This window comes from Papilio machaon, chromosome 10, assembly GCF_912999745.1.
Source record: "Papilio machaon chromosome 10, ilPapMach1.1, whole genome shotgun sequence".
Lineage (NCBI taxonomy): Eukaryota > Metazoa > Arthropoda > Insecta > Lepidoptera > Papilionidae > Papilio > Papilio machaon.
The window spans coordinates 208,139-280,227 of NC_059995.1; the positions used below are offsets into that span (position 1 = coordinate 208,139).

At 34.0% G+C, this 72,089-nt stretch overlaps 8 protein-coding genes and 9 non-coding genes across 17 annotated transcripts in view; 3 read left to right on the forward strand and 14 right to left on the reverse strand.

Moving 5' to 3' along the window:
• Positions 1 to 8,514: 8,514 nt before the first annotated feature.
• Positions 8,515 to 9,372, reverse strand: LOC106713775 (alcohol dehydrogenase 1). The gene has a single exon (XM_014506633.2). It carries the CDS (start codon positions 9,331 to 9,333, stop codon positions 8,581 to 8,583), a length of 753 nt encoding a protein of 250 aa, XP_014362119.2. The 5' UTR covers positions 9,334 to 9,372; the 3' UTR covers positions 8,515 to 8,580.
• A 67-nt stretch (positions 9,373 to 9,439) lies between these two features.
• Positions 9,440 to 10,659, reverse strand: LOC123721311. The gene is made up of 2 exons (XM_045679759.1): positions 10,006 to 10,659; positions 9,440 to 9,550 (listed from the first exon to the last, which is right to left on the reverse strand). The coding sequence occupies exons 1-2, from the start codon at positions 10,657 to 10,659 to the stop codon at positions 9,440 to 9,442; spliced, it is 765 nt and encodes a 254-aa protein (XP_045535715.1).
• A 13,006-nt stretch (positions 10,660 to 23,665) lies between these two features.
• Positions 23,666 to 23,784, reverse strand: LOC123721340. Its single transcript, XR_006756206.1, has one exon. It is a non-coding gene; the product is annotated as a 5S ribosomal RNA (ribosomal RNA).
• A 175-nt stretch (positions 23,785 to 23,959) lies between these two features.
• Positions 23,960 to 24,078, reverse strand: LOC123721341. The gene has a single exon (XR_006756207.1). It is a non-coding gene; the product is annotated as a 5S ribosomal RNA (ribosomal RNA).
• Positions 24,079 to 24,257: 179 nt separating this feature from the next.
• Positions 24,258 to 24,376, reverse strand: LOC123721342. The gene has a single exon (XR_006756208.1). It is a non-coding gene; the product is annotated as a 5S ribosomal RNA (ribosomal RNA).
• Positions 24,377 to 24,553: 177 nt separating this feature from the next.
• Positions 24,554 to 24,672, reverse strand: LOC123721343. The gene has a single exon (XR_006756209.1). It is a non-coding gene; the product is annotated as a 5S ribosomal RNA (ribosomal RNA).
• Positions 24,673 to 24,847: 175 nt separating this feature from the next.
• LOC123721344 lies at positions 24,848 to 24,966 on the reverse strand. The gene has a single exon (XR_006756210.1). It is a non-coding gene; the product is annotated as a 5S ribosomal RNA (ribosomal RNA).
• A 178-nt stretch (positions 24,967 to 25,144) lies between these two features.
• On the reverse strand, positions 25,145 to 25,263 carry LOC123721345. Its single transcript, XR_006756211.1, has one exon. It is a non-coding gene; the product is annotated as a 5S ribosomal RNA (ribosomal RNA).
• Positions 25,264 to 25,440: 177 nt separating this feature from the next.
• Positions 25,441 to 25,559, reverse strand: LOC123721346. Its single transcript, XR_006756212.1, has one exon. It is a non-coding gene; the product is annotated as a 5S ribosomal RNA (ribosomal RNA).
• A 180-nt stretch (positions 25,560 to 25,739) lies between these two features.
• LOC123721347 lies at positions 25,740 to 25,858 on the reverse strand. The gene has a single exon (XR_006756213.1). It is a non-coding gene; the product is annotated as a 5S ribosomal RNA (ribosomal RNA).
• A 1,536-nt stretch (positions 25,859 to 27,394) lies between these two features.
• On the forward strand, positions 27,395 to 32,630 carry LOC106713723 (cytochrome P450 9e2). The gene is made up of 10 exons (XM_045679873.1): positions 27,395 to 27,605; positions 27,715 to 27,878; positions 29,242 to 29,379; positions 29,677 to 29,876; positions 30,040 to 30,175; positions 30,308 to 30,403; positions 30,934 to 31,158; positions 31,483 to 31,583; positions 31,930 to 32,098; positions 32,455 to 32,630. Exons 1-10 carry the CDS (start codon positions 27,409 to 27,411, stop codon positions 32,619 to 32,621), a joined length of 1,593 nt encoding a protein of 530 aa, XP_045535829.1. The 5' UTR covers positions 27,395 to 27,408; the 3' UTR covers positions 32,622 to 32,630.
• LOC123721348 lies at positions 31,686 to 31,804 on the forward strand. Its single transcript, XR_006756214.1, has one exon. It is a non-coding gene; the product is annotated as a 5S ribosomal RNA (ribosomal RNA).
• A 1,917-nt stretch (positions 32,631 to 34,547) lies between the features above and the next one.
• LOC106713770 (15-hydroxyprostaglandin dehydrogenase [NAD(+)]) lies at positions 34,548 to 35,450 on the reverse strand. Its single transcript, XM_014506629.2, has one exon. The coding sequence runs from the start codon at positions 35,321 to 35,323 to the stop codon at positions 34,583 to 34,585; it is 741 nt and encodes a 246-aa protein (XP_014362115.2). The 5' UTR covers positions 35,324 to 35,450; the 3' UTR covers positions 34,548 to 34,582.
• Positions 35,451 to 36,642: 1,192 nt separating this feature from the next.
• On the reverse strand, positions 36,643 to 37,461 carry LOC106713778 (15-hydroxyprostaglandin dehydrogenase [NAD(+)]). Its single transcript, XM_014506637.2, has one exon. It carries the CDS (start codon positions 37,459 to 37,461, stop codon positions 36,712 to 36,714), a length of 750 nt encoding a protein of 249 aa, XP_014362123.2. The 3' UTR covers positions 36,643 to 36,711.
• A 634-nt stretch (positions 37,462 to 38,095) lies between these two features.
• On the reverse strand, positions 38,096 to 38,963 carry LOC106713765 (alcohol dehydrogenase 1). The gene has a single exon (XM_014506622.2). The coding sequence runs from the start codon at positions 38,896 to 38,898 to the stop codon at positions 38,146 to 38,148; it is 753 nt and encodes a 250-aa protein (XP_014362108.2). The 5' UTR covers positions 38,899 to 38,963; the 3' UTR covers positions 38,096 to 38,145.
• An 8,704-nt stretch (positions 38,964 to 47,667) lies between these two features.
• LOC123721312 (ATP-dependent DNA helicase pif1-like) lies at positions 47,668 to 49,290 on the reverse strand. The gene has a single exon (XM_045679760.1). It carries the CDS (start codon positions 49,288 to 49,290, stop codon positions 47,668 to 47,670), a length of 1,623 nt encoding a protein of 540 aa, XP_045535716.1.
• A 21,262-nt stretch (positions 49,291 to 70,552) lies between these two features.
• LOC106713785 overlaps positions 70,553 to 72,089 on the forward strand; it is an 11,939-nt gene continuing 10,402 nt past the window's right edge. The window contains exon 1 of the mRNA XM_014506643.2: positions 70,553 to 70,719. Within this exon, the coding sequence (XP_014362129.1) occupies positions 70,629 to 70,719 (91 nt within the window). The 5' untranslated portion in view covers positions 70,553 to 70,628. The remainder of the gene's footprint in view (positions 70,720 to 72,089) is intronic.

Genomic DNA, 72,089 nt, shown 5'->3' on the forward strand with positions numbered 1-72,089 from the left:
ACAAGGAAGTTACATTAAAGTCAAACTTTTTAAAAACAAAAATACTTTGTTTTACATTGTTAAGACCAAAGTTATATTGACAGACCCAAATTATAAGCTTTTATAATTTACCTAGGCAAATTACATTACATAATTACTCCGTTTTCCACCATAATATTAATTATACAATAAGTTACCGTTTTTATTTAACTTATACCTAACTATTTAAGTAGTCCAAGTTACTAAGAGTGAAATGTGTTCTTTTTTAAGTTACAAATAAGTATTTGGTGAATAAAAAAAGTAACTCTGATGTTTAACTGCATTTTGAAATTCTCTGTGTTTTAACAAATCTATATATATAAAAGAAAGTCGTGTTAGTTACACTATTTATAACTCAAGAACGGCTGAATCGATTTGACTGAAAATTGGTGGGCAGGTAGCTTAGAACCAGGAAACGGACATAGGATAATTTTTACCCCGTTTTCTATTTTTTTATTCCGCGCGGACGGAGTCGCGGGTAAAAGCTAGTGTGGGAGTCACAGCCGGAGAATACTTTTAATAAAATACAGTCTTCTTTAACTCGTATATTTTCTTTGATGAATTGTAAATTACAACTTTTTTACAATTACTAATCTTACATCTGTCTCACGATTCCCCGAATGATGCCAACTTGGCTGTCCTTCGGACTAGTCATTACAATACTTTTAATTTACGATATCGAATTACTGTCCGATTAATAATAAAATAAGTAGAATATTTGTATTTCAAATTTGTGAATCAAATATTTAAATAATATGGTGGATCCCAAATCAATGATAAATGATGTTATTTTAAAATAAACAAAAGTGTTATTGATTTATAGAATAGACAAAATAATGTTTTAGGTTATGGAATTACAGAATATATAAAATAGCTTACACTAGTATGTATTAAATGGTGTTTTACTTTAATAACTTATGGTCGACTTTTCCTTTGAAGTTTAATTTCCGTTTGTGTGCTCAGTAAGCGTATTTATTCTGTTCCGATTATGCAATTGTTATTTAATACGTTAGAGAATATGTACTCTTGTATTTACTTTAACTAGTAATACTTTTAGATTATTTATAATTTTTTTTTTCTTAGCTATCAGTAGGGTTCTTTCATTTTCTAAAGTAGGCAAGATTTAAATGAAATGTCCATCATACAATTTCCTTTGTTCGAGAAAGTTCTGTTTATTTCCGTTTATTCAGTTTTTTACATGAAAATAAATTTTATTCCGTCCACTAGAGGTTTTACTTTGAAAACAATTTGTAAGCCTTTTGTTGGTTTAAATTGAAAAATTTAAACTAAAAGTGTATCAAACAAGTTGTTCATACACTTTTATGAAGCTTTTATCAAAAGTATGTTTCAAAATATGTTGATAATATGAAAGGAATTTAACGGGCAGAGGATTTTTGAGTCACGAATTTTATAGTCATCTTGTCGGTGTTGTTTATTATTTGATTCTTCAAATAGACTGAGTGGGAACAATGTTTTGTATTAGAAGACATTTAGAGATAGTGAGGAACAGATTTGTTATTTATGTATAGTTGGTACAAGTTTTCTTTTATAATGTCTCGTTATATTTACAAGATTTTCAAAAGAACATTCAGATGGAAACAAATATGAGTGCTTCGTGCTCAGCGGAAATATGTAGAGAGAATGCTTCAGTGAATTGAATTATTGCAGAGCTTTGAGAATCTTCGTCCTCGATTTCCTTGGTATTTCATTGTTTCATTTAATAGGACATTGCAAGTTATGGAATGGAACAAGTTAAATAGATCTAGTTACAGTTTATTAATGAAAAGATTAAAGTTAGGTAGATTTAAAACATATCTTACGAACACAGGTGGGCACAGTTAATCGAAAAGTTAACTTCGTTAATCGTTAATTCGTTAATCAAAAAATTAACTTCGTTAATCGTTAAAGCGTTAAATTCTCGAAAATTTAACGCAAGTTAAAGGTAATCGTTAACAGTTAACCATACCAAAATTTTACATACTAATTTCATACTTATTGTGGAGACACTTGTTTAAAATAGTAATTTGACTATAAATTCTATAACACATAAGTATTAGAGACAAGTATGAATGCATTATAGTATATTTCATTACGAGTGAAGAAAGCCTACCATTGCTTAGAGTTCCGACAAATGTCTACCCGAGTGGAGGCGCAGCCGAAGGTGAGGGTTGACAGTTGGAACAAGTTGTAATGACAGTTCCGCACGTGTACTAAACAACTATTTTTAATAAAGTTACGAAAAAATGAAGCAATTTAATAGAATAATAAAAACACAATAAACTAAACTAATTAAAATGTTTGAAAAATGGCGCCAACCTTAAAAGAATACAAACAGAGATTTTTTTGTTTTCTTCATCCATTCTGGGTAGGCAAAGGGAACTATGCCAAAACGGCCAACTTTTCAGTAGATTATTTTTACTGATATGAAATGAAAATGAAATTTAATGAGATGAAATAAAATGAAACCTAACCTAATTCATTGAATAAAATCATTAAATCTGATATTGTAACAAATTAGGAGCTTCTTTTTAGAAATATTTGCATGAAGCATAAAAACTTCACTGATTTTTTTTTTGTAAAAACTTCGTGGTTGGTTTTTTCTCAGACATTATCCAAACTCGTGCGTTTTCTTAAAAGCTAAAGTAAAAGCACGAGTAAAAAAGTGTTTTAATACAGTTGCTCAAAAAGTGGCGTATTGCAGTGACGAAGAGCGTTCGGGATGTGGGCTATTACATACTCTTGCTTTTATATACTCGTAATGAAATACACTATTTAGAACCTTCTTTTGATTTTGTCCTGTTGCATCTCCTCTGATGCATCACAGTTGCACGCGAATTTCCCATATATCAATTATCAACTCGTTCGTTCACCATTCGAGTCGCCGACAGTCGCCCAACAAAGTTGAACTTACGAGCGTGGCGTGGCGCGTAATTTGAACAAAATGAAAGCAAGTTTCTAATTTAACGATTAACGGACTTTTATTAACGGAAGTTGAGTTTAACGGAAGTTAACAAAAGCGTTGACACTTTTTGAAGTTAACTTAAAAGTTAATCCGTTAAGCAAAATGTTAACTTCGTTAATTAACGATTAACGGACTAACGAGTTAATGCCCAGCTCTGCTTACTAATATTATAAATGCGAAAATTTAGTTGGAATGATGGATGGATGTTTGTTTGTTTGTTTGAAGGTATCTCCGGAGCGACTCAACGAATCTTGCTGAAATATGGCACAGAAGTAGAACATAGTCTGGAATAACACATAGGCTCCTAAAGTTTTTTTAATACCACGCGGACGGAGTCGCGGGCGACTGCTAGTTATTATATATTTGCAAGGTACAGTAAAATATCATCTCTATAATAATTGTAATTAAGACGCGTTGAGGTAGCATTACTACATAGTAATCGTTAGTAATACCTCTAAAGTATAGTAGTATTACTACTATATTTTAGTGTTACCACGTAGGAGTTGTCTACCTCAATGTTGTTTAGGTAGTTAGTTTAGGTAGTGTTAATTAGGTTTATTAATGATTAGAATTTTCTAGTCTAGTTTTTAGATTTTAGTTTTTTATAAATGAATGAGTTAGCGTTTATAAAAGTGGCATTAACTTTGTTTGGCTACAACGAATCTAGAGTCTAAAGGAATCCATTACGTTTCAGAGAGGGAACTTTTTCGTTTTTAAGTGTCTCCACGCGGACATTGCTACAGCCAGGCGTGGGGTGGGGTTATCAATCGTCGGAGATTTAATGCACTAAAAACCACATTATATTTAACTTTGGATTAATTTTTTTTTAAAGAATTGATGCTTTACTTCAACATTAGATAATATCGTGGGATAATTATTTTATAAAACTTGTAGTTTACATAATTTTACGAAAGTAAAATTCACAATTTTACTTCAATTATCATTATACGAGATTTTTTTTATTATAATTGAATTGTTGTTCATATTATTTCACTGTAGGTACTGACTCCAAGTGACAACTACATGTATAACTTTCAAGATATCACTATAATGAGATTTCTATCATAAATAGAGTTGATCTCTATTTCAGTGGACGTATAAATTACGATATCCGGTCAATATTCAATTTATATTCAACATGTAAGAGGAGGAATCGTAAATTTCTGTTGAAGATGTTAGGGACAGATAATATGCGTGTCATTTACCACTAACACTTTTTACCGGATAAGTTATCTATCAAACATTTTCTTGGCATTTCTTTCTTTTAAATAACACCGTTAGATTAAGTGTGCTAATCTTGTTGATTATTTCAAAACATATAACCCTTAGATATATACACGGAAAAGGCTCAAAACTTTATAAAATACGTCATTAATATGATTTATAGGAGTCATAGCAAAGCTTATTTTCTACTTCAGGGATGTAGATTTTGAATAATTCGGCAATTTTCTATACTTAAAGTAGTATTTAGAATTTCATCATGTACTGCAGATAAAACGTTCTTTGCTTAAAAAATATCTAGCTCACATAAAAACACACACATTAGTCTCCCCCCCAACCCCCTCTCGCTCGTCATTTTTGTCTCCGTGTGACCTAAATCCAGGTTATGAAGGAGCTATTTGTATCTACGCTTCACATTCTCAACAAAAACTATCCTCGTAGGAAGGTCGGATCATAGCTGACCTTTAGCATTTTTCTACAGAAATGTCCTGAACTTATATTTTTTTCATGACAGGGGTAATCAATTTTTGTAGACAAAGTACGTTCTAGACTAGGCATTGATAATAATTTGGTAGATTCACGATCGGCGGTCGAAAATTGGAGCTACCAAAAGAAGGCAAGAATTGAGAAATTTTTTTCTTCTGTTTTTTTTTTCTTGTGACTGAGAAGTCACTGTTTACCTTGAAGAGGCATTTACAGCTTCACCGGGCTTGAGGTGGCCGGGTGCATGGCGCTTGACCTAAACCTCGTTTATGAGTAAAGGCTCGAGGGCTTCCTCAGCCGCCTCGGTTCGAGCTGTTACTTTGTTATTATTACCGGTTTGAGATGCCACCGAGCTCTTAGATCGTTTCGGTTAACCATCTTTTGTTCTCAGTTGCTATTTGATTGCGCTAGTATGGGAACGTCTCTTACGCATCTGTACAAATGGCACTTATTACGCCTGTTTATTAGCGATACTGAAACGACAACAATATTAGTAATGCCTCGTTTGACAAAAGATGGTGTGCATTCCCAAAACGACTTAATTTACGTCTCGATTGCAAAGAGTTTATGCTTTATCACCATGACTTAAAGTTGATATCACATTATAAATAAATAAATGTATTTCAAAAGACAAATTTTTAAAATAAAAAAATTGTCAAAATGTGTTAAGTGCAAAACTGTAACAAATTATTTACGACGCTATCTCAGGGTCATAAGGTATACATTTCAATGGCGTTATACTCAATTATGACCGTTGAGATGGCAATATAGGTGTACACACCATTACTCAGACAACGTGACTCCGGTACCACATTTTACGTTTGATTTTGTATGAAAGCGTGCATTTAATAATTTATATATCGATTATTCCAGAGATTTTTCTAAATACTTTCACCAAATAAGTACTTGCATTTTAACATTTAATAATACTAATTTTCAAAATATGAAATGTGAAAACCAACAGTATCATGCATCCTAAGATCTGCCGTCCATGTTTAAGCGGTCTGTTTAAGGTTACCATAACAGTTTTACAGTGTTACTATAAAAAAATTAAAACAAAGTTCTCGGTCCGCGATAATGTTGTAAGCGACATCTAGCGGCGCTAACAATGTACTAAACTGGCGAAGTAGTTATTAAGATCATTAAAATTGCCCGCGCCACTTTATTTAGCAGCCGTAGCCGGCATTGTTCTTACTTTCCTCTTAACTAGCGCTGACTTCAGTTTGAGAAAATATAAGCTCTCGGTGTACATTTCGTACATAGAGTAAATTAACCTTTAAGTATTTACTTAATATTTTCTCAGTACGTAAAAAGAACACAAAGAAGTAATATTGCATTACATCTTGGTCGCAACGGAGTAGAAGTTTAAATTTAGGTATGCTTCGAATGGTTAAAAGAGTAGCGCTAAAATAACTATAGGATTAAGTTAATAAAAAATGTATAAAGTTGGGTAACAGTCTGCGACAGCCTTACTCCCGCCCTCGCCTCGGTCCCGCCGTCACTCGATGCCGTTATTTTAATGTTAGGAAAGGGTCGATAAGGAATTCGATTCGAATTAAACTTACGTTACAGACCTAAAATTTTCAAAGTGGCCAATTTATCACATAAATCCTTACAACTTTTGTTCTAAATCTTTTTATCTTACGCATTCCGAAAGATTTATTCGATAGAATATATCCGAAATAAATATTGGAAATTCCGATGTCATCTCGATGGGTTAAATTCTTTGCATTGTAAGACTTGAACTGTTTGAATTAAATTTTTAGTTATATCAGGGTAAGAATTGCAGTAAAATTAATGTTTTTATTCAAGATTGTTTACGAGTTTTCACGAAAAGATTAATTTAACCAAATTTAAAATAATTTGCTGTTATCTGCGTAGTGATAACTGAATTGTGTAGCTATCACTTTATCAAGCAACAACACCCCTAATCTGATTATTATCTTTCATTAGTTGTTTTTCAAAAATATGCAATTTATTTATATTGATATGTAATTTTATTATGATCTGATGTCCTCCGTGACGTAATCCGTCACGGAGGACATAAATAATAATAATAATATAATATATAATTTTATTATATTATGTACGATAGTAATAATGTATGTAGAAAACGATCTAGCGGCCGCCGTCGTTCATCGAAATAACAAAGCGACCGTTGCCTATAAACATCCGCAATTGCAGATGTGTTGCCTACCTTTAATCGACGGACGGGACGCATCCCCTCTGTCAAATACACTTCCCATTCCCGAATATAAGTTTGTTATACGATAGGCTTACGTTTAAATTATTGTATTTTTTTTAAGGATAATTTAATTGTTTCTGATTTGTTTTCCTGAAACTCTAGAGCATTTCTTTACAAACTTTTATAGATACAATTTTTAAGTTTAAACGAGTTTAATGCTATGTTTTCTGTCCGCTGCGTCGTTTTTCACAGTTTTACATAAACAGCTGTCGACCGACGACTTAAATTGATGCAACAAAAAGTTCCGAGGACAAATTTAAACACAAACTTTGTGAGACCGCACAACTTTGATAATGAAAACGTTTCGCTTTTCTTTTATTGAATGAAAAAAATACGTGTTGGCGGAAACATTTGGTGATTTATAGAATAAAATAGATGTTTTATCTTTTATGGACACGATACGATTCAAGTTAACGTTAAGACAGTGACGTGTGGTCATGTTGAAATTATGTTTACGAAAACAAGTTGCTAAAAGTATTAATAAATTTTAGAAACATCTATATTAATATTATAAAGAAAGATTTGTTTGTTTGTTTGCTGTCATTAAATAGGTTCAGTAACCACTGAACCTATTAATTCCGCGCGGATAAATTCGCAGAGTAACTGCTAATGTATGGATAAAAGTTGTTATTTATGTAGATAAGTTGATAAATAATCCATATAGATAAAAGAAAGACGACTAACACGATTGAGTTCATCCACCGAACTGTTAAATCATTCTTTCAAAATATGTTCTAAAGTGTTCTAATATACTTTGATATTTATTTATCAAGCTTGATTTTTTGTATGAAAGTAATATTTCATGATGACAACATCGAATCAATCATGTATCGCCGACAGTTTACTAGTCGGCCCACTGACGGGTAGCAGGAAATAACTTTATCCGCGCAAAAGTTTATTTTTATTATAATAAAGATGATAAAAAATAACGTCTACTAATAAACAACTGCAAAACATATTACATCAATATTACTTATATTATAAATACGAATGTTTAGATAAATGGATGGCAGGATGTTTGTTAGAACGGTCAGAACGGCTGCATGAATCGCGCTGAAATTTGGCATTTATGTAGTGTAGCCTGGAAGAACACATAGGCTACTTATTAATGTTTTATGTGGACGCAGTTGCGGGCGATAGCAAGTAAAAAGTAAACTTTAAACTTATATATGACTTAAAAATAATCTTTAAAAACTTTTTTTTTAAATGAGAAGGGGGCAAATTAGCGGCGGGAACACCGAGAACCATCTCGATCATAATTGATGATGATAATGACCACAATCTCTAGTTTTGTTCGGCAACGCATCTGCAGTTCCTGTAGTGTTGCGGATGTCCATGGGCGTTGATAACCATGTTGATAAAATTATAAATGCAAAAGTAGCTCTGTCTGTCTCCCTCGTTTTCACGCCAAAACTACTGAACCGATTTAAATGAAATTTGGTACACAGATAGTCTAGACCTTTTTAACGCGAAAAAAGTTGTAAGGGGTTGAAAGTGGGGGTGGTAATTTGGATGGAAGTATCGTCATTTTTACAGTTAGAATTTATTAAGATTTGAACGCACTACAACATCATAACTACCATCTGACCACTGCTGGACAAAGATCTTCCCCAATGTCTTTTACAGCACGTGGCACTACAATGTATTCATACTACTGCACCAATGTGATTGGCTGCCCCCCTTCAATGAGCCACGCCGTGCCGCTGTCCGCGTTCTCAAACACTTCCACTGCCGCTTTGCCCACTGCTTCAGGTTTCTGCCACGGCTTAGTTTGAACGAAAGAGTTAAACTCTTTCATTATATCAGGAGTCCATGTTATCATATTCTGCACTAACTTGGTTTCGGTAAATCCAGGGCAAATAGCCACCACCCTGACACCAAATTTAGTAAAGTTGTGCTCATGTCCCAATGATTTCGTAAATCCCATCACAGCAAACTTTGAAGCGTGATATACAGGTATATAAGGGTCTGTTCTATATCCATAAATTGAGCTAATATTTATTATTGTACCTCCTTTTCCAGATTTGTCCTTTCTCATGTGTTCCAAAAACTTCAAGGACCATTCCATCAAAGCAATCACGTTTGTATCGATGGTTTTTCTTAAGTAAACGTCGTTCAATATTCCAGCATTGTTAACTAGCACATCAACGGTGTTGAACTCTTTTATAATTTTATCAAAAATAACTTCTAGGTCTGTTGTAACATCACACTTGTAATAGACGGCTTTATTCTGACCATATTTAGCGGCTAATTTTTTTATAGCTTCCGATCCTTGCTCTTCATTGGTGTTTAAAATAATAACCACTTTTGGATTCTTTTGTAAAAAGCTGTCGGCGATTGCGTATCCAATGCCCACCGATCCTCCAGTAACAACGATAGTTTTGTTTTTTAAGTCTCTTGACATTTTATGATTATAAACTAAACTACAGAGTTAATGAACAGATTCAATGTAAATGTTAAAATGTAACTAAGTCGCTTCGAATTTTATACAGATGTTGTGGGGGCAAATGTCATATTGTGATAACGCAAGCCCTATCGATTAGTGATTGCATCGTCACCTTGTTTGACATTCGAGACCTTTGTGTGCAAGCAAACATAGAAGCATTTCCGTATATTGTAGTCTGTACATATAAATTAAATTGAAGTTCTGTATGTAACAAACAAATGAATGATTGTTCACGTCTCAATGATGCATATCAAGATCGCTTAGAAAATTCTACCATTTTTTTTTTTTTTTTTTTTTATAGTCAGGAAATGCGTTTACGCACGCCTACGCCGGGCTGTGCAATGGCGTAGGGAGTGTGGGACTCGCCGGCCACAGAAGGTGACCGGAATACCCACTAAAACCTGACTGCCCTCTAACGCATTATGGCGGGCGCCACGGGAACGCTTTAGCTTTCTTCCGTGGCCCCGCCTGCGTTATCGCCCTGAAGGGGCCTCCCTCTCACGCATGGTTTGTGGGGAGAAGTACGGCGGCGAAACCCCGCCTCCTTCTCCCCACTCTCCTGCGTCTGAGCGGGGGCGCGAGGGGATTATCCTCGCGCTCTCGCTCCCTTTCCTCCTTCTGCGAAATTACAATTTCGCAGAAGGAGGAAACCGCCTCCCATGACCCCTCACTGCCCAGCATGGCGCGAATTACGCCTGGGAGTGAGAGGTCATCACCAATCGCCGCTACCAGAGTGCGGCGCTCTTCGGACCACGCTGTACATACCTGAAGGGTGTGTTGCGCGGTGTCCTCATCAGCGCCGCACTCGTGGCACGACGTCGTCTCTTCTCTTTGTATTCGGCAAAGGTACCGCCCGAAGCAGCCATGACCTGTAAGGATCTGTGATAGTCTGTAATTCATCGCGCCGTGGCGCTTCCCGCACCAGTCCGAGAGCTGTGGGCGTATGGCCTCTATGGTGCGGGCGCCGTATTTGGCGTCCGCTAGGCCAGCAGCCCACAGCTCTATGGTCGTTCGCTTTCTCTCCGCCCGGGACCGGGCGAGCTCCTCTGGAGCCGGGGCTTCGCCCCGAGCTCTCTGCTCGACCCGCTCCCGGTACGCTTCGGCCAGCACACCCGCTTCTATCTCCCATGGGGGAGTGCCGGCCAAAGCGCAGGCCGCTGCATGGCCAACCGTGCGGTAGGCCCTGCATGCGCGCACCGCAACGATGCGCTGCGGCCTGCGGAGGAGGGCCCTGTTTGACGCGTCAAGGGCTTCTGCCCATATCGGCGCGCCGTACAGGGCCATACTGCGAACGACCATGGCATACAGTCGTCTGACCTGCACGCCCGGACCTCTCAGGTTCGGGAGGAGCCTGGCGAGGGCGGAAGCCGCGCCGACGAGTCGGGGGGTTAGCGTCCGGAAGTGATCTCCGAAACGCCAACCCCCATCGAGGATAAGGCCAAGATATTTGATCCGGGCCTTAACCTCGACCTCGTCCCCGTTGATCCGGAGGGTCGCTCCTGCGGGCACTCTCCACCTCGGCCCTTTGAAGCAGAGGGCCTCGGTTTTGTGGAGTGTAGAAAATTCTACCAACTATAAGCCAAACTAAATCATAATATAGTAAAATTGGAGGTTCTGTATATAATATTGAAAAACATATATTTTTTCCATATCATGTATTTGCAATTGTATATAACAAAAATATTTTTTATTAAGTAGTAGGTATTAGTAGTAGTAAGTAGATAGGTAGCGAGAAGGTAGCCTATGCTCTCTAGAATACAACTTTCTTTTCTGCGTTGACGAAGTCGCGGGCGATTACTAGTATTTAATATTTTCAAAAGGCATAAATAAATCACTGGTTCTTTCAAGTCAAGTTTTTGAATTAGTCCCTATAAGTACTGTCTTATATCTATACAGTTATCTAAATTTGGAAGTTCTTTTAGCACGCTTTTCTCTTTGTTTTCAATTTCACTGCACTCTAAGGTATTTTTTTCATAAGAGAAGGGGCCGAACGAACGGCGGTGACATCAAGGTGATACGCACCACTAGAATAACTGCAGATGCGTTGCCGGCCTTTAAGAAAAATATACGCTCTGTTCTTGAAGGACAGACCATTTCACAACACGGCCAATTTCGCAACAATCGCACTGTTGTGGAATACTAGTCATCCAGATTGTATGGATGGTACCTGGCGGTCTGTCGGGTCGTGTTGCGAAGAAATTTTCCCATCATTATTACTTATGTTAAAAACGAGAACTCTATAACTTTGTTGATTATTGTAGAAGTTGATTTATTTGAAATTTATTTACAATTCACTTCGAGTATTTACCATTCTAAATTAATAATATACTTAACCTATAAACTTTGTAAGCGGAAGCAAGTTGATAAATTAAATGGAAAATTTCAATCACTAGCAGAAAACTTGGCATTGACTTATTAACGGACTCCTTAAACTTGATTCCTTGGTTTGACTTAATAAAAGGTAACAAAATTATTAAACATTCAGTAGAAAAAATTATAAGGATATAAAAACAATGTTTTCTCGCTTCATTGAAGTTTTGATGTTATGTATGTACTAAAATGCAACTTAAATAAAATTTTTACATTAATTTATTTTTTATTTGTATGAACAATGATTGTTGAAATAAAGTGAGAAAAATAATATACCGTCTTAAGTGAAATGTAAAGTAAAATTACTTTTACTTCTTATCATAATCTCAACCTAAAATATGTGTATAATTATTGTGTTTTGAAATAAAAAAAAATCATTTTTATTATTATAAAGATATTATAAAGAATTATTATGCACGTGTTTTGTAATTTTATGTTTTGACCATATTAAAATGTTTAAAACAATTAGCCGACACCGACTAAAAGCGTTAACCGCTCGACTCGCGCCTTAAATGGAAAATTGCGAATTCAATTATGGTCCTCGATAATCGTACTTTATCCCGACATTTCCACGCAAAAATCCCCGACGCGCCTTATTAACGATCGAATCGCATTAACTCCGGAGCTTAGTAAACAATTATATTTTTAAGCTGAAATTTTAAAAATAAGCATCATAAAAACATCATTTATGACAAAATATTTAAGTACTTTGAAGTTGTTTGTAAGTAATGCTAGCTTGGCCTAAAGATGATTGACGATTTCGAAATAACCTCCCACGGGAAATCTAAGGTATCTAATGATACATATAGATATAGATGAAGTATTTCATATAATTTTGATATTGAATCTTAAATACGATCATACTTACGAACTTGAAAAAAAAAATACACAACTTATTTTTTGTTATTTTGTTAATCTAGTAGCTGTCGCCCGCGACTCCGTCTGCGTGAAATTAAAAATAAAACGCCATTGTGTTCTCCTGGACTATGTTCTACATCTGTGCAAAATTTCATGTATATACATCCGTTGAGCCGTTCCGGAGATACCTTCAAACATCCGTCCATCCATTAACCCAACCATCTAAACTTTTGCATTTTTACTAAGAAGTAAGATGACTAGCGAGCTTCAAGCAAAACTCCCTCTATATTCGACTAATGCCAAACGGGAGAAACTATTATTATTATCGGTGCGGGTTGGCGAAATGTGTTTATTACACAGCGGCTACTGAATACGAACATCGCTGATCTAATTAAGGGCGGCTACAACCGTACTTTAGCCCAAGCTGCCCTCTATATATCCCCGGATAATCTTATTACTAGCGAAAAATAAATATATTAGTACAGTCAGAATTAAGCTACATCCTGTATATTCTCCAGGTATATTTTAATTAAAGTTATAAAAGGATTTAAAAATGTTAGCAATTTTTTAAGCCACTATTTCTGTTTTCTCAAATTATCTTTGTTCAAAATACACAAACCAGACAGATTTATCTACTTATTAATATAACACAAAATCTACAATATTAAAAATGTTTACTTAAAATTAATATTGAACGAAACTAGCGGTGGCCCGCGACTTCGTTAGTGCAGAGTTAAAATCCTGTCAAAATCTATCCAGCAGTTTCGGAGATTACCCGGAACAAACGCGACTTTGCGGACAGACATGCAGACAGACAAAAATTTAAAAATTAGTTTTCCGTTATGAGCCACGCAAATACTTTACGTGTACGAAATATGTTTTTTCCACTATATCACGTAAAGACACTCAAATTTTATTAATATGTATGTATACATAGCACGTAGCATCTAAGTAAAATGTTAGGTAGTAGATCTCGCGGCTTATCACAAACGTCACTCGTGAATGGCAGCCGACCTGCGCTGAATGTCGGTCAGCCGAGTGCCCCCTAATGAGGCTTCAGGCACATCCCTTCTACTTTCACTTCGTTATCGTTAACAAGACCCTCACTTCAATACACACTTCTCTCCATCAGTTTATCGCAAAGGCAAGTGAAACAACAATGAAATCAATGCATATCTTCATTTTAACTATATGATTTTGTCTCTTTGTCGGGATGTCTGTGACTTTGTGCGCGGTAGTATTAAAAATGTCTTGAATGACTTGTATACTGTTTTTATTAATACATTGTAGTACGTATCAAATGAAATTTAGTGTTTATTTCATTTTAATCAGTGCGCAAATAAAATAATTATATGAAACCAAACAAACTGTTTCACAGTCATACTCAATGTACAAAATATAACAATTCCTTGACATACGTATTTTACATACTCGTAATCGTACAATATCCTAAAAAATACACAAATGTGAAACAGAGCTTCGGTAGCCATGGGTCATTGTTTTGCTATATAATGTGATGGGTTATCTGGCAACGATGCAAGTTGGAAAGCCGCGCAGAGAGACACGGCTCGTTGCACTAATGTCGACTGTCAAAGCGGAATTTTGTATTTAGGAAGTGTTCGTGGCCAACGAACCTTGTCCTTGCTCTACAAGAGTTGTGGCTGAACATTTAACTTGATCTATTCTTGGGCGGCTTACATAAAGTTATTCACAAAATCTGTGAGCGCTTTTGAGTGGATTTTAAAACGTTGTCGTAATACGGTACATCTACCGGCGTTGTAGTGAAACTAATGAGCTCAAGCTTTTAGTTTCTCCCTCCCCTCGCTCCCCCCATCCTGTCAGCTACTTATCGCCGTTATATCCTTACATTAGAGTAAAAAAGTTACACAATATTACAACCAGTCGTACTATGTATTTGAAATTTGCTTTTTTGTGTTATGGAGGTAAAACAGCAAGATAAAGAGATCACCGACGCTCTTGGATAGATATCAACACAAGAAGATCTGCAGATGCAGAACAGTTCGTCAGTAGTAAATGATAGTCAAAGGAGAAGTATCTAGGGCACAGGTTATTGACCCTATACACACAGTCTAATCTAATGACATCCATCATTAGCGGCGCTCGGACTATGAATGCAATTATCTTTGAGTGATCTCTGCTGGCTCTACTTTGATGCTATACGTTTATTCAATATTACTATCTAGGAAGTACAAAGGTTGTTATTATACGAAGATCATTGGCTGAGCTCGCTCTAGGCGTTTAAACTCGCTTACCGTGGGCTTCTGAGACCAAGATCTCCGTTTAATACATATTTTTATCTTTGTTATGTCAAAGATAATGACAGGGATGACGATATGTTTTATACAGAGATATTCTCAGAATCCAACGGACATTGGGCCTAGCACGAATATTTGTAACAATATAGTCTTCGCATTGTCACCGTCGAGTATGTCAAAATTAGTATGACAATTTTGGTGTACTTTAACGCCCGATAAAATTTTAATTCAAAGTCTATAACGATACGATGGAGATTGTCACAAATATTCGTGCTAGGCTCATAGAAATCTACATTAAGCCTCTGTTAAAGCCATCATAAACTATTAGGGCGGCAGAAAGTGCCTAAGAGTGTACAAAGCATGTAAGGACTTCCTTCACTTTCTTCATCAAAACCAACACAACCCACGAACCAAAATCGTTTTACTTCTTTGTAAAAGATTTACGTTCTCTTATATCTCCTTTAACTTGGACCACATCTGTCCCCATCATCTTCAATGAGGCGCGTCACTCTGCGAGCGGCGTGTCACTGATTAAACACGCTGTCGACGTGACATATGTGCTGACTTGTCACGTAAATAATCTAATACATTGGATAATATTAATACTACGAGAAAGAATAGGTATAGATTCGTTGTTTTGGAGTGTGTTAAAATATATTTGAATCATAACCGGTTAAAACTCCACATAACCGCCTTATAATGCATCGTTATAATTACAATTCCAAAACAATTCTATAGTAATGGTCTCATTTGTAGCTCGGACAATTTTACCCTCTCTTGCAACAGTAACTTTTGAACACTTTCATAAATAATTTAAAACGTTATCAGCTGTCTTTTTCTAGCTTGCATACTTTTAAGGACGTTCGTCGCGCGTTCGATTTGAGGAATGACTTCTGTAGTGTTTGTGTCTATGGAATAGATACAATTCACTGTCTCATGTACCACACTGGAAGGCACAGCTGTCTCTGGGTAGTTGAGTGACGAACGCGGTACGAAGCGGACGTGCGCCTGCGCTCCAGTGTGGTAGTGGTGAGCCAGTGTCTGTCCTTAATCATCTTTAGGGACCCTATGGTCCTACAAATGGCGACGAGGTGAAAAAAAAAAAAAAAAAAAAAACAAAATAGAAAATTGGTAACTATGTCCGTATTTTGCGCCCTAAGTAATAAAATACTTGTGTGTAAATTAAAACATTGCAATCAAGATATTTAATTTTGTGCCTAAAAGTAGAGTACAATTATTATAGATTTCATAATAGAAGAAAGATGACAATATGATACGGGGAACATTAGTTTACAGTTTATACGATTTTATAAGTTGTATACGTGTAAAATAGTAATGATGATTTATTGCAAGCATGCGATATCACTTCCGCCGTCGTTATCTATTTATTATGATGAGTATGAATATTTATCTATTAAAGTTTAGTTCACAAAAATTTTAATTATCAATAATATTTACAAATTATTACAGCTAACTGTAAAAAATTAATTGTAAAAAAAAGCGATTGAAATTATTGTAAATTATTATACCTTCGAGTACTTAAAATATCAATCTTCATAAGTGTAAGGAACGTCAATAAAAGGCGGGGTCAACGGGTGGCCTGATTTATTTGTAAAGATGTTTTAAATCTGTTATATTAATCTACCCACTATTTGGTCATCAAATATTCTCTGTAACGAGACACATCAAATGCTACAATAAGTATCAACTGACATATTTATTTTGTTCAGAAATAATTATATTTCTGGCAAAGGTATTTGTGAATCTTCTTCAACGAACCGTTCTAGGATCTAAGACAGTGTCATACGAAATATGGGTCTATTATCTATTAACTGCAACTAAGTATTTCACGTAAAATGACAGGTACAGGCCGTATTTTGAAAATCTATCATTTTAACTAAAACTAGCTTTTACCCGCGACTTTGTCCGCGCGGAATAAAAAGATAGAGAACGGGGTAAAAATTATCCTATGTCCGTTTCCTGGTTCTGAGCTGCCTGCCCACCAATTTTCAGTCGAATCGATTCAGCCGTTCTTGAGTTATAAATGGTGTGGCTAATACGACTTTCTTTTATATATATATAGATAATACAGATATGTAGTGTTCTGGATTTCCATTAAATTGGTGATATATCTTCGTCTATTTTGGATATCCATTAAATTGGATATATGAATGCGTAAATAGGTAAACCTAATAAGGTACGGTAAAATAGTATTGAAAAGTATACATTTATAATTTGGATTTCTATTAAATTAGAGATATTCTAAATTATTTTATTACGTTGTACAAAATGAAATTCATTAGATTGAATTTAATGTGTCTCGGACTTCTTTTAAATAAGAAGCATTAGTAAAAACAAAAGAACTTTTATTAAATTGAAGGTATTTTAGATTTTAGATTTAAATCGAACATTTTCAGTAGGAAGCAGCTGATATTGCAACGACTGCTAAAAAGAGAGGTACATTATTACAATAGCGAAGATAATTTGTTTGTTTACAACAAAAAAAGTATACGCTAAAACGAGAAAAAATGAAGAAAGAGATAGAATAATTGTGTTAGTGTAATTATGATTTTTGCGTATATCGAAAGATTGTTTTAAAATTAATAGAATGTCGTTGAAAATAAGTCAAAACATATTCTTACTAATTGACTATAACGATTTTATAGGTGATAAGAAAGATAGAAGACATCACCCGCAATCGGTTGTTTTCGTTATGTCGTGGTCATGTGACGTACACTCTGTACACTGAGAGCAATTTAACTTTATTTAACATATAACATTAGATCCGACGATATATCAGTAGATGCTAGAAGTTATCGATGGCATCTCAGTTGTATAGTTTGATGCGTTGAGATGTATCACTGGATTGGTTATATAGTTTATTTATCAATGTTACAATAAGTTCCCTCTGATGTTAAGAAGTTTTATTGATAAACCTATGTTAATAAATAAAAAAGTAGTTAATACTAAAGTCTGTTCGTGGGTCCTTAGCAAAAAAATATATATATATATATATTACCAAATTATACGTAAAATTAAATGTTCAATTGTGGGAGCATGAGCAAATGAATATACGGGTGCAAATAGTAACAGATACATGTAAATACTGCACAAAAGTTTTGATTATTTTCTTTTGAATATTACCAGGTCTCACAGTTTAATAGAAAATTTGTGTTGTCTAAATTTAGTTAACTCTAATTCCGTGACGTCGGAATGTCGATAAAAAAAAATGACTGAAAAGGTCATTTGTCCATCATTGTCAGTGTAGTATACAAGTGTGTGTAACTAGTGCACGCTGTCATGTGTATTGTACAGACAGTAGTACATCGGCCCAATCGTCTAAGTTTTATTTGAATTTAAAATATAACTAAACTATAGATAGGTCTAGCGTTCGTCCGTGATTTCGTAAGCGCGGAAAAAATATAGCCTAGGTTCTATTGATAGTCTCGACAAAATCGGTCCATGCGATTCGGAGATTATTCATATGGCCATTTGCCTGATTGTCCCTTATAATATAAACAAAAATTAACTTTAACTGTCAACTTTAAATTGCGTTAAATATTTATTAATTAAAGGCTTTAACGATTAACGAAGTTACATTTTTATTTAACGAATTAAAGATTAACGAAGTTAACTTTTGCTTAACTGTGCCCACCTGTGACCAGGACCATAACAGGTTCACAAATTATTAACATCCTGAAGGAACTCTTTAGTCGACTGGGCTATCCACATTCAATCACTGCAGATTGTAAATGAGCCAGCAGTTTGTAAATGAAGAGTTTAAAACTTTTTGTGAAGATTGCAACATTAAACTTTTAGTACTGTTCCATATTGGCCGCAAATGAATGGGTAAGTCGAGCTTCAAAATAGGGATATCTTAAAGTACCTTAGAATAAGTGTAAGCGAAAAAAGAGACGAATATAAGAGAAACATTATATTAGTATTTTATGATGTATAACTCTACTCCTCACTCAGTAACAGGAAAGACCCCTTCAGAATTTTTCTTTAAACGAAAGAATAGGGATAAGATTCGATGCTACATGATATTATTATTATTATTCGGGTTAGTTTCGACATACAACATTTTTCAATTATTTAATTCAATATTCTATTTTGACATTAAGCTTGAGTGTTGTTGATACGCCGGCTTGATAATACATCATGGCGTCGGCCGGAACGCTGAGTGATTAGTGAATTGATACATACATAAACCAATGATCTTATGACTTATGATAACATTGATACTTAGTAAAGCAACAACTGAAATATTAAAAAAAAAGGGAAATGGATTAGCTAAGTGTGCATTTGAATAACACATAATTATCGTGATTAAATAGTAAATACTTTATTGGCATAGTCGTTTGGTTTATATGAAATTTATGCATAATAATGAAAAATTTAGATTTCAACTTAATTTAAGGTTAATCTATATACTTTTCTTCGTACTATTCATGGCGATCATAGTATATCTTCGAGGGGGAGTTCATTGCAGCCACTGATAGTGACAATGACTCACACTTTTGTTGTTTTGTTTTGTATTTTCTGTACTACAAAATATATCTAAATTATACGTAAAATGTTTGTTAGCAACAAGACCTACCGTTCTCCTATATCAGTTGTTAATTATTGCAGATATCCATTAAGTTGGTTGTACAGTAACATGCACGGAAATGTAAACATTGTTCTTGTTATGACGACATAACTTCTGATGGCGTTGTTCGATGAGTACATCATTTAATCAGATGATGTAAATTTCTTTTAATTTAATTAATTTTTATGACTACCATTAGGTTTAGGTTTAAAGATCTTTATTTCTCATTAAAAAAAAGCACAATGCTTCACTTACAATGAAAAAAAAAAAAAAAAAAAAAAAGGAGTAGATATGGTCGGAACCGTACCGCCGTGCGTAAACAACTTCTGTAAATCCGTGCTCGTAATTTTATTTTAAAAAATAGTTATGAGTAATTGCACTTATTTAAAGTAATAGTTATAGTTTTTCTGTGCGTTATAAGGAAGGTGTAAGTTTAAAGTGTTTGCTATAAACAAATGTTTTGTGAAGTTTTTAAATGTTACTAAACTATGCTGAACAATTATTGATATACCCGAAAAATAAATATGTATATCATACAGGCTTGCGGGTTAATACGTAATATAGATACAGAATACAAGATCAATATAAAGCAAAATAAACCTTAACACAACTATAGAAGAGAATCTAACTTGACAGAAATAACAAAGTTATATATGTAGAAAATATTGAGAGATTATTACAGTTCAGCGATGATATATGATTTAAGTTTATTTTTGAAAGCATTAATACTGTTACAATTCTTTATCTCGTCTGACAGTTGTTAAACATTTGAACGCCTTCGAACGAAATAGTTTTATTCCATAGATAGTTCGCGGAGTAATAGATTTTAATTTGTGTTTGTTACGTAAGTTATGTTTGTTATCTCTTTTTTCAAGTTTAATGTTAGACTTAATGTTTTTATTTGTTATGTTCATTATGAGAGTACAAATCTTAAATTTAAACATTTGAGTGACATTAAGTAATTTTGTTTGTTATAAAGTTCATTAGTTGGAGTTCGGTAATCAAAAAATTAAATTGGTGGTAATGATTTTCAGTAGATGTGAATACATTAAATTGGATTAATACAGTGTCAATGAACACAGAGAATTCCATTCAATTGGAATTGAGGTTACCATTAAATTGGAAACACTTAGGTTACCATTAAATTGGATTAATACAGTGTCAATGAACACAGAGAATTCCATTCAATTGGAATTGAGGTTACCATTAAATTGGAAACACTTAGGTTACCATTAAATTGGAAACACTTAGGTTGCCATTAAATTGGAAACAGTTAGGTTACCATTAAATTGGAAACACTTAGATTACCATTTAATTGGAAACAGTTAGGTTACCATTAAATTGGAAACAGTTAGGTTACCATTAAATTGGAAACACTTAGATTACCATTAATTGGAAACAGTTAGGTTACCATTAAATTGGAAACACTCAGATTACCATTTAATTGGAAACAGTTAGGTTACCATTAAATTGGAAACACTTAGATTACCATTTAATTGGAAACAGTTAGGTTACCATTAAATTGGAAACACTTAGATTACCATTTAATTGGAAACAGTTAGGTTACCATTAAATTGGAAACACTTAGATTACCATTAAATTGGAAACACTTAGATTACCATTTAATTGGAAACAGTTAGATTACCATTAAATTGAAAACACTTAGGTTACCATATTAAATTGGAATCACTCAGCTTACCATTAAATTGGAAACACTTAGGTTACCATTAAATTGGAAACACTCAGCTTACCATTAAATTGGAAACACTTCGGTTACCATTAAATTGGAAACACTTAGGTTACCATTAAATTGGAAACATTTCGGTTACCATTAAATTGGAAACACTTCGGTTACCATTAAATTGGAAACACTTCGGTTACCATTAAATTGGAAACACTTAGGTTACCATTAAATTGGAAACACTTCGGTTACCATTAAATTGGAAACACTTCGGTTACCATTAAATTGGAATCACTTCGGTTACCATTAAATTGGAAACACTTAGGTTACCATTAAATTGGAAACATTTCGGTTACCATTAAATTGGAAACACTTCGGTTACCATTAAATTGGAAACACTTCGGTTACCATTAAATTGGAAACACTTAGGTTACCATTAAATTGGAAACACTTCGGTTACCATTAAATTGGAAACACTTCTATTGCTGACTACAGAGAATTCCATTCAATTGGAATTGAGGTTGCCCCAAAGGACTCGGAATTTATGTTAAAGAATTAGATAGGACAAACAAACTTGCAAGTACATTTATCTCTACGCCTCATGAAGTCGGAAAAACTACATGTCACGATAAGGAATGAAGAAACTGGACAAATACTAAGAATGAACGTTACACATCTAAAAAGAGTGGAAGGGGAATGGAAATCTAATGGAAATTTAAATGAAGATACATCAAACATTAATGAATGAAACAATCTGGTTAGAAATTATCAATTTATAATTACAGTAAAAAATATATATAAGATGTTGATTGAGTTGAAAATAATAATAAAATAAAACTTGTTAACAAGGAAGGGATGTAGTGTTTGTGTCTATGGAATAGATACAATTCACTGTCTCATGTACCACACTGGAAGGCACAGCTGTCTCTGGGTAGTTGAGTGACGAACGCGGTACGAAGCGGACGTGCGCCTGCGCTCCAGTGTGGTAGTGGTGAGCCAGTGTCTGTCCTTAATCATCTTTAGGGACCCTATGGTCCTACAACTTCAATATTTCCATGCCTTACCCGAGCTTCTACTTATTTTAAATTTATAGTTCCGATAGAAATCCTAGGACAATATATTGTGTGTGTTATTCTTATTTCTTACTCAGTTTACTTGAACCTTTAGATGTTTCCACTTAAAAATTGTATGTCCTAACGTTTATCAAGTTGTAAAATAAAACCTAGCCTAGTAATATTCAAGGATCAATCTGGACTAGGCGATTTGTGGGTACCAAAAATTGATCAGCGCTTAAGTTATGCTTACTTGTTTATTTTCAATATTTATAATATTATATGTTTATTAAAATGAAGTATTTGTGCATATTTTGCACTATTGTTGCAAAAAGTTAATACATGTACGATTTTATTATTTTTTTCTTTATCGATATTAAAAGGTATGAAATTTCGTTCCGCTCGGATGGCACAATTTTTCAGGCGAACAAATGACTTTAATATTCCACTGTCTATCGCGAACGTTCAACTTTTTAAAATTTATGTTATCTCTAGAAATCCGAATCCAATATTTTATGTGCACCAATCTACCTCATGCTAAGTTGTGAAGGTAAATCTCATGAATTGTAATATTTTAGATTTTATTTTCAGTCCAACATTTTTAATCTTCAAAACTCCATAGTACTCTGAACAAAACACAGTTTGTTAAAACATAATATAATAAGAACACATTGTATGTTTTATATTTTAAAAATACTATATGTAAGCTTCTATAGATATATTCTGTTCATCAGTGTTTATAAAAAACTAGATGGATTTTGATTAAGCTCTGAGAACGACAGGTTTCTGCCCTAAGAATCTATAAAACAGAATAAAATAACAACTCTAGAATTATTATTAAGCAACATGACGAATTCTATTGATAAAATTCAGAGGTTTCGTTAATTTTTTATCGTTTTATGTAAAATAATACAGAACTTTTAAAGTCTTATATTTGGACGGGAGTTAAATACTTTACAATTTCAAGTTAAATAGCGGTGGTCAAGTTAACGAAGAAACCGACCTTGAGGTCGCTAAAGTTTAACAGAGTTACAAAATTTGATACAAAGGCAAATTATTCAAGAGTGAATTAGGCAAAGTATAGTAAAGTGGTGCTTGTTTTACACTCAAGGCGATTTCTTTTTTAGTTTTGCTATTTAACAAAGTCTGCCTTTATTTGAAACATCATATAGAAATATTTGTCCTTTTTTGCCGCTTTGCCTTCAGCGAATATCAAAAATGTTATAGCATAACATAGCATATGAAATTGCATTTTCTTAAAGTGTGAGGTGAAGAACGAACAAGTAGTCACCTGAATTCGCCAAAGTAGCGAAGTGACCGCTGTCCTTAGCTTAATTTCAATTCCTAAGAAACTAAAAAAGTTTCAATAATAAAAATTCGTCTGCCGTTGAATTTTTTGAATGATAAAAAATACTGCTGCATAGTATATGCAAATAAAAAACTAAGTAAGATAGTAACAAAAAGCCAACATCACGCGGTGTTCCCAGGCGGTCACCCATCCAAGTACTGACCGCGCCCGACGTTGCTTAACTTCGGTGATCGGACGAGAACCGGTGTATTCAACGTGGTATGGACGTTGGCGACTGCTGTAGCTTATTTATAGAAAAAGATTTCCTTCGGAGCAAATTACGATTTTGTGTATTATAAAGTGTGAAAAATTTTAATTCATTTGCGAAAGAAAATTTTAGTAGTGAAATGAAAAAAAAGTACTGGTGGATATTGTATGAAAAAAAAAATGAGTAAGAAAGCAACAAAAAGCCAACATCACGCGGTGTTCCCAGGCGGTCACCCATCCAAGTACTGACCGCGCCCGACGTTGCTTAACTTCGGTGATCGGACGAGAACCGGTGTATTCAACGTGGTATGGACGTTGGCGACTGCTGTAGCTTATTTATAGAAAAAGATTTCCTTGGGAGCAAATTACGATTTTGTGTATTTTAAAGTGTGAAAATTTTAATTCATTTGCGAAAGAAAATTTTAGTGGTGAAATGAAAAAAAAAAGTACTGGTGGATATTGTATGAAAAAAAAAAAATGAGTAAGAAAGCAACAAAAAAGCCAACATCACGCGGTGTTCCCAGGCGGTCACCCATCCAAGTACTGACCGCGCCCGACGTTGCTTAACTTCGGTGATCGGACGAGAACCGGTGTATTCAACGTGGTATGGACGTTGGCGACAGCTGTGGCTTATTTATAGAAAAAGATTTAGTTGCGATATAATTAAGTTTTTTTATGTAAAGAATTTAAAAAAATCTTAAATTTGTCTGTAATAGTAATTATTTAAAGGTAAAACGAAAAAAAAACTTCTGGATATTTTATGAAAAAAAAAAAAATAGTAAGAAAGCAACAAAAAGCCAACATCACGCGGTGTTCCCAGGCGGTCACCCATCCAAGTACTGACCGCGCCCGACGTTGCTTAACTTCGGTGATCGGACGAGAACCGGTGTATTCAACGTGGTATGGACGTTGGCGACTGCTGTAGCTTATTTATAGAAAAAGATTTCCTTCGGAGCAAATTACGATTTTGTGTATTATAAAGTGTGAAAAATTTTAATTCATTTGCGAAAGAAAATTTTAGTAGTGAAATGAAAAAAAAGTACTGGTGGATATTGTATGAAAAAAAAAATGAGTAAGAAAGCAACAAAAAGCCAACATCACGCGGTGTTCCCAGGCGGTCACCCATCCAAGTACTGACCGCGCCCGACGTTGCTTAACTTCGGTGATCGGACGAGAACCGGTGTATTCAACGTGGTATGGACGTTGGCGACTGCTGTAGCTTATTTATAGAAAAAGATTTCCTTGGGAGCAAATTACGATTTTGTGTATTTTAAAGTGTGAAAATTTTAATTCATTTGCGAAAGAAAATTTTAGTGGTGAAATGAAAAAAAAAAGTACTGGTGGATATTGTATGAAAAAAAAAAATGAGTAAGAAAGCAACAAAAAAGCCAACATCACGCGGTGTTCCCAGGCGGTCACCCATCCAAGTACTGACCGCGCCCGACGTTGCTTAACTTCGGTGATCGGACGAGAACCGGTGTATTCAACGTGGTATGGACGTTGGCGACAGCTGTGGCTTATTTATAGAAAAAGATTTAGTTGCGATATAATTAAGTTTTTTTATGTAAAGAATTTAAAAAAATCTTAAATTTGTCTGTAATAGTAATTATTTAAAGGTAAAACGAAAAAAAAACTTCTGGATATTTTATGAAAAAAAAAAAAATAGTAAGAAAGCAACAAAAAGCCAACATCACGCGGTGTTCCCAGGCGGTCACCCATCCAAGTACTGACCGCGCCCGACGTTGCTTAACTTCGGTGATCGGACGAGAACCGGTGTATTCAACGTGGTATGGACGTTGGCGACTGCTGTAGCTTATTTATAGAAAAAGATTTCCTTCGGAGCAAATTACGATTTTGTGTATTATAAAGTGTGAAAAATTTTAATTCATTTGCGAAAGAAAATTTTAGTGGTGAAATGAAAAAAAAAGTACTGGTGGATATTGTATGAAAAAAAAAAAAATGAGTAAGAAAGCAACAAAAAAGCCAACATCACGCGGTGTTCCCAGGCGGTCACCCATCCAAGTACTGACCGCGCCCGACGTTGCTTAACTTCGGTGATCGGACGAGAACCGGTGTATTCAACGTGGTATGGACGTTGGCGACGGCTGTAGCTTATTTATCGAAAAACATTTCCTTGGGTGCAAATTACGATTTTGTGTGTGATAAAGTTTGAAAAATTTTACTTCATTTGCGAAAGAAATTTTTAATGGTGAAATGAAAAATGTCAACCTAAGTTAAATCTCTTTATCATTTCAATTTAGTTAGTTTTTTTTTAATCGAAAAAGAAAGTGCTGGTTAAACTAACATAGGAGACAGACAGTCATTATGCCGCACTCGTTTGGGAATCTTTTTCTTTAGATTTAGTATGAGAAATTTTTGTTCAATAATAATAAGAAACCGGTGGCGTCATCTAGTGCAGTGGACACAGTCTAAACATGAAGTAACAAATTTGGAGGACTCTCTCGAGACTCGGGGATCTTCACTATAATATATACTAGAGCTGTTGCAATTTGTTACTGAAGTGAATTAGGAGACGAGTAAATTGCCCACAAACAAGCGGTGCCCCGTCGTACCTTTCATATTTCGAATTATAATGATAATAATGCAAAATGACAAGTGCTATTGAACAACATTCTGTGTTGTGGTTTGAGTCATAATATTAGATGATATCTGTTACAACATCAATGAGTCAAATTACTGCAGTAATGGCTAAGATTTACACAAGAGAATTGCTTCAAAGTTAGCCCCACTCTGCGCAGTCGCTGACGTCGTTTGCCTTCGTTCGGTTCGGTCTTGTGTTTATTTGGTGTTTTGTTTTAAAAGTGTTATTTATTACGCCGTATGCTCTTTGTTTTTTTTTTGCGTATGTTCCTTTGTTTCTATTTGTCAAATCTCTTTCTTCTTTTGTCTATATTATTTGTCTTACTTCATTAAAAGTTTTACTTTATAAATAATATACTCGTACCATTTAAAAGTGTATGTATAAATTACTGAATGTAAAATCGTAATGTAAAAATTAACCTATGAATATGGATTGCTACCACAATTATCGTTAATACATGTCTCATATAATTAATAGATAACAATATCGATGTGCATGAGGTCAATAGCAGATAACATTGTATTTATTAATGTCAACAAATAATCTTTAATTACACATTTTCACACAAAGTGGAATGAAAGAAAAATACATTAATACAAGTATTATAAGTATTGTTGCTGTAAAAGATTTTTGTTACAAGTTATTTGCCACAAATTAGTCCTATTCCGATGACCTAATTATTTAATACTATAAGGTTATTGCATTTAAATATAGTTAAACCATTTCTCTTTAACATTCGCGAATATTCATCATAACATCCAACGGAGAGAAAGTAACTTAACACGTGACCGAAAGCGTCTCTTTTATAAAATAACCAGTTTTTTATTGCAAATGGTTCTATAGTCCAAAGATCAACGAACTTCGGACATTTTGTTCTATTTATTCGAAATTAAAGTATTATTGATAGTAGTATTCCACTGCCGCAATCCTGGCCAATTTATTCATTTTGTAGTTCCTGATGACCATATGGTCATAGAAGCGTCACGGCGGTGGAATCCTATTCCTAAAAGTATATTAAGCGACGCAATATTTTTTATATTACAGTAAAATGGCATTCCTTATTTGGGTATTGTTAGCTGTGATACTCCTGCTATATTTTCGGCAAGTGTACTCCAAGTTCGCAAAGGCCGGAGTCAATCACTTGCCTGTGATCCCACTGCTGGGCAATAGTGGGCACACGCTGCTAAGATTAGACAATATTATAAACCGTATCACACTAGCATATAAGAGTTTCCCAGAGGATTAGTAAGTAATTTTATTCATACATTGTTACATTAATAAACATGGTGTTTATTAAATAATAAGTTTTTATTAAATAAGGCAAGCAGTGGTTTTAATATATCTTATTTTTCAGTTTCATTGGATTCTATGAACTTATGAATCCTTTAATAATAGTGAAAGATGTAAAGGTGGTGAAACAGATCGCTGTCAAAGATTTTGAATACTTTGTGGACAGACGCGGCTTCGGCAAAGAGTTTGCGGATCCATTGTTTGGCAGAAATTTGTTATTTTTGAAAGGTACATACATAACCGTTAATAGTTTTTAAACCGACAGTTGATGTCTGAGCTCGTTATGGTACAAACGTTTTGCGGTGAGTTTCCTCTGCAGGAATACTGGCATACAAATAAATTGTTAATCTCTGTCACTGTTCTTGTCAAAATTGAGAAAAACCATATTGAATACTACTATTTCAAATCTGTGTAACATCACTTATTTATGACAATTCGAGTCATAATTTCTCGCACTAAAATTAATTATATTTTCTTACTAATATTATAAATGCGAATGTTTAAATGTATGTGGATGGATGAACGGTTCAACAAATCTCGATGAAATTTTCCCTGGATGTAGAACATGGTCTGGAAGAACATAATACAGGCTACTAATTAATTTTTTTTTTAATTCCGCGCGGACGGACTCGCGGGCGACAGCTAGTAATTTATAAATATGAATATTTTACGGATGTTGAAAGTATAGACTTTGACTTTTAAGATAAATATGTCATTACATTGTTTCGTAGAATAATTTCCTCTTAATTACTCGTATATGTTTTTGACCTCGTGTGAACGGGAAAGGTTTATTATTCAGCTTACATTGCGTGTAATTTATGCACACTGTAAACTTTGGAGAAAAAAAAAGTTGATTTAAAACATAGCTGTATTTATTTAATGTAATAATTTGATTATTGTAAAGTATAAAGCTTCACGATTTAATATTTAACACATATTTATATCGATATCCTTAAAGATATTAACGTCTTAGGATCCTTCCGATTTCAAAGTTTATTTGCATCAAACATGTATGACATCGTACGCATTGTCATGAGACAAAACCTTACCAGTTTACAATAATATTAGTTAATTTGAAAACGTGAGAACGTAATTCAAATATTGTTTTTGTTACTAACAATAGTCTTTGTCAAGGACAGATGTTTCGCCCAAAAAATTGCCAGTGTTTTGTGATTTATAATTGAAGCACATTATAACAATGATAAAAAATACTGACACAAAACAAATTAGTTAAAAATGATTCATGTTTAGTAACAAAACAAATAAACTTACGATAATTTTAGTTCTGGAGATCTAACTGTGGGGGTTCCTCTGCCAAAATACATGTAAATCATAATTTTTTTGTCTACGTTTTTTTATTTTTTATTTTAAAGAGTATGAAAGTGATGCCAATATTTTTGTACTATTTATAATACTACTCATTTATAACAAAATTTATTCATAAAATTACGAACAAAATAGGTAAAACTGCAATCTATTTTTACACAGAAGTTTAGCATTTATTAAATTTTAAATTAGTTTAAGCTACCTACAAACTATTGCTACAACTATATGCTTATAAAAACCTAATTAAAAAAAATACATTATTAAGGTGAAGAATGGAAAGCTATGCGCTCAACTTTGAGCCCCGCGTTCACGAGTACCAAGATACGATTGATGGTTCCTTTGATGGTGGAAGTTGGTGACCACATGATAAGGACATTGAAGAAGAAAATTGATGAGTCCGGTGGTAAGTATAGCATAATTTTAATTAAATAAGTGGTATATTTGGTATGTGTTAAATTTATTTTTATAAGTAACTAGCTTTTACCCGCGACTCCGTTCGCGCGGAATAAAAAAAATAGAAAATGGGGTAAAGATTATCCTATGTCCTTTTCCTGGTCCTAAGCTACCTGCCCACCAATTTTCAGTCAAATCGATTCAGCCGTTCTTGAGTTATAAATGGCGTAACTAACACAACTTTCTTTTATATATATAGATTGAAGCTGAAAAAAATAATGTGTAAATGTTTTATTTTTTTTTGCAGTAAATTACGTAGATATCGAATGTAAGGACTTGGGCACGCGGTACGCCAATGACGTCATAGCATCGTGTGCGTTCGGTCTCCGAGTGACTTCACTGGAGGAAGGCAACCAGTTCTACGAATACTGCAAGGCTATGACGACTATTAGCTTCGTTGGTATGCTGAAGATCCTTGGCTACAGAACGTGTCCTAAGATTTTGAAGGTAAGATCATCATTAGTGCATCTGCTTTTTTTCCATTCAATAAAAAACATTGTATGTTTATTCATAGGTCGATTCTAAGTTTTGGCAGTGGTAATTCACTATAACACCATTTTCTTCCCTCGCATTACAATGCAATATAATCTTACGCTTTGTTTGATTCCAGATGTTCAACGTAAATTTGTCTTCAAAAGCCCTGTCATCGTTCTTTAGCGACTTGGTGCTGGGCACGATGCGGCAGCGCGAGGAGCAACACGTGCTCAGGAATGATATGATACAGCTGCTCATGGAGGCTAAGAAAGGTATGATATATTTGGTCCAGCTTAGGTTAACAGATTAAGTAAGATGTGTTTAGAGTTTTATAGTTTCGAAGCATGTACTATATTTACTTTAATAGTTAGAGACAAGTGTAAAACATTGGACTTAATTCTAAGGAACGCTGTCCCACGACAGCAAAGTGGTGAAGGACGCAGACGCCGGCTTCGCGACCGTCGAGGAATCTGCCGTCGGCAAGAATAAAGTGGCTAGAGGTAAATGGGTGCACTCAATAATTTATTTACCTATGTTCACGACGCCCGTATTAATTCATAGAGATTCCGCATATTCTATATCAAACGATGTGAAAATGAAGTGTTTTATTTGGGCATTTTGTAGAGCTTATCATTGACAATTTCACCGTCATCACTAGGTATATTACTTCGCGAATCTTTATTTTCAGTGGGCCTAGCACGAATATATGTGACCGTCGCCATCGTATCCTCATCGACAAAATTTGAATCAAAATTTGTGCAGAGCGCTAACTTTCGTAAAGTACACTAAACATTACATACTAATTTTGATATTACTGACGATAAAGATACGAAGGCGATTCTTAAAAATATTAGTGCTCAGCACACAGCAAAATGAAATGTCATTATTATAAATCAACGAAATATAGCCCATTAATTGGTGTATTAATTCATTCGATTTATTCATGCAATCTGATGATTTTTATGCACTTTTCGATTTAAGAGTAAAGAACACCTGGTATTGTAATTTTTTTGTGAATCAACCATTGCAGAGTGGAGTGACGTGGATTTAGTGGCACAGGCAGTGCTGTTCCTGATCGCCGGCTTTGAGACCGTGTCAACTGTAATTGCCTTCACATTGTACGAGCTCGCGCTGCACCCGGACGTGCAGGAGAGACTGGTGCAGGAAATAAAGGAGAACGTTATGCAAGACAAGGACAATACCATTGACTACAACGCTATACAGCGAATGAAGTACTTGGACATGGTGGTCTCAGGTTCGATGTCGCTTTGATGTCCGATGTTTGTTTTTTGTACATGTAGGGGATTCAATGGTCAATTTTATTTTAAATTATTCTTCATTAGAAGCATTAACATTCCTCTTTAAAAATATTAAACTTTAAGTTTATAATCAAAGGTATCATCAAGCAATAACTTGATATACGTAGCTATTTTATATACTTTCGAAACTGAAAACATAATATGTCCAATAAACCGCTTACAATTTTGATTAAGTTTTAAAAATATTTAAGTCTCGCTCGAAGTCCTGTAAAGCGATTAATCATCACCTCAAAGTATACTTAGACCTTAATTAATTACAGAAGTGCTACGTCTGTGGCCGCCGGCGCCTGTAGCCGATCGTAAAGCTGCCAGAGACTACAACTTAGGCAGACCTAACAGTACTGCACAAGAAGACTATATTGTATGTTACAATTCATTTTATTAGGTTTAAAATCTTACGCAGGCAATATTTTATCTATTACATTAAAAACTTAAAAATATCAATGAATAAGCTACAGCAGTCGCCAACGTCCATACCACGTTGAATACACCGGTTCTCGTCCGATCACCGAAGTTAAGCAACGTCGGGCGCGGTCAGTACTTGGATGGGTGACCGCCTGGGAACACCGCGTGATGTTGGCTTTTTGATTTTGTTTGTACAATACTTTTGCTTAAAATTACAACGATACGATTAATACTATATTTATTTTTATATTTCTCGATTAAATTATGTAGATCAGTTATTTTTTATTTATTTAAATTCACAGATCCGAAAAGGGGAAACAGTTCAGATTCCTATTTGGGCGTTCCACCGGGATCCCAAGTATTTCCCTGACCCCGAGAAATTCGATCCTGACAGGTTCTCAGAAGAAAACAAACATAAAATTGACCCCTTCAGTTATATGCCATTCGGTGTCGGTCCCAGAAATTGTATTGGTAAGTATTATTCCTATAGTTTTTGTTAGGCCCCCACGAATATTTGTGACAAACGCCATCGTATTGTCATCGACATTTAGATTGAAATTTATGCAGCGCCCCTAAATATATCTAATGTAATTTTGACATTATTTGCTGGTGATTTCTTAAAAGTGACAGGAAATTTACTAGTTTATTTCTCGTGGTTGTTAATTGTTAAATTAAAACACCAGCGTAATATTTACCTAATAATAATTAGTGGAGGTGTGTAAGTTATTTATAAGCATAAATATTATTCCCTCCAATGCCGAGTTAAAGCGGCACTGCAGCGAAAGTAAGTTTAAAACTATAATTACTAATAAACGTACTAATTACAGGTTCAAGATTCGCGCTGTGTGAGCTTAAGGTTGCTCTATATCAGTTGCTGCAACATATAGAGGTGTCAACGTGCGCCCGGACGCCAGTGCCAGCCCGCCTGCAACCCGATAGCTTCCAAGTGAGGCTGGCCGGGGGACACTGGCTGAGGTTGAAGCCTCGAAACTGATTCATTTAGAATTAACCAAATATTGTGATATTGTTATATTTAATTAAATGTTATTTACAAATTTTTCATTTAAGTTGTGATTTTCAAATAATAGGCCTATGTTAGTCGTTGAAAGTTAAACTGTCTGCTGGCTTAAGAATTTTTGAAATCGGTTGTTTCCTAGTTAATTCAGGACAAACACAATCAATAGAATGTCTAAGAATATATTTTTTTAATAAGAAAAGGGGGCAAATAAGGGGTCGGAAACACCAACGTGAACAACGACGCCCATGGAGGTCCGCAACACCAGAGGAACTGCAGATCATCGGTCTTTAAGGAAATGGTATGCTCGTTACAACTCACATAAAAAACGATAGGCTATAACTATATACATAAAGCTCAATTATTTTTACGTTCACTCACGTTTGACATTTATTTATTTGCTTTGGAAGCAGCCGAATTTTCTTAAGTGAAGTATTAATAAAGTCGTAATGTAGAATTTGATATATTTTACGAGTTGATCATCTCCGGGCATCGTCTGCGAGTTCTTCTCTACGTATAAACTTCTATTGCCTGGTAATAGGGAGAGGCGGCGAATTTATTAGCAACGGGGGACTAAAGTATGATTATCCGAACTTTTATTAAATTTCAGAAAAGCGGATTTTATAAATGGATATTACTTGGTGTAACCGTTCAATATTCTTCACAATATCAAAGTATATAAGCAATGGTAGAGCGTACTAATCGCACACTCGAGGCAGTCTCATCTTGGGGACAGGCCAATCTTGTGCGATTCAACGCCGCCAAAACACAAGCGTGTGTATTCACCGCCAAAAAGAGCGAGTTCACCCTAGCTCCCACTTTCCAGAATGTGTCCCTCGAATTCACCAACTGTCTGCAGTTACTGGGCGTCGAAATTTCGTCGAATCTTAACTTCGGACAGTTCATAGAGTCTAAGGCGAAGGTAGCTGCAAGGAAACTTGGAGTCCTTTCAAAGGTACGGCGGTACTTTACGCCAGGACAGCTTTTGACCCTGTATAAAGCACAGATCCGGCCATGTGTGGAGTACTGCTGTCATATCTGGGCAGGCGCAGCAAAGTACCAACTCGCGGCACTATATTCGGTGGAGAGGCGAGCCAAACAGTTGTTCGGTGACCAAGACCTAAATCTAATCAGTCTTGAGCACAGGCGTAGAGTGGCTAGTCTCTCGGTATTTTACAGGCTGCATTTTGGGGAGTGTGCGCAGGAATTACACGATATAATTCCACCATCACCATTCTACCATCGGACGTTCAGACATACGGCTGGAATCCATCCTTATGTAGTAGACGTGCCACGCGTTCGAACGAAAAAGTTTGAATCATCGTTCCTTGTACGTACTGCTAAGGATTGGAATAAGTTGCCGGCGTCAGTTTTCCCGTCCAAGTACGATGTGGGGGCCTTCAAGAGTAGAGTGAATAGGCATCTACAAAGCTAGCGCCTACCATCTTTAGACCACATCTTCACCTCACCGGGTGAGATCGTGGTCAAGCGCTAACTTTACCAATATATAAAAAAAAAATGCCGGTTATAGGTCTACATCGCATGTAGGGGGAGGGGCTTCACTGGATTATGTTGGACAATGTAATTTGTAGACCTGTGGTGCACCTTCTGTTCGGCGCACTGGTCGGTCGTCTAACCGCGCCCTACCTTAACGCCGGCACTATACAAGTACGAACTGAAGCAAAGGTCCTTGTCCAAAATAATTGTGTCTCAATGTAAAGGGTTAATAACTTATTTCTCAAACTTGTGTAGATATTAATAATAACATTAATTGTTTACTATTAATAATTATCACTTATTTTCTTATACTCCAATTTCGTAAAGTACTTAAATAAGACAATATTTCAATAATCAACTTATTAAGCAATCGATATTTATTAAATTTTTAGTAAACATACGCGATTTTTTGTATAAACATGCAAAAAATGTAGCCCGAAATATTACTGCACCAGTGTGATTGGCTGCCCCCCTTCAATGAGCCACGCCGTGCCGCTGTCCGCGTTCTCAAACACTTCCACTGCCGCCTTGCCCACTGCCTCGGGTTTCTGCCACAACTGCTGATCAACTTTAAAGTTTTCCATCAATTCAGGAAGCACTGTCGTACTTCCCAAATTGGTGTCCGAGGTGAATCCAGGGCAAATAGCGACCACCCTCACACCATATTTAGTAAAGTTCTTAACATGTCCCAATGATTTCGTAAATCCCATCACGGCAAACTTTGAGGCTTGATATACAGGTACATAAGGGTCTATTCTGTATCCATAAATTGAAGCCACGTTTATTATTGTACCTCCTTTTCCAGATTCGTCCTTCCTCATGTGTTTCCAAAACTTCAAGGACCATTCCATCAAAGCAATCACGTTTGTATCGATGGTTTTTCTTAAGTGAGCGTTCGATATTCCAGCGTTGTTAACTAGCACATCGACGGTGGTGAACTCTTCTATGATTTTATCAAAAATAATTTCCAGGTCTATTGTAACATCACATTTATAAAATACAGCTTTGTTTTTTCCATATTTAACTGCAAGTTTATTAATAGCTTCGTTTCCAAGGTTTTCATTGATGTCCAAAATAATGACCACTCTTGGATTCTTTTGTAAGAAGTTCTCGGCGATAGCATATCCAATGCCCATGGCACCTCCAGTTATTACAATAGTTTTATTTTGTAACTCCCTCGCCATTTTATTTAGCCACTGTCTCACAAAGCAAGGAAAAATATAAAATGACTATATGCAGATAAGTCGACGGGATGTGTTCAAATACAGCAGTTATATGTAGGTGGGCGATACGTCATATCGGGTTGATAAAATATCACTGGTCTGCAAAAAATAATTACTTTTTTCTCCTTCAAATGTCATGCAGTTATCATGTCCGATACGCAACATAAATATAGCATTAAAAGTTATCTACAAAGTATATGTTCCTTGGGATGGAATTTTTATTAAAACTTGTTTTTAAATATGAAATTAAAACCATTAATTTAATAACTTAAATAATGTTCGATGTACACAATTACACAAGTTTTAAAACGCATATGACAGTATCATTACTAGTTGATAATCCAATTTTACTTAGTAGCTTTTTTCCTTTTCATATTTTATACTGCAGTTTCCCGACAAACCAACAAAAATCTACAAGCATTGCTTCGGAATATTTCCCGTTGTACCGCCTCTCTATGTGCAAAATATCCTGATGAGAACTCTCACAGTGTTCATCAGATAATGCTCCGAGATTTGGTGGGAAAAAAATCTAAGCGAGAGTGCAAAAAGTGAATTTTAAGAGACATGTTAAATTTTAGGGCCTTATAGGAAAAAAGAAGTTCTTGTATGATTTCCTGATAGTTCTGATTTTTTTCCAAGAAAATTTTGGCACAAATTTTCTAGAAAAGCGCTCTTTTTTCAAATTGACTTCAATTTATTTTAAAACTTGCATATTTGAGGACCTACAAAAATTGGTCAAAGACCAAGGAGCAAATCTGTATATCTGCACTGACCGAATGGACGACTCACGTGTGAACTGTATAGATTTGCGGTGCTATCATGAAAAATGAGATGACTTTTGTCACGGCGATCTTGACAAACAGGTTGTGAGCGACTGTCTTTGGTGATAACAGATAGAAATGTCGGCGACGCGATGCGCACTGTGTCCTCTTTGACATTGTATCGCGTAAGTCGCTTAGCAACTAAACACGTTGGGTTTCGAACATTTACGTTGCCTTGTGTACGAATGGTCTGCTAAATTAATGATTTACTTGAGAGCACATACTTATGTACTTGACCAAATGATTTATTGACAATGAGTTTTGAAACCAAAATCTATGTTTAAAACATATTGTTAACTCTGTTTTGTTAAACATAATGACATGGACCTTAAGATTTATACAGAGATTTTGGTCTGAGAATATTTATCATTATCTTAATTTATCTATAGGTAAATAGAAATTACTAGACATATCAGTAATTTATGTCATATATTTAATTTAAAAAGAAAATGATAACAGTTATTTAACAACGGTTTTTAATAGAATTGCATGGATTTGTGGCTAAATTTTAATCGATCTGAAACATTGTTATACTTGAGTTAAGGGTTGTGCTCCTAAAATGCTCCATGCCGTACCACTGTCCGCTTTCTTAAATACTTCCACTGCCACCTCGCCTACTCTCTCAGGTTTCTGCCACGGCTGCGTTTTTGCGTAAGCATTAAACTCTTGCATTACATCAGGAGTCCATGTTATCATATCTCTTGTTAAGGCGGTCTCAGTAAATCCTGGGCAAATAGCGACCACCCTTACACCAAATTTAGTAAAGTTCTTAACATGTCCCAATGATTTCGTAAATCCTATCACGGCAAACTTTGAGGCTTGATATATAGGTACATAAGGGTCTATTCTGTATCCATAAATTGAAGCCACGTTTATGATTGTACCTCCTTTTCCAGATTTGTCGTTCCTCATGTGTTCCCAAAACTTCAGTGACCATTCTATCAAAGCGGTCACGTTTATATCAATAGTTTTTTTCACGGCCGAGTCGTTTAACATTCCCGCATTGTTTACGAGCACATCGACGTTACGGTACTCTTCGATGATGCGGTTGAAAATCACTTCAAGATCTGTTAGAACATTACATTTCAAGAAAACAGCTTTCTTTTCGCCATATTTAGCAGAAAGTTTCTTGATAGCTTCAATCCCAAACTCTTCATTGATGTCCAAAATAATTACCACTTTTGGATTCGTTTGTAAGAAGCTCTCAGCAATTGCGTAACCAATTCCCATAGCTCCTCCAGTTATTACAATAGTTTTATTTTTTAAATCTTTTGCCATTTTCAGTAAATATATGCCACTCTCTTGACGATAAGATAAAAACTAAACTCAGCCGTACCCGTAAGAATATTATAAATGCGTCTATTATCAGACAAACGTCATACCAGAGTGACCCATGGCGATTACCCAAAAACTGACCATTGATGACTATCAATTCGCTGTTAATTTTAATACTAAGTTATTGCTTATTATATACGTTAGCTACTAACTAATTTATTTTTAAATTTATTCCTTTTCCGTGCATGGAAATTCTTCCACGTTCATGTTTAATTATTTAAAGAATGTTTCTTAGACTAATAAAAAAAAAACACAGACAAAAATTAACCTTTCTGAGGGTTTAATTCTGCAATTAACCAAAATTGTTAATACACTGAAGGTAAACTTAAAACTTATAATATATTCACTTATTGAACGTTCTTTTGGAATTTGAAAATTCAAGTCAAAACTAAGAATGAAAATATATAAAAGTCATGGACCCACTGCCATTCAAAGCTGGTGAATGGAAGAACAATCTCAGAATAGCAGAGATGTAATTAGAGAAAGCCCTTTTTTCAGCTGTCTGTTTTTGTTAGTAATAAAATGGTTATTTATTTATTTCATTTCCTTTTCTTTAGCAAATTCCCTTGTCTGTCCCAATGTCTTTCACAGCATGCGATACTCCAAGGGTACTACAATGTATTGATACTACTGCACTAATGTGATTGGCTGCCCCCCTTCACTGAGCCACGCCGTGCCGCTGTCCGCGTTCTCAAACACTTCCACTGCCGCTTCGCCCACTGCCTCAGGTTTCTGCCACGGCTTAGTTTTAACGAAAGAGTTAAACTCTTTCATTATATCAGGAGTCCATGTTATCATATTCTGCACTAACTTGGTTTCGGTAAATCCAGGGCAAATAGCCACCACCCTGACACCAAATTTGGTAAAGTTATGCTCATGTCCCAATGATTTCGTAAATCCCATCACAGCAAACTTTGAAGCGTGATATACAGGTATATAAGGGTCTGTTCTATATCCATAAATTGAGTTAACATTTATTATTGTACCTCCTTTTCCAGATTTGTCCTTCCTCATGTGTTCCCAAAACTTCAAGGACCATTCCATCAAAGCAATCACGTTGGTATCTATGGTTTTTCTTAAGTAAACGTCGTTCAATATTCCAGCATTGTTAACTAGCACATCGACGGTGGTGAACTCTTCTATGATTTTATCAAAAATAACTTCCAGGTCTGTTGTAACATCACACTTGTAATAGACGGCTTTATTTTGACCATATTTAGCGGCTAATTTTTTTGCAGCTTCCGTTCCTTGCTCTTGATTGGTGTTTAAAATAATAACCACTTTTGCATTCTTTTGTAAAAAGCTGTCGGCGATTGCGTATCCAATGCCCACCGATCCTCCAGTAACCACGATAGTTTTATTTTTTAACTCTCTTGTCATTTTTCTGATAACACTTTACTACAGTGTTAATGAACAGACTCAATGTAAATGTTAATGTAACTAAGTCGCTTAGAATTTTATCAACATTTTGTAGGGGCAAATGTCATATTATGATTTCGCAACCATAGCGCGAATGCATAAATGTATCGTCAACTTGTATGACATTTGTCCCTTTGTGTGTAAGCAAACATAAATAAAATTGAAGTGTCTGTATGGAACATCAAAATAATATTTCAGTCAGTGTCTAGACTTCGCTGTCGCACATTTTAATCGCTTAGCAAATTCTACTAATAACTTAAATCAAATCATTTAATACTATTGGATTATCTGTATGTAATATCGGAAAAAAATTAATCATATTTCATACACACAATTTATTTTTTCGTAATGTTTATATTTTTTTTTGGGCTGACGAAGGCGCGGGCGACCGCTAGTTAGAAATATTCTCATAGACTAGCCGTAGCCCGCAACTTCATTGGCGTTGAATCAAAAAAACGCCAATGTTACTCCTGCATAATCAACTACCTTTCATTGTAGTCCTGTCAAAATCGAACCAGCCGTTTCGAAGATTACTCGTTACAAACGCGGATTTACAGATAGATTGACAAACAAACATTTTTTTTTAAAGTGACGCGAATATAACATGTGCAGGAAATATGAAAATTTTATGTTGATACTAGCTGTCACCCGCGACTCCGTCCACGCGCAGTTAAAAAAACTTAATAGGGGTATGAAAAATAAATGTTGGCCGATTCTCAGACCTACTCAATATGCTCACAAAATTTAATGAGAATCGGTCAAGCCGTTTCGGAGGAGTATGGGAACGAACATTGTGAAACGAGAATTTTATATATAAAATTTCAAACTGACAGTTCAATTTTATTTTTCCGTAAAGATGTTTCTTGCAATAATTCCAAATAAGATCGAAACTTATGATATGGTTAACTACAATAGACAACAAATCGGTAGCCAACATTCTTGACCATATTGTATATCAAATAATATACTTGTTCTCTAATTTTTAATATGTTTACATAAGATAAGCAGTTTGGGCGAGAGCAAATATCATTAGGTCGAAAGTCAAAAAGTCGAAGTGAAGATAACAGATTTAATAGTGTCGAAATGAATTCTTTTGGTTAAAGTATTTTCTTCACATTTAATTTTATGGAATTGTCAAGCAAAACAGAACTTCCCGTGGAAACTACATCCTACCAACAAATAACAATAATAATAGCTATAAAGGATAGCCTTGGATACCACTAAGACATAAACAATATTTTTTTTTTGGTGGCTAATCTGGCTTGATTATTAACAGAGTATATTTTAGTTATAACACTTAATGATCTCCTCATATTTATGTAAAATGTGTCAGAGTACACGGATGTGTATGGTGTCCGGGGCGCGTTGTGGCGCCTTGTATGGCGCCTTGTATGGCGCCCACAAATACACCTGCTAGTTTCAGGGGCGTCAGACTAATTATAAATAAGAATTAGTTAACTGCCTAACTTAACAACCCTGTGTACAGTCACACAATTCAATAAATATAACTTTAAAAGTCATAACAATAAAAAGTACACCTGGTTACTAAGATGTTACTAAGTATAATAACTGTAACAACTGAGTTACTTCGATATTACAAATGTAAAATGTAAATGTAATAAATAGTTTAAATATTTACATTAATTACATGAATTTATAGTAATTAACATTAAATTAAGAATGCAGACAAAGTTAATACTGGATTCAATTTACTGAGAAGGAAAGTGAGAGCAGATCTGAACTAACTCGAATAAGAAAGAAAATGGTTTATTTAAACTTGTCAAGTTGCAATACTCCCTTTTAAGTAAGATTAAATAGAATTTTTTTTTTTAAATACAATAAAAAGGCACACAACAGGCTTTTGTAAGGTTTTCATTTTGTATATTTATTCATACAATAAATAATTTACCAAAACATATGCAAATTGTAATAGCATCGGTTTCATGTTGTTAATGCGATTCAATGAGTTAAGTGAAAAGATATGATATAGGTAAGAGGAGGGATCAATAAATTTTTTTTAATCTAAATTTAAATTAAATTTTTCAATTTTAAATTTTTCAATTTTAAATTTAAATTTTATTTATTTCAAAACACAATTATTACAAACAAATTTTAGGTTGAGGTACCCTTTTAAGTAAGTACATACTTGTGTCAGGATGCCCCGTTCTTCCATAACATATGAAATTTTATACATTTTTATTTTGTTACATTTCGTTATGACTTAGACTAATACATTGCACGTGTGTTTGCTTTTAATAACGGCTCGCACTTCGGTTTTCTCCATTTTCGAGAACACGTTTCGACACGTAGCAAACAAATGACTATAATGAATATTTTTTTTTATAAGAGAAGGGGGCAAACGAGCAGCGGGAACACCAAAGTGATCATCATTTTGCAAAAACATTATGTTACAAGTTATATAAACATACTCAAATTCAACACGACATATATGGAGTATTAAAGGCTAAGCTATTGAAGATTTTTATTAAATCCGTGTCGTTGTTACGAGTGAAAGCTGAGAGAAAATTTTAAACATTATTCTTAGGGTAAGATACAAGCTTTTTGCATTACCATAATGATACCTGAAAATGTGTTTTACGATGTAAGTGGTAAGTTATGGTAAAAGTACGACGTACACATTTAAATTTAACCTTTTATACCTGCTTAGCTTGCCATCTCTATCCATTAAATATGCAAGGGCAGCGATATTTTGCAGAAAGTTTTTACTACAAGCATCATGCACGGATGATGCAACCTGGGTAGCGACAATGGTGTTGTTCATTGGCATTCCGAAAGAGGACGCTGTAATTAATTTTACTAATATTATAAATGCGAAAATTTAGATGGATGGATGTTTGTTTAAAGGTATGAACAGAACGGGCCAACGTATCTTGATGAAAGGTACAGATATAGAAAACTGTCTGGAAGAACATATATGCTAGTTATTATTTTTTTTTGTATTCCTCGCAGAATTAGTCGCTAGCGACAACTAATATAGTAATAAAATGGTTATTTATACCGCATAATAAGCGGCTATCTACGTATATTTTTAACAATTTTTAAAGGTTCTGCACACGTCTGTGAGTTGCTATAAATAAAAATAAGAAATTGAAAACGTAATCATCTTTTATAAATAATTTTGTTATTGGAACGAAGTTCTTTATCGCGCGTTGTGAAAGGGGGCTAGACGGAAAAAATTCTTACGAAAAGTTGTCACGACACTTTTTGCTATAGACGAATGAGCGTTACTTCACCATGGCAACGACGTGACAATATATAACGAAAATTCATAGAAATAAAATGTACTTCTTGTGAAGACTTAAGTTTTTTTTATATAGATTGTTAGAAATGTTAGAATTGTAATTCTGAATTGTATACTGTTAGTTGAGCCATGCATATTGAAGGCGCGGTGACCCGACAACACTCGAGATGAAGTCGAGCGATGTCGAAATAACGACCCCGTTTGTTTACCATACATCTCAAGACTATGAATTTTAGAAGTAAAACTAAAAATAAGATTCTTAATGCTCTCGAGAATATTTTGTCAAGAATGTATTGTAAGAAGAAGTATATACATATTTATCATTAGTAGCTTTTACCTGCGATTCCGTTCGCGCGGAATTGAACAGAAAAACACGTAATAAGTAGCCTATATATTCTTTCAGATCATGTTCTACACATGTGCCAAATTTTGTCAAGGTCTCTTGAGTCATTCCGAAGATACCATAAAACAAACATCCATCCATCGAAACATTCGCATTTATAATATTAGTAAGATGTACATAATTATGGTATGTTTATAATTAGGCTGTTAAATACAAAAAAATATATATATTCAAATTCAATAAGATATTACAAAGATTAAGTACATACAAATACACAAAGTCAAGCTCCATTACTAGTATCGAATAACCTTATATATGTATATAGTTTGTTACATGTTCCTTATATACAAGTTGTGTGAGACGTGTAATATATCAATTATTTCGTCCATTTAGTCTACGATGAGATTTCTGACGTATTGCCTACTAGTTGTTTGTCAACTTCAGCTTGGAATGTGATGAGCGTATTGCGTTGTGGCACAAGTTAAAAGCAATCGCGAAATAATTCAAAGGAGACTTATTAAATTACTTTATCTTAATAATGTTTACTTGATTCATATTACAAAGATCCATATGGTTATTCTAGGTTTAGTAAAGGTTTTAAAAATCGACTTTCATATAGACCGACATATATATCTGACCCGGAGGGCATGATTTAAAACAACTTACTAAAAGTCATTAGCGTCCCCCTGACAATCGCAAAAAATTGAAACAATTTGTACAGGGGATCTAGCAAAAAAATTCGATAATATTCGTAATGTTATCGACAAAGTTTATATGAGATTTGTAGTTGTACTTTACGGCCGATAGGGGCGCTGTACAAATGACGCTACGAAGCATTCTTGTGCTAGGCCCCGTATAACTGTCTTATCATTTCTTGACTTGTGTTTTAATTTATATACGGAGGCTTACATATTTCTTGATATACCTAACTTAGGTAACAATGCCTTCATCGGTTTAGTAAGTTTGTAGTACTTTACATTATTAATCGTGGGTTTCCGAGTTCAAAATCTCTGTATGAAACATATTATTATCATCCTTTTCATTATCTTTGACGAATCGGAGACAATAATATGTTTTAAACGAAGTTTTAGTTCTCAGAAACCTACAGTAAGACTGATATTTCTATATATGCTGTTGGTACTTATTTATTGTGCCACGTCAAATAACTCACTCTATTCTTAATACGTAGATAAAGGCTATTACAACCTAAAATCAAAGGGAAACCTTTTATATAAAGCACTATTATTTCACGCGAGAAAATGCTTGAGCGTTAATATTGTGTAGGACAAAATAATTAGTTCCGAGAGCGACAGGGTTAATTATATATTTAGGGTAGGTAAGAGCTCGCCAAGAAATAACTAATTATATAAGACTCTAACAAAGATTGTTGCGCTCATAAAATATTCAATTCGGATTATAGATAGTTTATATTGTACATTTATTATTAACATAGGATTTATTGATGTTTGGTCACTGGTAATGTAGAGAAGCGGATTGACGAATTACTTTGCGATCAGATCAAAAATTAATGTAGGTGATGAAGAGCATTAAAATAAAGTCAATTTGTAAAAATTATTTGTGAATATTTTTGGTCCGATGAGCTTTTAACATTTGACTTAACTTTTTTAACTGGGTATGTTAATTAATTTTCATTTGCTGCGTTGCTCCTCGCCGGAGACCGAGCAACAGTAACATCTCCCGCGAATTCAAAAGAAGATTCGAATTAATTAAGAACATTTGCATGTTTTTCCAAATGGAAGTAAGGCGCGCTGTTATTGAATAGATGTGCTCTTTTATAAGTTTATTTGCGCGGAAACTTATTCGTGATAATTTTTTTATAGCATGTTTTTTGCTAAATGAAATTTTGTACTGTATTTTAAAGTTATAAATTAATAATGTAGAGTATTGAAGAGCGTATTTAAAAACACTAATAAATAGTAATGATACGGTTTCTATTCATCTTAATCAGGAGCAGTTGTTAGTTGAAGGTAACGAGCCGTCGCTTGCGGTGGATTGATACAAGTGGGTTGGGAGGGGAGGGGGGCAGCTAAAAGCTTTACAGCATTAGTTCTCATCATGGAAAGGACGAGCACATCGCAAGGTATAAATGTACCCTTAATTACTTGTGTTATGCCTTTAGTCATTTCAAATGGTAATACTGTGACGTAATTACTTTGTATGAAAGGAGTACAAATATTATTCGATCACTCTCGACCTTGATTGGAAACAAAAGGATTAATTAAAGGAGCGTTAGTGGCTCAGGGGTAAGCACTTGACTTGTAATCTGAAGGTCCTGGGTTCGAATCCCGCCATGTACGAATGTGTTTATCTATCTTATCGTATCTAATCCTAATTAACCTGCAAATATCTGAGAAGATATTTGAACATACGTGTGAAGTCAACTAGTCACCGTAGTGGGGTCATATAGTGGGCTGATGATGATGATGGATTAATGAAAATTATTTTTAAAAATCCTCCGGATAAGCAAAAGTGGTTCGAGATCGAATATTGATTATGGCAGTTATACTCGTTAAAGTATTATAAACTATCTTTTACCCGCGACTCCGTTCGCGCGGAATAAAAAATAGAAAACGGGGTAAAAATTATCCTATGTCCGTTTCCTGGTTCTAAGCTACCTGCCCACAAATTTTCAGTCAAATCGATTCAGCCGTTCTTGAGTTATAAATAGTGTAACTAACACGACTTTCTTTTATATATATAGATTTTGTCTACTTTGTTATTACTGATTCATTGACAATGTTAAATATATTGGAATCAAATAATATATTGTGACCGCAAAGCATATGGCTGCGGTTTCACATCGCATGTTAGAAATGTAATGAAAACGATATTGGCGTATGATTTCCAAACATATTCTATTTATAACAAATGTACGTATTAATTAATGTACGGGTAAATATTACTTGAAAATTATTTTCGGTTTAATTTGAAACTGTAATGAGAATATGTATATAGTTAATGTTAAACTAGTTGTTAATTACTGTTTTGTAATTTATAATCATTAACTTTACCTCTCTGTGTAACAACTGTGTGTAAGCCACACCGTTTTACTCAAAGTTACTATGTTCTACCTTTTCTTATGTTTATTTTCATTAGATATCTTTGTACGGACTTTGTCTTCGACAGGAAAAAGCCAGTCAAAGGCTTGAATATTCTTTGTTTGTAGATAAAACCAGCATTTATATAACTGTTAAAATTTTCTTTGACGTTTTGCACCGCTTTTGTGGTTATTTCATCGAATTGCAATTGTTTTGCAAACTGACTTTTATTTACTTTATAATTCTGTTTGTTTGTATAAACCAATGGTTTTCGCTTTTTTATATGTGTGTCCTAAACTACGAGTGACTCATCTGACTGAGGAATGATCAAAAATTCACCACGCTCGACACTACTGTGCATAATACCATCCACATAGCTGAGAACCGCACTGAGTGGAGATATAACCTATAAGAGATGGTCAAGAAAATTGGCCTAGACTCTCAAGAATGAGGAAACGAAGTGCTGAGCGAGAGAGAGAGAGAGAGAAATCTTATTAAACCACAGTGGATTGATACGGAATGGTTGACACATCTTTGAATTTCCTTATTTGTTCAGATTGCATCAACGTTGTCCTTCAACGCAAGATAAGTTTGTTTCAGTCCTGCATAAAAAATCCATTCAATAACATTATCTTATTAAATATATAATTCCATGCTAGTTCGAACTCTTTAATAATAAATCTATGAAACAAACAATTTCTTATTGTTGTGTTACAACTTTCAGAAAACCGTACACTACTCGTACATTTCCAACTTTCAAAATTTATATGACAGTACAATTTATTCAGGGTTACTTTGAAAGTTTGAATACAAAGTAGTGTATTTTATTTTAGTAAATGTTCTCTTGCGAGTTACTTTATAATATTGTGTATGTATAATAATATTATTATTAAAAGCAAAATATTGATTTTCATTTTTAGATCCACTACGATTAGTTAAGTTATAGAAAACAGTACAAAAATAAAGTATGTTACAGTTACATTAAATGTACAACACAGTTTCATTAATATTTTTTTATAATTTCGATACATAAATCTATTTGTTATTCAATACTAGTTGTCATTGGTGACTCAGTCCGCGCGGAATCAAAAAAAAAACTCGATTAATAGCCTATGTTTTCTTCCAGACTATGTTTTACATCTATGCCAAATTTAGCCGTTCTAGAGATGCTCTTAAACAAACATCCATCCATCCATCTAAACATACGCATTTATAATATTAGTATGATTGTATTACAAACGTTTTTCATTTGAATTATTTTAATTTTCATTGTTGCTATTTATTTTCATTCCATTATTTACACAAGTCTAAAACCGCAGAAGCAATTCTATTTCATTATTTACGTTTGAATCTTTCCGATGTATATTTGTAGTTTACATTCGGAATGAACAGAATTTATTTGACAGTTCAATTTATTTCAGAATCCGGCCCTGGGAGTGTTCTAGTGCTCAGTATACCACGCTAGTATTTTGTTACGAATTACCTTAATACTCTTGTGGAATACACAAAGATTTGAATGACTTACTATTTCAGATATTTTTTTTTTTCAATATACAATTTTATCCTATAATGTTATGTTAAATTAGTATATGTTGTTGTTTAATTAGTACATGTTTTTAACATAATAATTTCACAGTTAGACGAGGGTTAAACAGTGCTTGATACATTTAATTAAAACAAAAAGTAGAATGACAAAATTTTTTCAATACACAAGTCGCATAATAACAACCCAACCGACTAGCGCCATCTATTAGGTGCATTTTAAACAAAGAAGTTACATTAACCGTAATTTGTAGATCAATAGAAGTATTTATTTATACTAAGACTAGCGGACCCGACAGACGTTGTCCTGTACACACGTCTTTAATTTCATACTTTTTTTAATGAGCTGAAACAATTTGGACCGCTTTGATGAAAATTATTATTGAAAAGTTATTACTTTGTTAAATAAATAACAGCATCGTAAATGAAAACTTTAACTCATTTTAATGAAAGGTGAAAAAGCTTGCACTCAAAACATTTTATAACATATATATTTATTTATTTTTAATTTACAAAAACTTAATTTATCGTAATGCCATTGGATGTACAATATTTTTAGTTAGTCCATGAGGAGTATAAACAAACAAACTCGATGGTTTTCCAACTCTGGAACACGCAACGTACAATTGGCCGTGAGAAAAACACGGATTTTCTAAATCTAAGCCACAAAATGTCATCGTTTGACCTTGTGACTTATTAATAGTCATAGCATATGCCAAACGGATCGGAAATTGTAAGCGTTTAAATGGTATAGGTGAATCTGAAGGAATCATTGGGATCCGCGGTAAAAGTACAATTTCACCTTGGAATTTTCCAGATAAAATATTCGCTTCAATAATGTTGCCCATGATTTTTTTTATAACTAATCGCGTGCCATTACACAATCTCGGGGCATTTAAATTACGAAGCAAAATTATAGGTGAGCCAATCTTCAGTCGCAAATTATGTGGTGGCATTCCAGGTAAATCTAAAGAATTCAAAAATTCTACTGGATAGTTGACCACTTCGTCAGGATCAACAACGGTGTCAATTGATTTAAATGTAATTTCATTACCAGGCAATGACTGTTGTATTTTAAAATTGATGGCGTCTACATCTAAATTTTTTGCAGCTAAAATAGCTCGCTCTCGTAGCCATTCATGATTAGTATAGTTATATCTTAAATCTGGTAAGATACTATTTATTAATTCATCTTTGGTAGCCACCATGTTGCAAAAGTTCTCTGGAAATTTAATAAATTGGGTATCTTCATACAGTTGAATTTTACCGTTGCCAATGTCTAACAATTGTTCAGAGAATCCTGACGCTAATGGATCATTTTGTAGTTGAACGCGCATATTGATAGTAAGGCTCAATTTACTGACACTCCGCCATAGATAAGATTCCTTCAAACATGCGTTTACTTCGTCTGCATATGTCGCACGTGGAATTACTGGCAATGTTTGCCTGAAATCACCAGACAGTAGCAGTAGAGCACCACCGAAAAGCCTAGTATTATCTTTGATATCCTTCAGGGACCTGTCGAGAGCTTCAAGCGAATGCTTGTGGGCCATTGTACATTCATCCCAAATAATAATTTTGCATTTTCTCAAAACTTCAGCCGTGCCGGAATGCTTCTTTATGTTACACATTGCTTCGGGATTTGTATGAACATTCAAAGGTAACTTAAGTGCTGAATGCGCAGTCCGTCCACCATCAAGTAACGTCGCTGCAATGCCTGATGAAGCAATGGCCAATGCAATATGATTTTGTGATCGAATGCGCGCAAGTATCAGTGAGATGAGAAAGGTTTTACCAGTGCCACCTGGTGCATCCAAAAAAAAGAATCCACCTTGTTGTGCTGCAATTGATACGTTAATTTGATCATATACATTTCGTTGTTCAGCTGTAAGCAATTGTTCATTATTAGCAACAAAAGTAGCCAACGAAGTCTTATCAAACTGGTGTTCACGTTGAACATCACTGTTGATGATATCTACTGCTGGGCGGTTCGGCGCCGGCATGCCAAAATGGATGAGTGGCATGTTTGAAATAAGAATACAAATATCCTCAATCATAATTAAAGCCTCATTGTATATTTCTGCGGAGAATTGAATATCAGGATTTTGATTAGTAATTCTAATCCGATGCAAAATATCTTCACTCATTGAGTCTTTATATTTGTTCCAGAGAGCAGATGCTTCAGACGGAAAACACGTTGTTAATATTATTGAAAATAATTGACGAATTTGTTGTGGAGATGAGCTCAGTGCTGCATCTGCAAGTGTGAGATCCCAATGGTTATCATCCTCCAATAAATGTAACTCACGACACGCATCGAAGAAAGTGTCGTATAAAATACCATTGACTTTTCGTAAATATTGGAAGGATGTCGGTCCAAGAACATTAACCAATAACAAACGCAAAAAAAAAACATTCGCGTTGCTTAGGATGAACTGTATATAGTCGACCTAAAGTATTTGTCATAAATATGTCGGCGAATCCTGTGACTGGAATCCCTCGTTTTCGTGGTTCCCAATTTTTCGATTGTAAAAAATGTAAAAAATTTAGGAACATCAGTATACATTAATGTTTTTGCGAATTGACCAACAACATCTTGTCGATTACAAAGATTGAAAAATTCAGTAAGAGTTGTTTTTGGAGCCGTTAATGCTTGTTGTAGTGCAGTCTGTTCTGTAAAATAAACACGATGTCCGTTTTCAAGATGCACAGCCAAATGTATAACTGCAGGATCCCTTTCATGAATAGGAAACGTAAAAATGCGCCAGACAGCTTCATTGCTACTTATGTATCGACCCATTTGATAACGTGTTATTTCGTCATTGTCATTTACATTTTGAACAGCAAATATAGCTTTATCACTGCCCTTGTGAACGTACTTACAAATGTATTTGATAGATTTCACCGAACTGCACAGTTCAACGTTTATGTGCACTTTATAGGTTTTGCATAGTAATGGCGAATATGGAACCACCCACCGATTATCAATATCTACTCTTACACCGTTTGACAGTCGCAATTCATACGATTGACCGCCATTATCTACGTCTCTGCGCCGGTAAGATGGATAACCGTCAATATTGGTGATAGTATCAGTTTGACATGGTTTTGGAAAACGTTTCGTACATTTTCCATCATTCATGCATGGTGACATCATGTTTAGAGTACCGCATGGACCATGAATCATATTAGTAGTAACAATGTTAAACAGTTCTTGATCAACATTCGGATCTGGAATTTCCGCTGAAATAATTTTGTCAATTTCTTCTGGGCGTACTTTATCCACCAACCAAATCAAAATATGCGCATGAGGTAAACCTCGTTTTTGCCACTCAACAGAGTAAAGCCAACAACAATAAAAATAATTAAAAAAATTCAATCCTCTAACTACACAAATAAACTTGAAGGTTATACTCACTTCGATTCTGCACTAAATTTACAAAATGTATAAGTTATTTATATACACTTCAGAACTCTTCGAAAACTAATTACATTAAATATTTTAATTAGCAACTTCACTTGAATAACACAATTATAACACAAAATAACGAAATACTTTTTCAAATTGATCGTAGCACTATCTGTCGGGACAAACTAAAATTAAAATAGAATAATATTGAATGCGATGATAGCGCCATCCGTCGAATCTGATGTAAAACATTCCAAAATCAAAAACTCCTTACAAATAAAAATTAATTAAAAAAACATCTGAATTCACAAAATTATTTATACACACTTCAAAACTCTTTAAAAAATAATTACATTTAATATTTTAATCAGCACATGAATTGAATAACAAATTTTTTTTCAAATTAATCGTAGCACCATCTGTCGGGACAAACTAAAATTGAAATAGAATAATATTGAATGCGATGATAGCGCCGTCCGCCGGATCTAATGTAAAACATTCCAAAATCAACAACTCCTTATAAATAAGAAATTAATTGAAAAAACATTTTCCAGTAGACCAAACTATAAATCTAAACCATTCTCGAATCTCCACGAACACACACAAAAAATTTCATCAAAATTGGTCCAGTCGTTTAGGAGGAGTTCAGTCACATACACACGCACACAAGAAATATATATATTAAGATTATTTGCTACGACTATTTTAAACAACACAAATAAGGACGGCTGAAGCGATATTGATTCCTTTATCTATCCATTCCAGACGTGTGTAAGAGGTGTGAGTAATTAAATGGCGGATTAACTGAGATGTTCTAGTGAACACAACATTCGATACAACAATCATCGGAGCTTACAGACTGCTAGTGGAAATAGGATTAAATTATAATCGCTTTCTAAAACGCCCATGCATTTGCAATATTCTCGTATTATTTGGATTATAAATTACTATATTCGTCAAAAACATTTTTAGCCGACTTCAAAAAGAAGGAGGTTATCAATTCGACTGTATTTTTTTTTTTTTTTTTTTTTTATGTGTGTTACCGCGAAACTCGGCCCCTGGTGGTCCGATTTTGATAAAAATTATTTTAATCGAAAGGAAGTGCTTGCAGGTGGGTCCCATTTTTTTGTTTTTTTTTAAAATAACTAGAAGACTAGTAGATTTTGAATATAGCTTCAAAATTTGTTGCGGAAATTAGGGACATTTTTGCTTTCAGCGCTTACGTAGGCTAAACTATAGGACCTACATAAAAATGATGTATGGCGAATTGTAGCTCTTTAAATGTGCTAAATAAAAGTCCGCGATAGCATATATCTATCTTTTATAGTTTTCTCACAATAACCATTTTTTTCTTTAGAAACATTAATTAAATTCATGCCCTATTTCCGACGCTATTATTCAAGTTCAGTATTAACCCTTATGTAAATAAATATGTTCATTATCAAGAGAATTTAATGTAGATTATATTTGCAATTGAAACTATATCATTCTGTCTAATAGTTTAGGAGATATCGTAAGAATAAAATTACGCGGAAACGAAAAATGCTACATCGCGTTACAATGAATAGCACAAATTTGCTTTCTGGGCTTACGTAGGTCAAACTATATGACCTACATTAAAATGATGTATCGAGTAATTATAGATCCTTAAATTTGCTAAATAAGAGTCTCAGGTGGCATATATCTATCATCTATGGATGTCTCACAAAAACCATGTTATTATGAACAAACTTCGATTAAATTGCACACGAAAAACAGCGTCGTAAGCTTACGGCGCTATTATATTATATTCGATATGAATCCTTATCCAAATAAATATGTTTGATGGCTAGAGTATTAAATGCAGATTACATTAGCCTTTAAACTATGTAATTCTGATCAATAGTTTGGAAGATATTAAATTATTAAAAACTACGCGCATTCGAAAAATGCTAGTGCGGCGCGCGGCTGGACAAAATTAAAGGCACGCTACGATGTATTAGTTCGTTAATTTTCAATTTGTATACCGATTTTGATAATTATTTCATTGTTTAAAGGATAAGTGGTTATCTGTAGTGATGCAACGGATGTCTGTTTCCGTTTCCGCAAGTGCGGAAGTTCCGCACCCTTTTCAACATCCGTTTCTGTTTCTGTTTCCGCAACTTTTATAACGGAGATAAAACGGAACTTTACGACACCTGAGAGATCCAAATGCGCGGCGCGAGACGCGCAGTCCGCGCGCGGCCTTTCGGCACTTGTCGCATTTGTTTGTTTACGTACTTTTTCGTGAATTTAAGCGCGTAATATTTTCTGCTGCTGTTTGAAACAATCAGCTTCTCTTGCTGGAGTTGACTGTCTAGTTGTTGTCCATATAAAATTTGACAACTGGCAAAATGTGACTATTTCATACTTACGAGTTATTAAATGTGCTTTTGAATAAGTGATAACCATGCAATATATCATCATCATTATTATCATCAGCTCACTATACATCCCAACTGAGGGGCTCGGAGCCTACCCCAAATTAGGGGTGACTAGGCCATAGTCAACCACACATGCCCAGAGCGGGTTGACTTCACACATATCATTGAATTTTTTCTCAGATATGTGCAGGCAGCATCACTATGTTTTCCTTCGTCGTAAGAACGTCGGATAAATGTACATATCTAAATCGAAAAACATATTGGTACATGGCGGGATTCGAACCCAGGACCTGCAGATTGCAAGTCAAGTGCCACGAGCCACCGACGCCTAATAATTATATCTTTTTCTAATCTAGATTTGGTGTATTTGATACTTAGCACATTCACTGTTTACAAAATAAAAAAGGTAACAGCTGGGAGCCAAAACTTTTTATGGTGAATTTTTATTTAGTATCTGGGAATGTTTGAACATATAGATAAATTAATAATGTTATTATAATTATTTAAAAAAAAACACATTTTTGCATTTGAGCACTAGGGATCATCATTTTGAGCGCTAGGGATGGCAATGGCTTAGTTAACTAATATGTAGATATTTGTTCCACTATTGCATTTCTATGTACTAATATGTTACAAGATTTTGACAAAGTTTTTCATCAAATTCCAGAATATTGAGTAAAACATGTAAGGATACTAATCAAAACCAGCTTTTATCTTCTCGGTTCAAGATCTTGTAACATTTCATACACACCCACACATACACACATGTGTCATAGCATTGTCACTACATTATTCCCACAACAAGAAGAGCTGGACTAAGAAATACCCGCAAACGCCGCCGAAGTCCCTGCAATCACGAACGAGGAATTCGTAGGCGCATACAACGTAATAAAGAATAAGAAGGCGCCGGGTATGGATCGCATCCCTAACGTAGCTCTGAAGGCGGCAATGAAGGGAGAGCAAAATGGGTTTCAGGAGGTATTTAACAGTGGTCAGCAGTGAATGTATTAATAAAAAATTATATTTGTTGTTTGTCAACACGAGTGGTTGGGCGAACATTAATTTTTAAATAGTGTAATTTTGTTTCCTGAATATAAATTAAAAAAAAACACGTATTTTAACTTATTGAAGCACAGTAAAAATACATACATTGAAGGCTAAAGGACACCGATATCCAATGCCTTAATAAATTAAAAACGAATACAAACTGATTTTACAAAAAAAAAAAAATTTTTTGTAAATATGTTTTTTTTTTATCATTTACACTTCTGTTTCCGCATCCGTTTCCGTTTCCGTTTCTGCTAAAATTTATTTTTGACATCTGTTTCCGTTTCTGGTTCCGGTAAGACACTTCCGTTGCATCACTAGTTATCTGGTGTATTCTAAATTAGTTTTTGAATTGAAGTACACACATATTAAATAGGAAAGTCCTTTTCTTTATTTGTCTTATTTATGTCCTTATACGTATTAAGGAAATTTGTAATTAAACTTCAAATTCACTAAAAATTGAGAAATAAAACAAACATTTTAAGAAAAAAAAAATAGCCGACTTCAAAACAAAAAAAAACTATCTCAAACAAAATGCGCTTAAAAGTAACTTAAAAAAAACAATTTCAAACAAAATGCACTCAAAAGTAACGTAAAAAAACAATTTCAAACAAAATTCACTCAAAAGTAACATAAAAAAACAATTTCAAATAAAATGCATTCAAAAGTACCATAAAAAACAATCTCAAACAAAATACACTAAAAAGAAACAAAATAATGTCATGAAAACTTCTTTCTTTCTTTCTTCTCTCTTTCAAAAACCCTCTAAACTCTAAAGAAAGTTCTCTTCTTTCTTGTAACATGTCTATATTGTATGATTATTGTTATTTTGGAGTCGGTTTCGGCCTAAGTAGGAACATAAACGTAAGTATGTCTAATACATCTCAAATATAAAATGTCACCTATTTACTTCGGCCGACACCGACTGCGAAATAACAATAATTATACAATATAGACATGTTACAAGAAAGAAGAGAACTTTCTTTAGAGTTTAGAGGGTTTTTGAAAGAGAGAAGAAAGAAAGAAAGAAGTTTTCATGACATTATTTTGTTTCTTTTTAGTGTATTTTGTTTGAGATTGTTTTTTATGGTACTTTTGAATGCATTTTATTTGAAATTGTTTTTTTATGTTACTTTTGAGTGAATTTTGTTTGAAATTGTTTTTTTACGTTACTTTTGAGTGCATTTTGTTTGAAATTGTTTTTTTTTACTATCGTAGTACGAACACTATCGTACTTAAAGTTGTTAAATGGTCAAGAAGAAAATAAATCTACGCTAATCAACTGTTTAAGTAACTGCTAAACTCTCGTGATTTGAAAACTATGGTTTAAATACATGAAACACTGAAAAATTAAACTTGGAAAACAGTTTTAAATTCAATAGTAAAAATATGACGTTATATTATTAATTAGATTAAATAAATGGAGAGGAAAACAAAACCGTTTAAACATTTGTTAGAAGAAGTGTAATCAGTGAGGATTACCTCGGAGGCGTGGTCTGACTAACTTCGGTTTAATGATAGGCATTATTAGAGAAGGGATCGTAATACAATAAAGGATTCGTTGGCCTTTACATAAGTTTTAATGGATAGCTGATAATAATTTTGTTAAACTGTTTTATTCTTTATGTCTTAGCACTATGACAGTCTGGAGAAAAATAAGAACTGGACACCGAACTCGACAAAATCAGTTCAGGTCAAAACAAAATTGACATCGCAAGTCTTGTCACTCGGGTGCTTTTATTCGAAATTAAATTCGTAAATTAATTAAACTAGCTGTCGCCAGCAACAACATCCGAGCGCAATTAAAAAAAAAAAAACTTAATTAGTAGCCTATGAGTACTTGCACACATCAAGATCTTGAAAGATCTGGAGATACCTTGTTACAAACATCCATCTAAACATTCGCATTTATAATATTAGTAAGAAGTAAGATTATTTTCGATGTTATTTTTATTTTAAAGTAAAACTTATAAGAGTCAGATTCTATAGAAACTGTCAATTTCAATGTGCAGTGAATCGGAGCGCGAAGCTACAAGATACTTAATAACTTTAACACCAATTTTCTGTCAGAACAAACCTCCGTCGGTACATTAATTTTCATTCGTAGTAAAATAGTTATTACGTTTATGATTGATGTCTCGTCGGATTTCTCTGTCTTGAATCTTTTGTGAACATCAATCATAATGAAAAATATTACAATGTTCCGAGAAGGACGCTCTTCAAAATGGATATTTATTGAGTGTTGTAAAATGTGTTTAAATACGAGAAATTCAACATTCAATAATTCATTGCTATCGAATTTTTTCGTGTAATTGATTTTAAAATTTTTTGATTTAATTTATTTCTGATTAAATAAAAATAGTCAAAGTAACAAGCTTATATTTTCAACAGCTACCTTGCCGCATTTTATCTTCATCTGTCTTATTAAAAATGTGATCCGTCTGCCCGTAATTTTCGGGCGTTTCCTAAATCTCGTGAGATTAGGTTATAAGCCCTGCTTACTAAGACGCTGTTTTTTGACTTTAATAACATTTTGTAGCATTTATTAAGTTTAGCAATACAAGGTTCTATTGGAATTCGTTAAACCGAGTTTAAAAACAAGCTTCCTAAACGTTAATCACTTTTGAGACATTGAGGAGCAGAATAGCTTAGATTTACATTAGTAGAGTTTAGACTACGTGAGATTACAATGGAATATACAAACCTATACATACACGCAAAAAACATTGCCCTCTTGAATCCGTCGGGTTATAATTGAAAACTGCACGACATGACAATATAATAGATAAACATGCCGTACTTTTGCTAGGCGACATCTTTTGTCTCGGTATGTGCCGTTGACATGCCTGAGGCTTGTTGAAGTGTGCACAGAACTGCAGACGTACTGAGAAAGTGTATGACTCTCTTTGTACTGATACAATGCCATCACAAGCGAACTGATTTTTTAATAAATACAATATTCTGACTGTTATTTCTATATATATTTCGTAGTTGGGAAAATTGTTAAAAAACAAAAACTTGAGAGGTGTCAAGGGACACCCGGGTGGAACGAAGTTCCTTTCGATTAATTAGTGAAGGAACCAATGTTTATTCTATGAATAAAAAACTTAAGTCTTCACAAGAAATACATTTTATTTCTATGAATTTTCGTTATATATTGTCACGTCGTTGCCATGGTGAAGTAGCGCTCATTCGTCTATAGCAAAAAGTGTCGTGACAACTTTACGTAAGAATTTTTTCCATCTAGCCCCCTTTCACAACGCGCGATAAGGAACTTCGTTCCAAAAACTCAATTTAACACAAAATACTCTTTCGTGAAACTTGTATAAAACATATAGTTGTTTCGGTTTTTTGCATAAGGGATGAAAATATATGTTTATTTTTATAGATTCATTAATTGGACTATGGAAAATCACAGTCCTAATTATATTTATTGGCGTTACTGTGGGCCTAGCACGAATATTTGCCAAAATCGCCTTCATATCGTCATCATCAATTGTGTCAAAATTTGTATGAGATTGTTGTTGTACTTAAAGTACGATAGGGGGCGCTGTACAAATTTTCATACCTACAAATTTTGCCGATAACGACACGATACTGACTGGTTCGGCGACCGCTATTCCGCTAGTCCCGTCCGCAATTCCGTTATCCGCTAGTCCGTAACGTGCTAGTAGCATTTCGTTTGCAGTTACAATTGTTTCTGTAAGTCCGCAACTTGAGAGTTATCAATTGAAGGGTAAAGTTTTTTTTAAAATGAATAATTAATTTATAAACGCACAATATCTTATCAGTTTACAAAGTTATTTACATGTGTGGTTCAATTTGCCGGCCGAGCGGACGTCAAAGGGAGTTAACTTTACCAACGTACGATTCTCTTACGGTTCGTAGATTATCTAAAGGAGCAATTATATCACAGTAATCGTATTGTTCAATTATCTATTGTACATATTTAATTTCGATATTTATTAAGTAACAACAGTTTGAGCCATTAAATTACTCGGGTAATAAATTGTCCGTCTTATAAAAAAATATTTTAAAGTTTACATTAAGCTACTCTTTTTGTTTCATATTTATTGTACCGACCAAAGATTTATTGTGAAGAACTTGAGAAACTGCATATTCCGTCATTGTTCACAGTTTCATCTTGTAATTTCACTCATTGTTCTCTTTTTATTTATTTTATAACAGATAAAGAAACTTTCAAAATGCAACTATTGGGACTAGGAATCAAACAATACATAACCGCAGCAATTAAAAATGAATAACATATTAAACCAACTTAATATAAATTAAATGTATAAAATTAAATGCAAATTTTCCATATTATGGTTTTACTAATCCATACACGCACACTTAATAATCCGGCTTTAGTAATTATCAATTATGAGGCAATTATGAAGGGAAGCCGTGTCGGAATCGACGGCCGGACGGCGAGCTGATTAGCGAAGTAATCTGCGCATAACCACGGCTGAACCACCTGACGTCAGCTCAACGCTGCACGAAGCACAGTTAGGGTTGTCACCTCATCGGGTTGACATCTTCGGGCTACGGATTTATATACAGGGGCAGCGGTCACTCTATTTCGGCAAATTTAGGTGGCCGCACCTAAAAATAAAAATTAAAAAAATCAGGCCTTCGGCACTACGATTTACAGAGGAAATATGGATTTGCTTCCACTACACGCCTATCGTCTGTTTGATCGTGGTATTGCACCGGGCGAGTGGACCAATTCGTGCAACAGATGTTGATGCGCTGGCGTCTACCACAGTTGAAACCTTCGGCACATACTCATCTTATAAACTTAACGCCACTCTTTTGTGTGGTCTGCGGGCCATCCGTGCATCAGTGACATGCTGCTACGGGCTCTACCACTGGTAACACATCTAACATTGACGTCTTCATGCTAGAGTGTCTGGTGTTAAGTCACACAGAGTCCGCTTAGGAGTTAAGAGTTGACAATGCACAGATCGTCATTTTTTTTGCTGCCAGTTTTCTGGTCTATGTTTACTGTAATCGCTGTCCTAAGCAGCGCCAACATATCGCGATACTATGTGACACAATAAACTTTATAGAAATCAATACCAAATGTATTTAAGTTGAACGGAATAGACCAAGACGGTATCCGAAGAAAAGGATTTCTATAAAGGAGTCAAAAGAGCACGATATAAAATGATAAGTTGTTTTTCTTAAATCTTCAGTAAATGATAAGATTCCTTTCTCAAAAATTGATCCTTGTTTCTACGAGGTTTTTTATTTCCACACGAGGCGTAAAAGTACAAAGAGGCAGGGAGTAAGTGAAGACTCGTGAGGGTATTAAAAGATATAGGCCGTAACATGACTCCGTGATTCGCAGACTTTTTATGCCTCACTTTGTTCAGGTTGCTAGGAGACGATGCAGTATTATTTTATATATGTTACCTAATAAAAATATGTTAGTTAATATTAGAAATTTTATTGTGATCAAACTCTATTCCTAATTAGTACAAATAAGTAATACTAATTAAAATATTTACTTTACGTAATATATGTTTTAAAATATAAATTTAAATTGTACTATGAAATATACAGTTCATAATTTTCCTTTGCTCTGTGTTTATGACTACTTTCTCTTTGAACAGCAGTAAAAACTCGACAGTACTTCGCCTGCCTTTAAAATAACAGTATAAATGTTTTAATCTAAGAGTTTACATGGAAACGTCATCAACATTATGTTATGTACGTAAATGTAAACATATGTTTGTAAAAATGTAAAGATGTTTAATGTAGTTTGAAAATCTAACACGTAATTTTTAAATGTTGAATTTTTTTAAGAAACTTTTTACAGCTTTTATTTAAACATACGTATATGGTGAAAAGTAAATAAGTGAAAATATTTGTTTATTCAAAGATCAAATGTAATTTTTTTTATCTCAAATGTTCGCTATTGGGTCGGATGTCAGTCAAACTGTGACGACACTTCCTGCGGACCATTATTTATACGTAGCGGGAAATTGGATGGCACTTCTAACAGAATTCGTTATGAATTGATGAGAATAAAAGAAACAGTTCATCTAAGACGATGAATTTAAAAATAAAAGAAACAAAAAACAATTATTTAGTTGTCAAATATTTCTGTTTTCAGTCCATTTTTCGAATTGTGCTAATCTAACCTTATTGATATAACATATGGTACATAGAAGGGGTAACAATAAATGATATATATCTAATATCATTAAAATGTTCAAATAATTTTCATTGTATTGAGATCATGTACAGTGACCTCCGCTCTCTGTGACCTATGTAATATCTATGTTTAAAAATAAAAGCAACTGTCTGTTACCTGAACTGTCTTCCGGACTATTGTTATAAAAATACATAGTATTGTACACACCAAGGAACACCGCCAACAAACCCAACTGAACTTGATTTTATATTCCTTTTTATCATAATATAGTCCTTTATAAATCTACATATATACCAGAAATCTAATAGTCTATGTACTTCTATATAGGCCTTTGAGATGTATCTCTCACTGCCGTGTGACCGACGCTGCCCGTCTGGGATTATAACGCTTTGAGGTCCGCTCCACTAGGGCTTGTAAACAAATAATGTCAGTGTACCATTGCTATGGATGGTAAATTAAATTGATTTACTAAATAATTAAAAAAAAACCCTTTCGATTCCTTGAGTACATATCTCCTATAGTAGGGGAGGCGAAGCGGAGATTACATTGACATACCGTCACTTCTTCATTCATATATACATATGTATGTACAGTAGAGGATGTTTATTTCCTATCCATTTGAAATGTTATTTAAGAATCACAATGCAATTAAATCGAGTATATGTCATAGCAACACGACAATATATATGTGCTAAGTTATGTCGCAAATTTAATTCGTTGATTGTATCCAACATGCAGTGGCATGGTATAGTTAGGTTGAAATACAGATTTGAATACTGAAAATAAAGCAAAGAAATTACCTAAATTTATAAGACGTTTTCTTCATGAGTCCGGGATTGAGAATATTGGAATATTCAAGTCGTTTTGATAAACGATGAAAGGGATCGTCGCGGGAGCCTACGGGGGCGGGGGCAGGGGTGAGGGCGGCACATCAATCATAAAAGTAATAAGTGTTTTAGTACAAATGAAAATTAATGTACTGAAGGTTCTTTACTTCGTCACAGTTTAATGAATTTTGTTACAAAATAACTTTCAAAATATTTTACCTCTGATATATACGAGTATGTCAAAGGTAAGTAACAGAAAGACGATGTTACAAAAAGTAAACTTTTTATTTATAACTAGCTGTTCCCCGCGACTCCGTCCGCGCGAAATAAAAAAATAGAAAACGGGGTAAAAATTATCCTATGTCCGTTTCCTGGTTCTAAGTTACCCGCCCACCAATTTTCAGTCAAATCGATTCAGCCGTCCTTGAGTTATAAATAGTGTAACTAACACAACTTTCTTTTATATATTTATAATATCTACAGATCAAATAATAATAAACATGGCAGACTAAAACTAATAAATTTTAACAATGAATTTAAAAAGCGATATAAAACTTTATTTTTTCCTATTTATTATTTTGTAATTTATTTATTCGCTCTCCAACTTTCTTATACAAGATATTTCTTTTACTAAATGTCCCTATTATCATGTACATTGTACCCTTATCAATGTACGATCACTTGCTACGACCAGACGCGGCACACGATTCAAGTTATCTTTCCCTAACTGATGCCTGTCTGTTAAAACCCTCCCTAATGAAATAAAGAACCTCTATCTAAAAAGTTTTGATAGGATTTCTTCGGGAGTTTTTATTACGCAAATTCCGTTTTTTTTCTTAAATTAAACCTCCTTCTGTAATATTTTACATTTAAAGTTATCAAATTAGTTATTTATAAATACATTGTTACTTCATAAATATTTAGACTGTTTTTTTCAATCTAACATAACAGTAGTGTCCCATGTGAATTACTACTTACAGTTACCGTAAACAATACCTCTTTGGTTCTATGAAAGTACAATAGATTTCACAATTTACAGTTACAGAAGAGGACCGCACATTCAGTTTACTCCACAGGAACATTCACAAAGTGACTGAAGCTCTCCCGAGAGACAATCTCGGCTGGAACCTTTACACTACGACCAATTGCATCTCGATCCTAGAATCGAATTTCGAGAGAGATCGTTTTAAATACCGTCAGCTCAAATAGGTTTGAATACTGCAAAAGATCAAGGATGATTTTTTTTCTACTTTTTGTAATGTCATTTTTTTTTTGCATGCCAGTATAGCATAGTTACTGAGCTCTAGCTCTATTTAAACAATATGAAAAATACTCGTTCATTTCACAAAAATGAGTAACATTTTGATACCAACGAGACATGATCTAGATTCAAATGTAAAGAAAAATTTTACATTTTTAATTTAGTGAAAAATTTAAGATCTCATCTCTGAAGACTTGCATCTTTACTGAAAATTTGTTTCAGATAGGAATTTTTAAAATATGCCTACATTTTAGTCGAGCATTTTATGAACGCAAGTGTTATGTCTACGTAATTACTTTTTTAAACCTTTAAACATTATGTGGTACTAATTATTTAGAACTATTGAAATCTAATACAACAGGAAAAATTTACCATCCATCACCGCTTACAAAAGGCTCGACTCTGAAGATGAGAGTTTAAATGCTTAAGCATTCAGTAATAATGTACAATTAAAAATATCAATTAATTGCCTTACGTAAATATTATGAAAAAAGTTAGTTTTCAAAATAAACAGTCTTCTAAGAATTTATACATTGAAATACAAATTTTAAATTTCCAAAAGCTATCAAAATGTGTGTTGCGAGACTAACGGTGATTAATCATGTGAACGTCAATGAGTTCAAATGACAACAAACTTTAACACCTGTTACTGTGGTTGAAATCAATAAGTAATTGTTAATTTATATTCAGACCGACTGCCCGTACCTCTGTAACACTTCGTGGAACGAAAATGTATCATATGAAATCTCACTCTTATCGGTTCAGCAGGTTTTATTCTTATCTTACTAATATCGTATTTTTAAATAATCACATGATCTTATTCTCCCGCATATATCTTGGAAACAGATCATTTGACAGTGTTACACGCAATAACATTTTTTGCACGAATGGACCGGTGTAATAAATACCACGTCCACACTGAAGATAAGTGTGAAGTGGAAGTAATTCCGCATTTCGTGTAATGAGTGAGTTTCGTGCTGGAGGCCTAATTTTTTTCCTTTTCCCTTTACCATCCTTCGTTATAAGTAACGTATATATAGTTAGAATGGGAAAATTTACTCTTTCTGTGCGTCCCCTCATCTGTCGATTGAAGGTAGGCGCATCTGCAAATGTAGATAGCTATGGGCAAAGTTACTTCGTTATTTTGGTAAATTCAAGTATCTGTTTACTTGTTTGCCAAACCTTTCTATAAAAAACTTAATGCTTTGTGACTTACCAATTTTGTTAATAACTTATATACGTATATAGGTTTACTAGCTGTCGGCCGCGACTCCGTCCGCGCGCAGTTAAAAAATGGGGGGGGGGTATGAAAAATAGATGTTGGCCGATTCTCAGACCTACTGAACATGCTCACAAAATTTCATGAGAATCGGTCAAGCCGTTTCGGAGGAGTACGGGAATGAAAACTGTGACACGAGAATTTTATATATCAGATTATGCACAGTAGAGTTTGGCAAGTCTATAAATTCAAGTAATAGAGGCAAATGTTTTATCCATATTGTCCTGATATAAACTGAAGGGGTAAACGAATTAGTCTCGTAAAAGCCTTATTACTCACGATTTCAATAGATTCGCATTGTAACGGTCTAGAAAAACTGACGCCTGTAAGCAGTCTATTATTTGGCAAAGCGTATATAAAACCAAAATGGAGCCTATTTTTTGCATGGAAAGTATATTATTTCTAATGTAAATGGAAAATTAGTTGTATTATTTTTATGTCCATTCTATTAAAATATTTTATAAGTAGGTATTTACCCAGTATAAGAAAAAAATTATAACAGTAAATTCTAACAGTATTTTTATAGTTGAAGATGGAAAACGAGTTAGCTGCCGTCAGATTCCGCTACAACTGCGAAGTGACCGCTGCCCAATCAGTTTGAAGGTTAAAATTCTTAGTGAAATTGATTAATTTGCCTTCAGTGAATCGTCTAATCTGACTTCAGAGTAAGAGTCCTTTGTCACGTTTGACAAAGGACAGGCGCGATAAGGGCGTCGATTTGAATTTTTGAATAATTTGGAAGTGCACAATTTATCACCTCGCACCTCCGTTATAAATCGAACCACTTTATTGATTTATTCTTTAATTATGCTGACGGTTATATAAGATATTCTGTGTTATAAAATAGATGATCTGAGATTTGTAACCTCAACGTAGTCATATAGCTATAATTATTATAATAATAAAGTCCAGATTACTAATTGCTTCTTTCATAATTATGATGTAACTAACTGTCACCCGCGACTCCGTTCACGCGGCTTTAAAAAAACTTAACTAGTAGCCTATGTCTTCTTCTAGACTACGCTCTACAAATATGCCAAATTTTATCGAGATACGTTTAGCCGTTTTGGAAATACCTTCAAACGAACAAACATCCATGTAAACATTCGCATTTATAATATTAGCAAAAAGTAATTTTTGTTTCAATATAGTTCTGTATATCAGCTGGTTTATAAATTTTTAAGATAGAGAACACGTTCTGATGTTTTGCGAATTTTTTTTTATTAAATACGTGAAGTATTTAATTATAAAGGTTAATGAATTTAATATTCTGTATTTCAATTCGTTGGTTTATTTCAAAGCTAATCTATTTAGTTCTGCTCGTGTGACCGAATGAAGGTCACACTAAAAGTGGTCTTTAAATTTATATTTAAAATTAACACGACCTTCACAATTTATTAAGTACTTATAAAGCAGAAAATGTTTGCTTTCAAGGATAAAGTAAACCACTGAAACAAATTGAAATACTTGTTCAACTTTTTTCTTTATAAGAGAAAAAATAGCTAAGAGAACGAGCAGCTAGAACAGCAAGGTGTTCGCCGACGCCAATGGACATCTGTAATACCAGAGGCACCGCAGAGGCCTTTAATTTAACTTAAAATCTCTATTTAATATAAGTATGGCATAAACTGTAAACATTTGAAAGTGGACGCGCCCCACTGACCCGCGGCCTCAGTGACTCATCTCTTGCTGTTTAAATAATTAAAAACGAGATGTTTATTTGTGTATCATTATATACGAGCCCTCGCTTACCCACCTCGCGTACACTCGTCTGCAATACAACACTAAAAACACATGTTTCTGAATTTATTTCACTTAAAGTACGTTGAATTTACAACATTTTACACAAGACGCTGCATCTTTTCTGTATGAATATTCTTGCATTGAAACAGTAGAGGTAACGATATGTTTTTGTACAAATGTTTCGGTAGTGGGAACTCGAACGTGTATAGTTCATATTTTTACTAATTGCCTTAGTTACATCTTTATATAATTCTGTCTGCAAATTTGAGTGTCACGCGTATTTTTTTCTTTTAAATAATTACAAAGTAAACGTAAGAAAAATAACGTGAAAATTTCGTGTCGCCCTGCCGTCGCTTCACTTTGACGCCTCCCATTATTTATAAGTCAAGGAAGATTAGATCAGATTTCGTACAAAATTCCTTCCTTCTTAATGGAAAATATAAAGGCAAAGACATTCGCCTTCAAATACCTTTTTACGAAATATGATCGAATAACAAGCACAAGTTAATTTGACAGTGATTCTTGGAATTTAAGACTAAATTATTATTATTAACAAAATAAAAAAAACATATTTCAAATTGTCTATACACAATGTAATCATAAAGGAACATGACTTTGTGATAGTTGTTTATAAATTATATTTAGTAATAAGCACATCTGTCTGTTTGCCGTTGAAATGAACACGATCTGAACCAAAGGGACACGCACCAAAGGGACAAGGGACTTGACAGGCGTTCAAGCGAAACGGCAACAATATCCGTTTCGGTTATCAGATTCAACTAATATCCTAACCTTTGTGATGGGGTTTTGTGGCAAATGTTGTGTAGCAAAACAAACGCATGTTGTTGAAAATTTTATAATACATATCATTAGCAAGGTAAGGGATTTTTCAATTAAATTTTTTTTTACAAAATTTCAATCTAAAAATTGCCGTTGTCGAATAATTGTACTAGATGCTTCTCTGTCAAATTAACGGATTTACCTATCTTTCGAAATATAAATGATTTAGGTAAAACACGAACTTTAAACTAATTAAAAATATCATTAAACCAGACTGAAAATCATCTCAAACCGAACGCAACGCGGAATAAAATGTACGCGGATTACAAATTCGGGTAAAGGGCTATATATTTGAATGCCCTCACGAGTCTTCACTTACTCTTCACTCTTTTGTGTACTTTCACTGGCGTAAAAATAAAATCCAAGGAAGCGTAGCGTTGCGACAAGAAACAAACAGCGCGGCTGCGAGGTTTTATTGCCGAAAAAATGAGGAAGTACTCGACTCGATATTGCACTCGTTTTTATTAATAAATTACATCTTTGTTTCATTACGTTGCTATGTTTACTGTATAAACTTTTTGAAATTATTATACTGCGGAGAACCATACATTAAATATTAAGTTGTTAAATATGTGTGTACTGTATCGAGTGTCTTAGAAAACAGTCAGTTTATAATTTAACTAGCACTAACATAAACTGTCAGAGTTGACTATAGACAGTTTAATGTATTATTATTTTTTGTTGTTAAACCAATTTATGTTATAGTTATATTTATATCTTATATTATTAATGTACTAATATAATTCGATTACAATAATTTACGGATTATGTCTATATCATTTTATCTGTGTTTTATCACAAACACATTAATTGATTCAATTTACGTTATGAAAATTGATTTATCGTTTTCTTATAATTTTATATTTAATTTTATAATAATTATACCATATTTAGTTTACTGTCGCACTAAGAGACATTAACTGGTCACTAATCGACTGCCTTAGTATTGCATTGGTATGATAAATGGAGAAAACATTAATTTGAAAAAAACTCTGGCTATTAATCTTTAATAGAATAACATTTTAATTCACGATACGTGATATTTAGATCATGTTATTAGATGAATCCGATAATCGGATAACTGGATGATTTTAACTAGGCTTTAGAACCGAATAGCTGGATAGTTAGTAATTAGATGACTATCAAAGCAGTGGATTATCAGTTTGTACCTCGCATGCACTATGATAATTAATTGCTAATATTACTGAACATTAATAGGGAATTAATTTAAATCCGTCTCTTTATAAATACTTTTATTCTTTATAAACTTTATAAACTAATCAAAACGGATAATTGTTTTTAGACTTAAGAAAAAAAAACTTTATTGTTGGTAAGAAGAGTATTTTCGTAAGTCAAAGAATATGCACATTTTTGTTGTTTTAATTAAATAATAGAACATGCACAGATTCAGTTTATTATCGGACGTTTATTTATTTACTTGAATTGATATATACGTGAAATTGCTCCGGTCAGATTATCTTACTCAGAAGAAATGTTTTTTTGTGCTTATAGTAAGAAAAAATGTACATTTATATTTGTTTTGTACACTGTACTAACAATTTGTAGATGTAATCGCATCTATTGTAATTCAACGTGACTTAGAAAAAGATTGTGGCTATTGTTCTAGTATTATTGTGGCAAGCTGCGTTCGTTTTGTCCGTTTTATTTAAGCGCTTCGGAATATTTTATTGCTGGAAATGTATATTTATTGCGTCGTGACAACTATTGTGCGGGGAGATGCAGCTTTTATTGCGCGCCCCTGGGATAATGGCGGCAGATATATTTTACAAACTTTCATAAAAGCATAGCGAATGTTTCAAAGTCGGAGAACAAAGTTAACCGCAGGGAAAAGGGTTTGCGGCAACGTATTAAAATTTTCATTTTACAAATTTTGGTTTTCTATTAACTTTGTTGCTAAATTAATGTACACCTATAATATTATCAACAATACCACAATTCAATAGCTTTAAATATAAAAAATTTCAACAAATTTAATTTTATATCCATTTCTTCAACTTAGAAAAATAAAATGGCTTTATTTTCATACATGTACATTCGTTATTTCCGTACAGTGAGCCGTGTCAGCGTTGTATAAAGTTTACGACATCAAATCAAGAAAAAGCGCTTAAAGCGCTGGAGAGCGGCGGCAGGGTCGCGGTGGGTCGCGCTTCAAATAAATATGAGCCGTAAGCTGACGGCACATAAATACGGCCCTAAGCTGACGGCTTATAAATGAGCTGGTTACTTCAACTATAATCATATAAAATAGAAAAAAAGTAGAGAATGTAACTTAAGTTGAGAAGCCAACGTAGTTTTACTTCTGACAAGCATTTATTTAACACTGAATGCTATAAAATTTAATATTATAATTTTTAATTTTCATATGGATTACTGGAATTATTATTATTCGGTTTTTTTTTCCGCTTTAATTTATTAATTCAAAATATCAACACGCTCGTTCACAAACAATGATTGTGTTCTTCGTAGAGCGTCGTAGGCGACGTAGAGCGACAAGAATAATCTTAGTAATGTGCTGTGGAGCCAACAGTTTATGCTCAAATGACAATTATGAAAAAAATACCGAATCCATTCAACGCAAGTTATAATAGGATTTACATAGATAGGTACATAAATGTATACATAAACACTTATATATCTGAAAAACGTACTACAAATAAATTCATACTCGTCATATGTATTAAGAAATACAATATGCATGTGATCAATACCTCAAAACACTAAAACCACAATTTAAAAACATATTTACAAATCCACGTGAAAAATAATCAATACTAACAGCTGGGTATTTCGGTATATAAATGGCGTAGTTGTTATTTTAGTAAAAGCAAATAGCCCGTCATTAATTTAAACTTATAAAAAAGAATCGTAAAATAAAGAAGTTTAGATGTGGAATGATAAGAGAATGAATTCATTCCGACCTATAATTCTAAGAATAAGGTTTAGGCGATTTTACTTTATAGCCATTTTATAGTCGAGGCATTAAAATTATGCGATAAAAAGAAATATTGTTTTACGTTAAATGTCAAATGGGGTTGACGCATGCGCGCAGTGCATATCCCACTCGGCGATGTATGTTTAATCTAACACTGAAGTAAAGCCTGACCTGTTTTCGTATATACATATTACTTCCTTAATGACCAATAAACTATTCTTAGTGCGTTATTTAACAAATTAAATGAATAAAAGTTAAAAACTATTTTCAAGATTCAAAATATCTTCTATGACACCTTACGTTGCGTATATTATAATAATAAAAGAAAAAAATCTATATTCAAGCCATATTTCAGCTTGTTATAGGCTCTGTAACATGTGGTTAACTTTCGCTTTCGAAGTGAAAGCTTTTAGGCTGTAAAGTGATTTAAAGTCTGAATCTTGTTTCAAATTTTCAGCTGAGTTAAATATAATGTGGCATTTTGCAAATGAACATGTATATAGTATGTATTATTCAACGAATTTAAATTAAACATAACATTTAAAGAGACTTAAACTAAACCGTTATTTAACCACCTAACATAATATCTCACTTACAATGTTAATTTAAACAATAATATATTTAAATTAAACATATCATATTATATTATGTATTTCAAAATTACCAACGTAATTGCCTTAACTTGTAATTCGCTAGAACAATATTTATTACTAATAACTGTACCTTGATAACCTCAAAATTTAATTAACTGCCAACATTCGGCACAGGTACATTGATATCTGATGGCAGCTTCGGGAAATATAGTCTGACAAACTTATCTGACCCGGTTGGTAAAAGTGAATCCGAGCTTATACAGCACATTAACCTCCATGTTTTTGTATAAGTATTTAGTTGGAAGTGTCAGATTGTTCTGCCTTTTTTGTAATTTTCTATGCCCATGTAGGTTTTACTTATGTTGTTTATTTATATTATAAGGTGACAAACGAGCAAATGACCACCTGATTTTGTCGTAACAGACATACCTTTAATCAACGGAGTTGTGGACGCACAAAAAGAGCCTCTTTGTATGCGTTAAATCTAAAGAAAAGGGTGGAACGGGAGAGAGGAATAAAATTAGGACTCCAGCAGACACACTTATCAGACGAAACGCTGAATTACTTTCACCTGACGTCTGTCTTCTGTGTGATCGTGGTATTGCACCGGTCGAGCCGGCCCTTTCGTGCAACAGATGTTATTGTTGGTGTCTACCACTGTGTTTGACAAAACTAAACGCAATAACTGTACCTCACACCGGGCCAGATTAGTTCGTCGCACTATATTCAGCGGTGCGTCGAGCGAAGTCGCGCGCAACCCTAGTTATCTTATCACTTGACATTCGCGCTCAGTTCGCATCCGGCGGTCGTCGTAACCGCACGTATGGTATCTCTACGCACATGCTCCGACCACTTACTCGTAAAAAGCGTTCGATTCGGTTTGTATGTAAATTATGTGTTTTAAATGCGAAGAAGATAACAGTTGAAATAGTTTAAAATGTGAAATGTTTGTATGAAATGTGATTTTGATGGTTAATAAATTATTACTATGGCATTTGTGTGATTGTGACGTTGATGTAATGAAAATGGTCGTGCTGCTACTACTGGCCATGTTTGTTGGTGAGTTTTGGTTACCTTTAGATGCGGGAGAATGTTTTTTTTATACTTAGACGAAAAGAAGTGTTAAGAAAAAAAAAAAAACGTACTACACTTTTGAAATCACCTTTTGCAAAATAACAATTTACAATCGCCGAGAAAATACTACTCGTATCTTATTCGGAATAGTAGTTATAACAAAAAGCTTAATAACTTTAAATACTTTCAACTTCAAAGCGATTTAAATCACGTTTAATTGCAAAGCTTTTGTAAAAGCTATGGTTATGGCCTTAGTAAATCGCCATCAATCTATCCAAAACTTTAGCGATAGTTTAATTAATTTTATTTATTTTTTGTTATTTATTTAAATTACTTTAAGTCAAGTGTAAGAGTTTGAAACCGGTTCAGAGGAAAAAAAACTATGCCCTCTAGGCGACACGAGATAAATCCACACACAAAAAAGCTGCCGGTTCGTCTAATTCTTCCTAATCCTAAATGGGCTCGGCCCTCGATCGCGTACATTTAGTTATTTGAAGACTGTGTTTGGATCTCTGCTTAATGCTATCAATTGAATAGAAATACATACAATGTTATTAAATAAATATTTTTGTATATCTATGTTTTTATTTTTTCAAGACCAAGAGATAAATCTAGAGTTTTTATTTATCTTATTCTTTTTCTTCTACATATACATACAATATTTTATTTATACTTATTTATTTATAATACTCGTATATTACTGTATTACATATTATTTGTATTAGTAAAATAGTATCTTCAATTCATATCTGCCCTGCACATAATTATACTTTCCTCTCATATACCGGATGACTGGTAGAGAATGCCTTTAGGCATTAAGTCCTCCTTGAACTTATAAAAGTGCTCAAGAATAAATAAATAAAATAAAGTTACCGCTACACCTGTTTTCCATATGTAACATTTTTGGTTTGGTATCGTAACATTTGAAAAAAAGAAATAACGGATAAAAGTACACATATAATATGTATTTTTGTAACATAAAAAAGTAGTTTGTGGATATTAAAATTTTTTCCATATTTTCGTAACACATAAAATAGTAACAAATTATTATTTTTCATTACATAATTAGTACATTTTTAAAATAATACGTTACAGCAATTATTAACAAATATTAGCCATTTTTTATAACTAACCTTTCAGACTCATTCATTAAAGCCTACTGTATAATAAAGGTTTGTTCCTATTCTAGTACCTATTCGAGTTCCGTTGCTGTTTTATCAGATTGGTCGTGATTTTATGGCATCAGTGACTCGCTTCGATGCTTGATACTCGTACAAGGCCATGGTCAAAGTCTTTTTTATCGTTGTCAGTCCACCTCATAAAAAATCTATCAGTCTGATGCCCTCCATCTTTCC

Coding starts and splice junctions, on each gene's coding strand:
- LOC106713775 (XM_014506633.2), bottom strand. CDS start 9,333: ATGTCAAGAGACTTAAAAAACAAAACTATCGTTGTTACTGGAGGATCG.
- LOC123721311 (XM_045679759.1), bottom strand. CDS start 10,659: ATGGCCCTGTACGGCGCGCCGATATGGGCAGAAGCCCTTGACGCGTCA. Junction 9,551..10,005: donor TTTCCTCCTTCTGCGAAATT/GTAATTTCGCAG, acceptor TTATATGTACAG/ACTACAATATACGGAAATGC.
- LOC106713723 (XM_045679873.1), top strand. CDS start 27,409: ATGGCATTCCTTATTTGGGTATTGTTAGCTGTGATACTCCTGCTATAT. Junction 29,380..29,676: donor GAAAATTGATGAGTCCGGTG/GTAAGTATAGCA, acceptor TTTTTTTTGCAG/TAAATTACGTAGATATCGAA. Junction 31,584..31,929: donor CTGCACAAGAAGACTATATT/GTATGTTACAAT, acceptor TTAAATTCACAG/ATCCGAAAAGGGGAAACAGT.
- LOC106713770 (XM_014506629.2), bottom strand. CDS start 35,323: ATGGCGAGGGAGTTACAAAATAAAACTATTGTAATAACTGGAGGTGCC.
- LOC106713778 (XM_014506637.2), bottom strand. CDS start 37,461: ATGGCAAAAGATTTAAAAAATAAAACTATTGTAATAACTGGAGGAGCT.
- LOC106713765 (XM_014506622.2), bottom strand. CDS start 38,898: ATGACAAGAGAGTTAAAAAATAAAACTATCGTGGTTACTGGAGGATCG.
- LOC123721312 (XM_045679760.1), bottom strand. CDS start 49,290: ATGAGTGAAGATATTTTGCATCGGATTAGAATTACTAATCAAAATCCT.